Source organism: Equus quagga, chromosome 12 (genome assembly GCF_021613505.1).
Source record: "Equus quagga isolate Etosha38 chromosome 12, UCLA_HA_Equagga_1.0, whole genome shotgun sequence".
In the NCBI taxonomy this organism is placed as follows: domain Eukaryota; kingdom Metazoa; phylum Chordata; class Mammalia; order Perissodactyla; family Equidae; genus Equus; species Equus quagga.
The window spans coordinates 68,972,669-69,044,757 of NC_060278.1; the positions used below are offsets into that span (position 1 = coordinate 68,972,669).

Here is a 72,089-nt window from a genome sequence, read left to right on the forward strand (position 1 = left end):
TAAAGCATGTCAAGGTACAGACGATGCTTTATTTGAGGACCTTCGAATTAAAGCATATCTAACATTCAACGTTGATTCAGAGATAGGATAACCACAATAGTTACTCCCATTTAAAAAAAATGGAGAAATAGCAGACCCCTAACAGGCACTGGTTCATAAAAATTCTGAAATTCAGCTGGGCACACATCACAGTCCCTTGAGTAGTGCCCAGGACTGCCCCCTGAGAGATTCTCTATGGCTTGTGTGTCTGCACTTCAAGTTATTCTTCCTTTTCTATAAGAAATGGCCAATGTTTGCACCTTAGTAGATTTCTCAGCTTGGCTCCCTGCCCATAGAGTGGATTTTTCTGTCCTTTTCAGGCCAAGCTGGTGTCTCTATTAAAATCTCATGAGTTTCCTATGCTTCTTATTGAAGTTCACTTCAGTAGATGAAACCACATCTACAAAGCTCTTCGAGTCCCTCTCTGGTATGGGTTGAATATCAGGGTGCTGTGGGATGATACCCTTAAAATGCATAGAAACCATTTTGTGTAGTTGAGAGGGTCTAGAAGCTGCACGCTTAAATTTTCTTAAGTCTTATAAAAAGGGTCTTACAGCTACACCCTTGAGATGATCTTTACCTTAAAGGCCACTTGTTTTGAGCAAAACCACTTTGGACTGGAACACAATGGGGGAGCTTTAAGAATCTTTAAATACAGCTAAATATCTTCACCCTTGTGATTGGAGAACTATCCAGGGTGTACGGCTAAGGGATCTTAGAACAGTTATTGGATGGCTTCCAGGGGTCCTGGGTCCTGGGATAGAGTCCTAAGGAGTATAACTGAAAGTTCTAAACCCTGGTATGATCTGGGAGTATGGCTTCAAGAGTCCAATATCCCTGTTATTGGAGGCTGAGGAGAGAATATGGTTACAGGTCATTATATTATTGGAATGCTGATGAAGTGGTGTAACTGGGGGCAGCTGTGTATCGTCCATGTTCTTGGTGGTCTGATATGGGTGCAATTGGAAACTCAAGTTTCTGAGACTAGATAATTGCTTGGTCATAGCTGAAGGACCAGGCCCTGGAGCTGGAGTGCTGGGGACAATGTCTTGTTAAGGGGGCTCAAAGATGGGAGCATCAGGGACTAGAGCCTGAGAAAAAGCAATAATGGTGGCTAGGGGATGCTTCAGCAAAGGCAACAATATAGATGTTTGAGAGCTAGGAGGGGAGAGGCAAGAAAGGGAGCTGTCACAGAAGCCAAGGGAAAAGGGTAGTTGCAGGTGAACAGATTACTAGAGGAAGCTGTAACTTCTGGAAGATTCCCTCCCCTCACCTAAAATCCCTGAATACAGTTCCTAGATTCTCTCCCTATACAAATGACCAGACTTTCCAACAAATACAGGAGTGACTCAGTTCTTTTATCTTCCGAGGAATTTAATTCTTGTGGAACTGTGGGCTTAGGAGTTCAAGATATCTGTCCCACTCCTTATTCCCGACCTTTACAGACGAGTGAATGAGGTATACAATCAAGCTTACAGATTTGTAAAGAAGCGAAGTTTATTGGAACAAAAGGCCACAAAACATGAAGACTTAGTGTGAAGAAAGTAAACTAGGTCAAATGTCCTTTGATCACTTACGGAATGCATTTTTCTACTCCATTTCATGAAAGTGTAAAAAGTGTGATTATTTAGTCCTCACCGCCATCTTCACTTTCAAAGAGAGTGTAAGGGGTCAGACGATTGTCCGGAACAGGCCTCAGAGGCCGGGTGGGGTGGTGGTCTCTGGTGGACAGATTTCATCCTCCTGTGTCTACTGAGGTGAGACTTCTGGCTGAAGCCTTGCCCACACGTCTTGCACACGTAAAGCTTCTCCCCCTGGTGTGTCATCTGATGTAAGACGAGGTGTGACTTTTGGATAAAGCCTTGGCCGCACTCTCTGCACACACACAGCTTCTCTTCTGAGTGTGCCCATTTGTGTGTGATTAGGGCCGACTTATTGCTAAAGCCTAGCCCACACTGCCTGCATGTGTAAGGCTTCTCCCTCGAGTGTTTCCTCTTGTGCCTGATGAGACCCGCCTGGTGGCTGAAGCCTCGCCCACACTCCCTGCACACATACGGCTTTTCCCCTGAGTGTGTCCTCTGGTGTGCAATGAGGTTTGACTTCTGGCTGAAGCCTCGCCCGCACTCCTCACACACCATAGGCTTTTCCCCTGAGTGTGTCCTCTGGTGTCTGATGAGATTTGATTGCTGGCTGAAGCCTCGCCCACAGTCCTTGCACACAATGGGCTTATCCCCTGAGTGTATGTTCTGGTGTCTGTTGAGGTGTGACTTCAGACTAAAGCCTCGCCCACACACCCCACACACATAAGGCTTCTCCCCAGTGTGTGTCCGCCTGTGTGAGATGAGGGTTGAATTCTGGCTAAAGCTGTGCCCACACACTCCACACACATAAGGCTTCTCCTTTGAGTGTGTCCTCTGGTGGTTGACAAGCGTGGTCCTCTGCCTAAAGCATCGCCCACACTCCTTGCAGGCATAAGGTTTCTCTCCCGAGTGCGTTCTCTGGTGTGAGATGAGGTTCGACCTATCACTGAAGCCTAGTCCACAATCGCTGCACACGATGGTCTTCTCCTCTAAGTGTGTCCGCTGGTGTCTAACGACAGCTGACTTCTGGCTGAAGCCTTTCCCACACTCCCGGCACACATAGGGCTTCTCCCCCGAGTGTGTCCTCTGGTGTATGATGAGGTTTGACTTCTGACTAAAGCCTCGCCCACACTCACTGCACATATAAGGCTTTTCGCCTGAGTGTGTCCTCTCGTGTATGATGAGTGTTGACTTCCGGTTAAATCCTCGTCCACATTCCCTGCACACAATAGGCTTCTCCCCCGAGTGGGCCTTCTGGTGTCTGGCAAGGCTCTTCTTGAGACTAAAACCCTTCTCACACACCCCGCACACATAAGGCTTCTCCCCCGAGTGTATCCTCTGGTGACTGAGCAGGTTTGTCATCTTGCTGAAGCCGAGTCCACACTCTCCACAATTGACTGTTCCAAACCCTAAGACTTCTATCCTCTTCAACAATGTGTCTGTTTCCTCGGGGCTCCCCGTCTGAGCTGGGCTGGCCTCTATCTCCACGCCTCTAACGCCGTTCCTAGAGCTGACTGGCTGCCTTTGGGGTGGCCTGGACAATGCTCCTAAAGTCCTTTTCTTCGTCTTTCCAAACAAAGGTTTGGTACTTTCTCTCTCTTGACCTTCTCCTCTATCACTCCAGGAACTTTGACCAGAGGCTTGTGGCTGCTCCTTCTGGTCCCCCGGGCACGGATCCCCTGGCTGGACGTGATCTTCTGGACATGAGCATGTGAAGATCCAGGGGGGATGATTACACAGCACGCGCTGCATGTGGACTTTCTGACTGGAGAAATCCGGAGGGCAGAAGGGACAGAGGTGGAGTTCTGGCTTTGCTTCTGCTGCAGAGACAAAGTGTGAGTCAGAACTGAGATTTGGTGGGGCAGCCCAAGCACTTCCGCCTGGTCTAATAGCGAGACTCAATTCCCTGTTCTTTAAAATGCCTCAGGTTTAAGGGCTACCCAGTCAAGACTTCCTTTATATGACCCACTTTTACAGCCCATCACATCTTCCATTACAATCCAGAAAACCCACTCCTAAGATCTATTCTATGTTTCAGACTATAAAAGCACCACAGGCAGTTTTGGCTCTGTAAATAGGGCCAATATGCAACAGTCCCCCCCCACTACAATTATCTTCCAACTCACAACCACCTACACTGGTATCAGCCGTGTCCACAAGTATTTTCTTTGACTGACAGATACCTAACCAGAGGACCCATGTGGAAATGCCGTTACGTCTTTCCCTATGTCCCTGTGAGGACAGGGATGGAGGGAGCAAGCAGTCATTCAGACTGGAGAACCCCTAGTGTAGGAAGCAGCGTCAGAGCGGCTAGAGAGATCATGTGTGAGACAGCCCAGCTGGCGTTTCCCTACCCACTAGCAAGTATTTATTACAGGATTTCTTCGTGCCAGAATTTCTACAAGGCAGTAGGCTTTCAGCAATGGGCAACACAAACACAGTCTACGCCTCCAGTGACTTAAAAGAAGCTCCCTCTTGGTGCCCCTGACCAATCCAAGCCCTATTAATTTCCATAATTAAGCTAAATAAAAATTTCCCCAGAAATCAGTGGAAAAGAAACATTGTCTTCTTATAGTATCTCTTGTGTCGAAGATGTCAACACTGAATGAGTTGTTCCATCACAACTGGTTCTAGTCAGCCTAAGGCAATAAATGACCACACAATTTGAGAAACCAGGTACAGATCTTACTAGACCTACTTGAACACTCTTTCTTTGATCAGTGTCAGATCTTAGATCAACACTCAGCTTTTAAAAACCAACTGTGTACACATCTACATTCCAGAATTATTCCATCCTACGTAGAATGCCAACGTATTTAGAGATAGGGCCTTTAAAGAGGTAATTAAGGTTAAGAAAGGTCATAAGGGTGGGACCTTAATTCAATATGACTGGTGTCCTTATAAGAGGAGGAGGAGACAGCAGATGCACACAGAGAAAAGGCCATGTGAGGACACAGGAGAAGGCGGCCATCTGCAAGCCCAAAAGAGAGGCCCGTGAGCCACTGAACCTGCCGACACCTTGATTATCCAAAACCTACGAGAACCGTGAGCCTCCAGAGCTGCAAGATAATAAACTTCTATCATTTAGCCCACGCAGTCTGTGGTGTTTTCTTCTGGGAGGCCAAGGTGACTATGACAGACTTGACTTCCTTTGGCCTGACCTTCTTTCCTATCACTGTACTCAAGGACCTACAGAGCTGCCTCAAAGTCAGCCCCCAAGTAAGTCCATGAAACTCATCAGTTGTTACAGCAAAGTCCCTATTAAAAGACAACAACTCTTGGTTTGGCATAAAGTGTAATACCAGCTACAAAGCACCCAAATCACATTATTTTTATTTAAAAAATAAAAGAGTGAACACAGAAATACCATAACAAAAAAATAAACAAGAAAGTGAGTGCTAAGACTAACAAGAAACAAAGAAAAAGTCAAAGGAATATCACATGGAACAAAGAGATCTCTAATGTTAAAAACGTCATTAATGAATGAGACGCTATTATCATGAACCTTCATATGCCTGAGTATACTGAAGTGCAATATAAGACAAAAACTTAGAAATATATGGAGAAATGCTAAAAATATGACTCTTCCTAGCAGATCGAAAATAAGACACAAACAACTTGAAAAATAGGAAAAATTTCTATCATATATGCTATGGTCTCTTGATTCTAAGAATTAATTGTAAGGCTCTCTTTTAAATTTAATAAAACTGAAAGAAATAGACAATTTCTTCCCCAGAAAAAAAAACATATACTTCTCTCTGTGTGTGAAACATTTATAAAATTGACAAAAGTATTTTAAAAATTAAAAAATACATACATAATTCTTTAAAGTTATCTACACTTCTATCATTTAAAAATAAGGCCAAATAGAAAGAAAAATTGCCAGAAACCCCTTTCCCCACTCTCTCCAATCTTGCCCCCACTGGCCATGGTAAATAACAATACAGACTTCTATGTTCACATAAACATACTGATACATACTTTTTCACACACTTCTTTTTTTTTTAATAAATAACTGAACTGGTAACTATTCTTCAACCTTTTCATTTAATAATGTAACCATTAAGTATCTGAGTTATTCTGTTAAGAAGGTAAAGGACAATTTGCTCATCATTAATGAACACATAGGAAATATCATCACAAAAACAGAAAATTATAATAAAAGCAAATGGAAATGATAGAAGTGAAAAAGACAATATCTGAAATGAAAAATTCCCTGGCCAGGGCTTAACAGCATACTGGAGATGCAGATGAGACAGTAAACCTGAAGACGGATCAACAGAAATCAGCCAATCTGAAGAACTGCCAGAAAAAAAAAATTAAAAATATGGACAGGCTCAATAACCTGTGTGACAATATAAAAAGGACTAAAACACATGTAATCGTAGTCCCAAAAAGGGAGAGAGAAAATGAAGAATAAAAAAAATGTGAAGGAATAACATCCAAAACTTTCTCAAATTTGGCTCTAGTCATAAATTTATTGATTCAAAAATTTCAGTGAATCCCAAGCAGTCCCAGTGTAGTCAAACTGAACACCAAAAACAGACAGAAAACTCTGAAATCGGCCAGGGGTGAAAAAAAAAGGTAACAAAAAATCAGGGTAATAATTGTAGAAAAGACAGCTAACTTCTTTTTTTTTTTATAACTTTTTTTTTTTTTTTAAGATTTTATTTTTTCCTTTTTCTCCCCAAAGCCCCCCGGTACATAGTTGTGTATTCTTCGTTGTGGGTTCTTCTAGTTGTGGCATGTGGGATGCTGCCTCAGCGTGGTCTGATGAGCAGTGCCATGTCCACGCCCAGGATTCGAACTAACGAAACACTGGGCCGCCTGCAGCGGAGCGCGCGAACTTAACCACTCGGCCACGGGGCCAGCCCCGACAGCTGACTTCTCATCAGAAACAATGGAGGCAAAATCAGGGGAACAATATCTTTAAGGTGCTGAAAAACAATCTGGGATTCTATATCCAGTGAAAATATCTTTCAAGAATGAAGGTGAAATAAACACACATTCAGAAAAACAGAATGCTAGTGAATACACTGCCATTGGCACCACAAGAAATGCTAAACGAAGTCCTTCAGGCTGCAGGAAAATGCTACCAGGTAGAAACTCAGATGTCCAGAAAAAAATGAAGAGCATAGAAAATAGTAAATTATCTGAATGAGTATAAAAGAATATTTTTTCTCTTGATTAAAAAAAATACCTGTGTTTAAAACAAATATTTTAACATTGTATTAGGGAGTTTGGAATGCATTTGGTATAATACAAATGACAACTACAGAATAAAGCCCGTGGGGGAGAGGGGTAATTGGAACTGTGCAATTGCAGTATTCTTATGATTTACACAAAGTGGTGCCCAGAATAAGAAAAGTTAAGGCTGTGTATCGTAATCCCTTAGAGCAGGGCTCAGCAAACTTCTTAAATGGCCAGATAGTAAACACCTTCCTGGGTGAAATCCATTCTTATCTCTCCATTTTTTACAACTCCATTTCAATTTCCCAACTGGCTTTTTACCCTTCCTTCCTCCCATTTGGCTTACCTTTTTTCTTTAGCTCACTCAGTTTTTTTCCCACATTCTCACTTCATCTTTCAAAAAAAAGAGTAACAAGAGAAAGAAGCCTATGAATGTGGGAGAGAACTGAGTCAAATAGAGAGGGCAAACCCAGTGGAGGAAGGCCACAAGAGACCAGGAAAGCTCGAGTGAGGATGAAGGGAGGCCATGCCAGGCAATGCAAGCAGCAGCCCAGGAGGCCAGGAGCATGGCTTCCCTCCCCAGCAGCTGAGTGAGGTCTCCTCCTCACTCCCATCCCCTCAGCTGCCTGCAGCTCTGTGCTCCATTTGCCCAGTGTCCCCACTCACCTGGACAGGTGGCTGGTGGGCCTTGTGTCTCCTCTCTCCAGGTTTCCTTCCCTTGCTCCAGCTGGGTGATGAGTTTTGGTTTAGAAAATGCAATTCCTGTTCACAGGAAAAGAAAACAAGGTGGCTGTAGATTACAGGCTCAAGTGCCAAACTGGGTGGGGAACTTAAAAAAGTGGTAGACAAGACATGAGAATAGTGAGCTGTCAGCGATGGAAGGGACGAGTCGGGAAGCGGAGCTAGGATGAGAGCACACTGACTCTACTCCATGCTGGGCAGAAAAACACCTCCCTCATTTAAAAGAAGGTAACCTAGGAAAAGATGTTATGCTTACCCAGAGAGGCTGGGGGGAAAGGCCTAGAAATGCAGAGTAGCACACACAACACACACACACACACACACACACACACACACACACACACACACAGATCTACCCAATTCATCTCTACAAAATCAGACCTTCCCTGGGGAAACGGAACAGATTGCCTTTTCTTTTGAATCCAACCCAAAGGCAAAGTCAGAAAGCAAGATGGCTGCTTCAAGCACAGCCTAAAATGCCCAGCAGCAAGAATGTGAGTCCTAAGAGACGCCAGGCTTACCCAGTGAGACCAGGTTGCTGTAGTTCTCCAGCATCACCTCCCTGTACAGGGACCTCTGAGCAGGACTCAGCAGCAGCCACTCCTCCTGGGTGAAATCCACAGCCACATCTCTGAATGCCATGTGTGCCTGAAACACAAAACACAGCCCTGCTCACCCAGCAGCCAGCCTTGCCCATGACTCAGGTGAGGGGCACGGAGAGGGCGGCCTGGGGGAGTTAGGGGAGACATCTAGATCTTGCTTTTGTCTGTAACCCTGACGCCATGCGTTTGAAGGCCTTCCAACCCCTGTCGCTATCTGGCCAACAACACTTGTGAATCTACACATTCAAGATCCTGAGTGGGCTGTCTTGAGGTATACATGCAAAGAATGGAGTCCCTAACTTTTGTGAACTTTAAATCCAGGCTGAGGGAAGAGCAAACAACATATAAAAATTAAACAACAGTAAAGCAACAAACTTCCGAGTTTTAAGAATTTAAAACGAATAGTCTGACTGATTGTATTAGTATTGAAGCATCTGAGTGACTGACGTTCATACAAAAATGGCAAAGATCAAACTACAGCTCAGTCCTTCCTCTAAATCCCACACCCCTCTGGACTTCTCGGGCCTGAGAGGCACAAGCGGGGAGTGGTGAAGAGCACAGACTTGAACCATACCAACCTGGGTTGGGGCCCACTTCCAGTGAACTAGTGCCTCAGTCTTCTCACCTGTGAAATGTGGGTACCATTAAACTCCTGCCTCACACTGTGGGTGCTCAGGGTGGACCTCCTGGCCACTCAGTATACGAATTTATCTCTGCACTCCGTTCTCATCCCCCTGCCCAATTTTACTCTATTTCAATACTATTTCAAAATGGAGGGTACACTAGAAGACAGACATCAGAAGAGGTTTCATGAGATAGGGTCGGGAACTTGGAGGTCTTGAAGGAAGAGCAGGAATCAAGGGAAGAGGAAAGTGCTAGATATGCCAGATGAGGCATGTGGGGAGCAGAGGAGAGGACACTGTGAGCTGAGGAAGAGAGAAAGCCCGCGATGAGGACAGGAGGACTACCTGGGAGGAATCAAAGGCACCTGGTGGTAGAATACAGAAGAGACTGGGTGTAGCAGTCGGTACACTTTTTTTTACTGTAAAATATATACAAAAATTTTACTATTTTTACCATTTTTAAGTGTACGTTGCAGTAGCATTAAGTACATTCATATTGTTGTACAACCATCACTACTATCCATCTCCAGAACTTGTCTGTCATCCCATGCTAAAACTCTGTAACCATTAAACAATAACTCCCTCCTCCCCACAAATCCTGGTAACCACCATATTATTTTCTATCTCCATGGATTTGGCTATTCTATGTGTTGCAAATAAGTGGAATCATACACTATTTGTCCTTTTGTGTCTGGCCTATTTCATTTAGCATAATGTCTTCAAGGTTCATCCATGTAGAAGCCTGTACTCAGAATTTCCTTCCTTTTTACAGCTTAAAAATATTTGATTGTATGTATATACGATTCATCCATTGATGGACTTTGGGTTTTTATCCACCTTATAGCTATTGTGAATAACACTACCATACCAATTGCTTTCAGTTCTTTTGGTTAAATACCCAGAAGTGGAATTGTTGGATCAAATGGTAATTTCATGTTCAATTTTTTCAGGAACCAATGAACTGTTCTCCACAGTGGGTGCACCATTTTACATCCCAACTAGCAATGTAAAAGGGTTCTAACTTGTCCACATCCTTGCCAACACTTGTTGCTTTCTGTTTTGTTGATAATAGCCATCCTAACGGGTGTGAAGTGGTTTCTCACTGTGGTCTTGATTCGCATCTTCCTAATGATTAGTAATGGTGAGCATCTTTTCAGGTGCTTACTTGTTGTTTGTATGTCTTCTTTGCAAAAATGTCTCTTCAAGTCCTTCGCCTATTCTTGAATTGAGATTTTTTTTGCTGCTGTTGTTTTTGAGTTATAGGAGTCATTTATATATTCTGGATATTAATTACTTATATATGTGGTTTGCAAATACATTATCTCTCTCTGATGCACAAATAATTTTAATTTTGATAAAGTCCAACTGATCTATTTTTTCTTTTGTTATCAGATTTTTGGTGTAATATCCAAGAAATCATCACTAAATCCAATTTTATGAAGCTTTTCCCTATGTTTTCTTTTAAGCTCTTACCTATTAAGGTCTTTGCTCCATTTTGAGTTAATTTTTGTATATAGTATTAGGAAAGGGTCCAACTACATTCTCTAGTATGTCAGTATACAGTTGTGTCCTTTCCACAATGAATGGTCTTGGTACTCTTGTTGAAAATCATCTGACCATATACGTGAGCGTTTATTTCTGGGCTCTCTGTTCTATTCCATTAGTCTGTAATTCTACTTCTATGCCAATAACACAGAATTTGGATTACAGTAGCTCTGTACTAAATTTTGAAATCAGGAACTTGAGTCCTCCAATTTTGTTCTTCTTTTTCAAGATCGTTTGGCTATTCAGAGTCCCTTGAGATTCCATATGAATTTTAAGATGAATTTTTTCTATTTCGACAAAAAAAAAAGTCATTGGGATTTTGATAGGGATTACATTGAAGCAGTTTGAGTACTATTGTCATCTTAACAATATTAAGTTTTCCAATCCATAAACACACAACGTCTTTTCATTTATTTCTGTCTTCTTTAATTCTTTCAGTAATGTTTCGTAGTTTTCAATGTACAAGTCTTTCACCTCCTTGCTTAAGTTAATTCCCCAGTATTTTATTTTGATGTTATCGCAGGTGGAATTTATTTTGTTAATTTCCATTTCAGATCGTTACCGTACAGAAATGCAACTGATTTTTGTGTGATTTTCCATCCTGCTACTATGTGGAATTTGTATATTACAATTCTAACAGGTTTTTGTGTTTGTGTCTGGAATCTTCCCTATGTATAAGACCATGACATCTGCAAACAGACAATTTTACTTCCTCCTTTCCAATTTAGATGCCTTTTGTTCCTTTTTCTTGCCTACTAGCTCTGGCTAGAACTTCCAATACTATGTTCAGCAGAAGTGGCAAAAGTGGGCATACTTGTCTTATTCCCGATCTTACAGGAAAAGCTTTCAGTCTTTTACCATGGAGTATGCTACTTGTGTTTATCACATATGGCCTTTACTATGTTGAGGCAGTTTCCTTCTATTCCTAGTTTGTTGAGTGTTTTTATCACAAAAGGGTGTTGAATTTTGTTAAACGCTTTTCTGCATCAATTGAGATGATCATATGCTTTTTTTCCTTAATCTATTAATGTGGTATATTACACTCATTGGTGTTTATATGTTGAACCACCCTTGCAGTGCAGGAATACATCCCACTTGGTCATGGTGTATAATTCTTTTAATATGCTGTTGAATTCAGTTTGCTAGTATCGTGTTGAGGATTTTTATACCAATGTTCATAAGACATATCGGTCTGTAATTTTCTTTAGTGTTTCTGTCTGGCTTTGGTATCAAAGCAAAGCTGGCCTCATAGAATGAGTTAGGCAGTGTTCTCTTTTCAATTTTTTTTGGAAAAGTTTGAGAATTGGTGTTAGCCCTTCTTTAAATGTATGGTAGAATTCACCAGTGAAGCCATCAGGTCCAGGGCTTTTCTTTGTTAGGAGGTTTTTAATTACTGATTCAATCTCCTTACTGCTCTCTTCAGAATTTCTATTTCTCATGCTTCTGTCTTGACAGGTTTCATGTTTCTAGGAAGTTTTCCATTTCACCTAGGTCATCCAGTTTGTTGGTGTACAATTGTTCATAACACTCTCTTACAATCCTTTTACTTCTGCAGAATCAGCAGTAATGTCCCCACTTTTATTTCTGATTTTAGTAATTTGAGTCTTCTTGTTTCCTTAGTCAAAGTTGCAAAGGTTTTGTACATTTTGGTAATCTTCTTTTGGTTTTGTTTATTTTCTCTATTATTTTTCTATTCTCTATTTAACTCTGCTCCAATCTTCGTTATTTCCTTCCTTCTGCTAAGTTTGGGTTTAGTCTTCTTTTCCTAGTTCCTTAAGTTGCAAAATTAGCTTGTTGCCTGGAGATCTTTCCTCTTTTTCAGTATAAGTGGTTACAGCTCTAACTTTCCCTCTTAGGACTTCTTTTGCTGCTCCTGTAAGTTTTAGTATGTTGTATTTTGTTTTCATTTGTCTGTGAATATTTTCTAATTTCCCTTGTGATTTCTTCTCTGATCTGTGGGTTAAGAGTGTGTTGTTTAATTTCTACATATTTGGGAATTTTTCCGTTTTCTTTCTGTTATTGGTTTCTAACTTTACCCCATTGTAGTGGGAGAAGATATTTTGTATATCTGTCATTTTAAATCTATTGAGACTTAATCTGTAGCCTAACACATGATCTATCCTGGAGGATGTCCCATGTGCACTTGAGAAGAATGTATATTCTGTTTTTCTTGAGTAGAATGTTCTGTATATGTCTGTTAGATCAAGTTGATTTATTGTGTTCTTCAAGTCCTCTTTCCTTACTTATCTTCAGTCTGGTTGTTCTATCCATTACTGAGGGTAGGAGACTGAAGTCTCCAACTATCAGTGTAGATTTGTCTATATCTCCTTTAATTCTGTCAATATTTGCTTCATATATTTTTAGGGTCCGTTATTAGATATGTAGCATGAATAATTTTTATATCTTCTTGTACTGAATCTTTTATTAATATATCATGTTTTCCTTGTCTCTTGTAATCTTTTGAATTAAACTCTATTTTGTCTAATATTAGTATAGCCACCCCCACTCTCTTTTGGTTATTTGCAAGGACTATCTTTTTCCATCCTTTTGCTTTCAACCTATTTGTGTCTTTGGATCTTAAGTATGTCTCTTATAAGACAGTATATAGTTGGATCATGTTTTTATAGTTGTTATCCATTATGCCAAATTCTGTCTTTTGATTGGAGAGTGTAAGCTATTTACATATCATGTAATTTCTGATAAGGATGGACTTACTTCTGCCAATTTGTATATGTTTTCTATATGCCTTATAGCTTTTTTGTCCTTCATTTCCTACATTTCTGTCTTCGTTGGTATTTAGTTGATTTTAGTACAACTGTTAAATTCTCTTCTCATTTCCTTTTGCATATATTCTATATATATATTCTTTGCAGTTACCATGGGGATTAAATGTCACATCCCAAAGTTATAAAACTCTAAACTGAATTTATATCAGCTTTACTTCAATAGCATACAAAACTCTTCTCCTATACAGCTCCATCCTCTCCTCCTGTCAGTTACTAAAGTCACAAAATTACATCTTTATGCACTATGTCCAAAAATATAGATGAATTGTGTTTTTCAATGCATTAGTCTCCTAAATCATGCAAAAAACAAAGAGTGGAGTTACAAACCAAGGTGATAATAACACTAGCTTATATAACTACCCTTTTATTTACCTTTACTGGAGAATTTTATTTCTTCATATGGCTTTAAGGAACTATCTAGTGTCCTTTCATTTCTACGTGAAAGGCTCCCATTAGCATTTATTGCAAGGCAGGTCTAGCGATAATGAACCTTTTGTTTTTCTGGAATGTCTTAATTTCTCCCTTACTTATAAACAGTTTTGCTGGATATAGAATTCTTAGTTGACAGTTGTTTTCTTTCAGCACTTTGAATATATCAATCCACTGCCTTCTCGCCTCCAAAGATTCTGATTAGAAATGTGCTGATAATATAAGATGACCCCTTATATTAACAAAGCTTCTTTCTTGCTGCTTTTAAGATTCTCTGCTGGCTTTGGCTTTCGAGGGTTTAATTACAATGTACTTGGTGTGGGTCTCTTTGAGAGTTTATCCTAGTTAGAGTTTGTTGAGCTTCTTGGTTTCTTTTCATGTTTTCTCTCTCTCTATTGGTATTTTCATTTTGTTCTTACATCATTTTCTTGACTTTGTTCGTGTCTTCTGCAAGTTCTGACAATCTTTAAGACTGCTTTTTTAAAGTTGTTGTCCAGTAAGTCCCCCATCTGGCCTTTATCTGGAACGGTTTCTATTGATTTTTTTCCTTTGAATGGGCTATACTGTCCTGTTTCTTTGTATGCTTTATGATTTTTTTTCTTGAACATGGGATATCTGAATCTTATAGTTTGGTAACTCTGGAACTCAGATTTCTCAAAATTTGTTGTTTTCTTGTTTTGTGTTTTTATTGTTGTAGGGTGTCTCTGTGCCGGGGTTTAACCTGAGGTGTAAACCTAAGGTTTTTCTCAGGTCTTTTCTAATCCTGTGCATTTCCAGGGGCATGAGTGGTAATTTTCTAAATTGACCAAGTCATGGGCCAAACAGGCTGCAGGTCAGATAAGTCATACTTCCAGGCCTGGAGCTGGACTCTGCCAGGTACCAAGGCAGTCAGGACAAGAGAAGAGAATGTGTCCATCCTGCGACAGCCAGTGTGGAAATGCAGGAAACACTCACCATCACCCTGGCTTTCCGGGACCCTGTGGCCATTTTTCCTGGTATCCCTAAAGAAGGATGATATCTCAAAAGGCAGATCTGGGTAAGGAAAACAGAAATGAGAGGGTATCAGCTGGAAATGTTCTCCCCATGAGTGAGGAACGGCCAGCTCTCCAACCCCACAATTGGGGGAGGGGCAGCACGATAGGAGGTGTTAACAGTCTGGTTCTTTACCAGGGCCCTGAAGAAAGGTCCAGAGAGCCAGGGCTGCAGCAGGTTCAGTCTCAAACTCTCCTGATCCCAACAAATAAAATGTAGAAGGACGTTTCTGAGGCCATCTACTTGACAGCAGACAGTGTTAATGCATCATTATTAATCTGAGGGATTGTGAAAATGGAATTGTGGTTGTTTTTCAAAGAAATATATATTGAAGTATTTACGGATGAAAATAATTCACAGGCTTGCTTTAAAAACATTTCAGAAAAAACTGGACCAAAAAACCCTCCAGGATTATAAAGTAAAAAGTTTAGTTCTCTTTCTGGACTCTGCCCCAGGCCCACATCCTTCCCCAGGGAAACTGCTGTTAACAGTTCAGTGAGTAGGCTTCTTTGATTTATACTTTATCTCTTTATTTTCACTCATATTTGTGTACATGTGCAAACAATGTTATTTTCCTGTAAATAAAAGTCATCTGCATTGTTCTTTGACTTGTTCTCATTTAATATCTTGGGGCTATTTGTACACCAGTGCTCAGAGACCTAACTCCATTCTTCTTAACAATGGTCATACTATTTCCATCGGCAGACCACATTTTCTTTCACAATGTATTCCTCTGTCAACTGACTGTGAGACTGCAATGTTTGTCTATCACCAACGAAGTTACAAAGATTACCTTTGGCACGCGTGTCAGTATTTCTGTCTGAGTGATAAAGGAGTGGAACGAGTGGCCTTAATACTGAACACACATTTACACTGTAGAAATACCCTCCAAAGGCATACCAATCCATAAACTCAAGAACCACACATGAGAGTGCCCCTTCCACATTTTTGACAATACTTGCTTCCATCATTTTTTTTGAATTATCAATGTACTGGGTTAAAAAAACACCCAACTCACTGTTTTCACTTGCCTTCAACTCCAGAAAGTAGGAAAAAAACAAAAAACTAAAAAAACAGAAGAAAATGTTTTTAAAAAGAACAAGAATTAGTAAATTAAAAACCAACAGCATGAGATTCTGACACTGATAGGACAGCTTATATCAAACTAACCCTCTTACTACTAACTATAAACTCTAGCCAAAATATAAAAAGCAACTATTTGAAGACAAAAGCAACCAAAAGCATTCAAAAACTCAAGGGGATATAACCCTTAAAGAAGGGACACACACTGGTGAGATCCGTATTTAACTAGCTTTTCACCTGAAGGTACTCCCTAGCCTGTGTGGCACCCAGGGAACAGATCCATCTGCAGCTCCCAGACTTCCTGGAAACTATATGGCAAAATCCTAGAAAGGTGGGAACAACAAAGGATTGAGCCCCAAGTGTACACATAAGCTCCTCCTAAAATCTCAGGCTGAACACTGAAATAAGGAATCATAAGGCAAGACAACAAGGAGCTCAAGTGGATAATAAGCGCTGGAAGGCTGAATGAGCTGTGCTGAGATTTCAGCTACTGTTCACCACAAGAGAGAGCAAGTTTAGAGTTCGAGTCCAAATGAGTAAGAGAAGATTGCTAAATACTGTAATTCAGCTTCCACTGAAACACAAGTAAACTAGAAAACGTACATCCTTTCAGCATAACTAGACAGAGAAGGTCCTAACTTCAAATTACCTGTAAACACCTATATAAAAAAACCCAAAAAAGCAAAAAACACTAGACCAGTGAGCCACCTCCTATACACCCTACATTATAGGCCACTGGGGAGGACAAGGGCAGCTGGCGGGGAGGGGCAGGAAACTAGATGTGAGAGAAGAGAGGCACTAACACCAGATTTAAAATTGACTGAAAACAACCCTAAGAAAAGAAGTGCTATGTATGTTAGAAAATCCTGCAAAAGTGTACTGATAAGTCAGAACACTTACTACAGGAAAGGGACTGAAAAGTGTAGGCAGAAAGAGAAAAGGAAGTCTTAGAAAAATAAAGCTCTGGGAAAAAGAGGATTACAAGCAAGGAAAAGGCATCCTTCGGGAAATGCAAGGTACAAGGAGAAATTCAGGGTCCTGCAAAACAGAAGAGAGAAAAAAATGAAAAGACACACAACCTCTCCTTCCCCTGCGATCCAGTAAAGAAACCATGCTACCACTGACAGAGAGTTTTCACGAACTAGAAAATTTCAAAAACACTAGAATCTGACAGTTGTATGCAATCTTCATCTATAGAAAACCAAAGCAAAAAATGATAATCCAAAATTCAACTACAGAAAATTCCACCAAAGAAAAAAAGGTGACACAGAAAAAGCCATAACAAAATACTCCGAGCTGAATTAAATATCCTCAAACAAACATCTGGGAATATAAGAAATCACCTTGGATCAAAAATTGAATTCTGTAACTATGTGAGGTGATGGATGTTAAGTAAACTTATTGTGGTAACCATTTCACAATATATACACATATCAAATCATTACGTTGCACACCTTAAACTACTATATGTTAATTACAGCTCAATAAAACTAGCAAAAAATTCAAAAGCCAAGAACAGAAATGTACAAAAAATTGAAGAAACAAAATGAGAGTTGACTGAACTTCAGAAAGAAACAAAAGACACAATATTATATGAGAAATAAGACTAAATTACAAGACACCAAGGAAGAATGGATTGAAATGAAAACATGATGGGCACTGAAGAATAGCAAGAACACCACTTAAGAGAACAAAAATGAAAGAAAGAAAGAAAAAGGGCTCTTCCTGTTAAGCAGCCTGATGTGATCTCTGAAAACGGTTTGTTACTCACTTGACCCAGAAAACCTTACAAAATCATGCAAATCAAGAAGTTCAAATCTTCATGTTCACTTTAAGAACACTCGTGAAACTGTGTTCCTCAAGGTTATGCTCATCTGAAAAGCCACCAAGGATCTGAAAGTGTCACTTTACAAAACAGCGTGTGCCATTCTGTTATTACAATGGTAGAGTTGGTAGGTGTGCCCAGGCCAAACAGCAGGGCTGGACACAGGGTTGGTGGCCCAAACAGAGTGCTGAATTTTTACTGCACGAGCTTAAAAATGCAGAGAGTAATGCTGAACTTAAGGGTCTGGATGCAGATTCTCTGGTTTTGAGCACAGCTGGGTGAACAAACCCCCCACGATTCAGCACAGGACACACAGAGCTCCCTGGCAGACCAACCCTCTCCCTGCCACACTGAGATGATCCTCACTGAAAAAGAGCAGATTCTTCCTAAGCCAGAAGAGGCGGTTGAACAGAAGAAAAAGATATCCCAGAAGAAACTGAAGATATAAAAACTTATGGCCCAGCAATAAATTCAGCGTAAAATAAGTGCAAATAAGAGTAAAAGCAGAAAAAAAAAGAAATAAAAAGGGTTAACGAGAAAGTGGTTAAAAAGGAAAACAGGCAAGGAAGGAATATCATTTGTATAACTGTAGTTCCCGCAGAAGAAAACAAACAAAAAAAGGGAAGAGAATTAATATTTAAAACTATAATCCAAGAAAACTTGGCAAAAATGGACAACCTGAATTTAAATATGAAAGAGGCTACAGAGTACCAGAGAGGCTGACTCACAGCCACCAACTGAAGGAAACCTACCAGAAAAGCTATCAAGCTCTGAAGAACAGCAGCAAAAATCCTGAGTGACTCTAGCAAAAAACAGACCAAACATCCATCAGACTTATCAAAATTATCATTCAATCCTTTTGCATTACTGGTAGGTAGGTACAATGGTGCAGCCACTATGGAAAACAGTATGGCGATTCCTCAAAAAATTAAAAATAGAATTATCACATGATCTACTAATTCCACTTCTGGGTGTTTCCCCAAAAGAATGGAAAGCAGGGACTTGAACAGATATTTGTACACCTATGTTCACAGCAGCATTATTCACAACAGCTAAAATGTGGAAGCAACCCAACTGTCCACTGATAGATGAACAGGTAAATACAATGTGGTATATACATACAATGAGACATTATTCAGCCTTAAAAAGGAAACTCTGACACACGCTACAACACGGATAAACCTTGAAGACATTATGCTAAGTGAAATAAACCAGACAGAAAAGGGTACACATTGTACGATTCCACTTACATGAGATACCTAGAGTAATCAAATTCATATAGACAGAAAGTAAAACGGTGGTTGAGAGGGGCTGAGGGGAAGGCGAAAGAGGAAGCTATTATTTAATAGGTACAGAGTTTCAGTTTAAAATGATGAAAAGAGTTCTGGAGATGGATAGTGGTGATGGTTGCACAACAATGTGAATGTACTTGATGCAACTGAACTACAGACTTAAAAATGGTTATAATGATAAATTTTATGTTAGATATATTTTACCACATTAAATAAAATGCATGGCAAAAAAAATTCATCATTCAAAGCAAGGCAACAATGGAGTCACATTTACAAGAAACTTAAGGAAAGATATTATGAACTAAAGATTTTATTTCCATCCAAGGGATTATTCAAGTAAGTAGACTTTAGAAAAATAGTTTTACACATGCAGGGGCTTGAAGAACTCCACAGCCAGGAGTTCTTTGTGAGGAATCTACTAGAAGATGAATATTAAACACGATGAAATATCACAGGGGAAACTTCAGGTAAAGGACTGAAGGTGAGCATTTATATAAGTACTTATGGATCTAGCACTAAATGGTGAGGAAGAGAGAGGAAGAAAAATACATCCTTACGACCATACGGCTGTCCTGATCAAGCAGAAAGGCCTTGAAAACGGGAGAAGAGAAAAGAAGAAAAAGTGCACTGAATGTTGTACAGGCAACAGGTGAGAGTTAAAGGGAAAAAGCAAAAATGAAATTATAGAATTTCTAAAAAATAATAATGAAAACACTATACATGTACGGAATTTATTTAAAACAGTGAGGTGAGGAAATTTTATAGCCTTAAACACTTTAGTAAAGATAAAACGAGAAACCGATGAACAGAAAAAAGTCCATTTATGCAGTCAAATCCCAATTTCTTTAAAAAAAATTAATGAAATAAACATGGCTAACAATCAAGAAAAGAGAGAAAATATAAACATTCAAAATAACAAACGACAAAGGGAAAATAACTATTGAATCACCAAAACACATCTTTAAAAAGTCATAGGACACTATTTTGCAGACCTCTATGCAAATAAATATGCATACCTACATGAAGTGAATAACTTCCAAGGAAAGATAATTTACCAAAATTGACTCTAGACAGTCATAAGGGAATTCTACCACACTGTCAAACCAGATGGTCCCAATGCTCCAAACACTGCCCCGGAATATTGAAAAATGAAGGAAAACTTCCTCATTCTTTTTATAAAGCAACTACGATACTGACACCTAAACGTGATGACAGTTCACAAAACAGAAAATTATAGACCAGTATCACTTATGAATATTGAAGCAAAATTCTAAGCAAAATATTAGCTAAGAAATTCTAACACCACAATAAAAAAATATTTTACCATGACAAAGTGGGATTTACCCAGAAATACAAGATTAGATCAATATTAGGAAATTATTATTATAATACACCATATTAATGAACAGATCTAAGGTGAAAAATCATGTTTGCTTTTATACACGCTGAAATATTAACAAAACTCAACACCCATCCCTCACTTAAAAAAAAAACTCAATATAAGATTGATAGATTTTTAAAACTTTTTATTTTGAACTAATTTTAGACTTACAGAGAAGTTGTAAAAATATCAATTCCCATATACTCTTCACTCAACTTTCTCTTCAGGGTTTCATCTGAGAAAACCCTAGTACAATGATCAAAACCAGGAAATTAACATTGACACAGTTTTATTAAGTAAACTACAGACTTTAATCAAATTTTGCCAGTTTTTCCGCTCACGTCCTTTTTCTGGTCCAGGATTCAACTGAGGTTCCCACACTGCGTTTAGTTCTCATGTATCTTTAATCTCCTCCAATCTGTGACGGTTCCTCTGTCTTTTCTTCTTTCACGAACTTGACACTTTTGAAGAATATCCCTCAATTTTAGTTTATCTGATTGTTTCTATGATTAGAGTGAGGTTGGTTCATTTTTGGCTAGAGTGCCTTTGAAGTGATGTTGTGTCCTTCTCAGTGTACCATATAGAGGTTCATGACATTGATCCATCTCATTACTGGTGATGTTCACCTTGATCTCGATCACTTGGCTAAGGTGTGCCTGCTGGGTTTCTCCAATATAAAGTCACTATTTTTCCCTTTATAATTAATAAATATCTTTAGAGAGATAGTTTGAGATTATACAGATATCCTGTTTTTCTTCAAACTTCCACCCACTGATTTTAGCAAACATTTGTGGGACCTGTCTCCAACAGTTACTACTGTGGTGTTTACCAAAAGACGAAGTTCTATTTTCCTCTTTCATTCTAAATTCATTAATTGGAATTCTTCTGTAAGCAAGAGCTGTCGCTTCTCCCTCGTTTATTTGTTTATCCCATTACTTATTTATTTATATCAGTATGGAGTCGCATCTTGTCCTATGGGTTATAACAGACTATTATCACTATTTTGCTGCTCAAATTATTCCAGCTTCAAACACTGGGAACTCCTTCAGGCTGCCCTTGTTCCTGCTTTAACCAATAAATGTGGCACAAGTGACACTGCGGCAGTTACAAGCTTAAGTCTTAAGAAGGCTGGACAGCTTCCACTCTTGGGAGGCCAGAGATACTATGTCAGAATTTCAACTCCCCTGCCAGAGAGACCACACAGAGGCAGAGGCCCCGACACTCCACAGAGAGAGAGTAAGGCCCAGCTGACTCCAGCCCTCCAGCCAATTAACCAAAGCACCAAATACATGAGGGAACCATCTTGGATGTTCCAACTCAAAAGAGTCCCCAGGTGAATGTGGCCACAGCCAGATCTATGACTCACACAGAGCAGAAGAACTGCCCAGCTGATCCTCGTAAACCCAAGGAATCGTGAGGTTGTACATGGTGGTTCTTCTAAGCCACCATTTTGGGGTGGTTTCTGCACAGCAAGCAATAATCAGAATGTTTCCAGACATGTTGTGCCTTCTCTCTACTCAGCTTTCTTAACGAGTATCTTCCTGATCATCCATATGCCTACTCAGGCACTCTGACTACTTCTCTCCCTGCCATTATCAAACCAATTACCACGGCCAACTGACTGCACTTCTGAGAATTCCCTCAATTGTTCCCACTCCTACACCTGCTGGGGGAGGAGGACAATGGCAGTAGTCCCTCCTGATGGTCTCTGCAGACCATCTCTCAACATCCCACACAGCCTCATCCATTCCTCCCAGAATCAGCTCTATATACACATGATTCGATTATGTACTCTTTAAATATTTATTAAGCTCCTACTGTGTGACAGGCATTATTTTAGACGCTGGGAATACAGAAGTGAACAAAGACAAAAACATCTGCCCCCACTGACATGAAAATCTAGAGGAGGAAGATGGACATATTGAATGAATAAAACAGTGCATCAGAAAGTGATGAGTAAGATGAAGAAAAATAAAGCAAGGAAGCAGAAGAGCAGTAACAGAAGTCGGGTGGGGTTCTGGAATTTTAAATGGTGATAAGGGAAGGCCTCCTTGATAAGGTGACTGTGTAACGATCTGAAGGATGTGAGGGAGTGAGCCAAGTGGACAGCCTTGAAAGGAGCACTGTAGGCAAGAGAACAGCCACTGCAAAGGCCCTGTCGCAACAGCCAGCCTGGTATGGTCAAGTACAGAGACAGTTCACTATGGTTCCTGGGCCATGACTGAGACTGACTGGAGGAGATGAGGTTCAAGTATAAATGTGGGAGGAGATCGTACCCAGTCTTATAGGACACTGGTTCTGACTTTGACCGTGACGAGAAGCCACTGGAGGGTTTTGAGCAAATGCATGACATGATTTGATTGAAATTTTAAAAGATCCCACTGGTTGCTGTACTGATTAATATACTTTAGGGGGACAAAGGAAGAAGCAAAGAGATCACTCAAGGCTATGATCATCTAGGTGCGATGGTGGCCTGGACCACGGTGGAAGCGGAGGAGATTGGAGATTGTTGGAGTTTAGATTTGCTCATTGGGGATGGAGAATAAGAGCAAGAAAGGAGTCGAGCATGAGTGCAATGTTCTGCACCTGAGCAATCTGAAGGAGGGAGTAGCTATGTCTCTGCTCCCTTTTAGAGCTAAACTCCCTGAAAGAATTGTCTGTACTCACTGCGGTGCAGCATGTTTGGGGGAGTTGATCGGAGTTTGCTGTTGGACACATTAGGTTTGGGAGACCCAGGAGATATCCAGGTGGAAGCATGAAATAGACAGCAGGAGTCTAGAATCTGCAGATGAGGGCCCAGGTCTAGGCTGAACCTCAGAGAGATGGCATTTAAGGCCTTCCGAGTGGACAGGGCCACCAAGGAGAGAGTGCAGCTGGAGAAGACGAGGTTTACGAGCTGAACCTGTGCCTTCAGTGGGGGTTTGGGAGAAGAGAAGCTGGCAGAGGAGACAGAGGAGGAGCAGCCTATGAGGTCAGAGGAAAACCAGGAACAACCACGTGAGAGGATATTTTAAAAAGAAAGAAGTAGGCAAATACGTAAAATGTTGCTGGGAACTGAATATGGAATTTAGCCCCAGGGAGATCACTGGTGACCTTGACAAGAATATTTTTAGTGGACTGAGCTGAAAAAACCTCATTCGAATATTTAAGACAACGGAAGGATACTAACGGAGACAGCAAGTACAGACATTTCTTAGCTCCTTGAAAGGGAAGGAAAGGCATAGGCAATAGCTGGAGGGGGATCATGGTCACTGCTCTGTTCAAAACCCTTTACTGAGTGCCTCCTGCCCTCAGACCAAGTCCACGCTCACTAACTTGTCATTTAGTGCTCACTCCAATAATACCTAAACCACATCTTTCCACTGACTCCCCAAGTGAAGTTCCCTTGCAGCCAGCAAGGATGACATGTGTCTTCACACAGCATCACCACTCCATCTAACCAGCTGTCAGCATTGTAGCAGTGACCCAAAAGGAGCAAGACGAAGTGCTTGACTCTCAAGGAACGGCCTCACAGTCCATGGAACAGTCGGACAGACAGTCACAGCGCTGCCTGAGGGCCCCAGAGTCCTGATGCGTCCAGTGTTCTGCTGCTGACAGGGAGACTGCGAGTACTGCCTGGGAAAATCCAGGAATGCTCTCCAGCGGGATCTGAGCTCAAGCAACAGGAGTGTATACCGAAGCAGAGAGGCGTGGAGAAATAAAAGAGCATAGAAGGAAATATATCTCCATGCAGCTGTAAAACAGGGTCTGAGACAGGTGGGTGGTAAAGAAAGAGGCTGAAAAGGTAACTTAGAGAAGTTGGAAACAATAACAATCCCAGCTAATAACTACTTAGTACTTCCTATGACCAGGCGCCCTGACCTCATTGCAAGTGTTATCACACCCAACATCCCTGTGAGGTGGACAGCATTATGATCCCCATTTTATAGATGAGGAAAGGAAGGCTCAGAGAGGTCAAGTAACATGCTCATAGCCACATAGCAAGAATCTGGGGAAGCTGCGATTTGCACCTGGGCAGTCTAACTTTAGAGTTTGGACAGAAACAATTACAAAGATCACTAATTTCTAAACTCTTTCTAGCAGGTTGAATGAGAAGATCAGTATTTACACCTCAGGAACCATCTCAAGAGGCATGGGAAAAGAGGGATAAAAAGGTGAAGAGACAGGAAGCTAGGGTGGTACAGGAGTGGACACAAAGGGAAGGAGGAGGAATCAAGGGACGCAGCATAGGTGGAACTGAGAGGACGCAACAGCCAACCAAATGGGAGCTAAGTTTGGAAAGAACAGAGAGGCAAGGAGAACTGAAGAGGCCCAGCTTGTACCACGGGTGGAAGTGGCAGCTGTTAGCCTAGGTCACCAAAGTCAGAAGAAATGGGGGAAGAGAGGGAGGCAGAGACAGGGAAAACCACCATGCTGAATTCCAGATACAGCTCCCTCTCCTGCCTCTGCCCAGGGCTGCTCAGAGGAAAAGGAAAAAGAGATTTTTTTAAAACAATTGGGGAAAGAACTATTGATTTTGCTGAGTGTAACAATGAAATTGTGGTTATGTTAAAACAGAAGTCCTTATGTGTTAGAGATGCCTACTGAAGTATTTGCAGGTAAATGATATGATGAGGATTTGCTGCAAACTACTCTAGCAGGGAAAAGGGTAAGTGAGGGCACTGGAGGGAACAAGAACAGAGTGTCGGTAACTTCACAGCAGACAAGCCCTGGGAGTAAGCAGTCTGAGCAAAACCTTAAGAGAAGGGGTGCTGGCGCAAGGATGGAGGGGTCATGAATGAGGGCACCAGGTCTAAAGAACAGTCCCAGGGGAAACCATCACCCTTACAACAGGCTTTGTTTCCTGGGGAAAACAGCTGGGCTCTGATCCCCAAATAGGATATCGCAGGGCACAAGACGTCAAAGTCGAGCAAAAGAAACATTCCCGTGGTTCACACAAAAGGTAAGCGGTCCCCACCTGAGGCAGGGCTGTCAGGGGCCCAGGAGTCCTCCTTTTGCCCACCAGGCAGTCCTCTCTGGACAGGCAGGAGCCGCAGGGGACAGAGCAAGAACAAAAAGGCTCAGGAGAGTCCCTGGAAACGCTCAAGCTCCAGCAGAGTAGGGCTTCCTGGTCCTTAAATGCATCAGCAATGGATCTGCCACAGAAAAGACTGTGCGCAGCTTGCAGGGAACAGAGCTGGACGTGGGCTGTGAACACAGCCTGCCCTCACATGCTGCTGACACTGAGCAGGAGCTGATCTTCTGTCGCCTTTGTTCTTAGTAAGGAAAGTTAATACCCACCGGCACTTAGTATATACCAGAGACTATTCCAGGCACCACTGGAGTTTTACCTCATTCTATCCTCACAACGACCCACTGAGGGTACCATTTATTATTTCCATTTTACAGATGAGAAAATTGAGGCACAGTGAGGTCAGTCTCTTGCCCAAGGTGACCCAGCTATAAAGTGACAGAACCTGAATGAAATCTGGCTGTAAAGGCCATATTCTTAACCAGGAAGGGCAGTGTTGGCAACCTCTGGGTTGTAAGGATTCTCAGTATATTCATTATGAGAAGAAGCAAGACTGGTAAGGAGGTGATAAGTGTTGACTCTGGGTGATGGGTCTACGGAGTTCTACTTCCGACTGTTTGAAATATCTCTGTAATAAAAAGTTAAAACGCAATTTAAAATCAAAGCCTGGCCACACCAGACATGTGGGAATCCGTGATTCCTGTGGTCAGTGACGGTCCCTGGGATCTTTGAAAAACTTATCTGTGGGTCCCAGCCCGACCTCTTCCACCAAGGCCCGAACCCAGGGGCAACCAGCCAAATTGAGACCCTGAGACCGCGCCAAAATGGCCACTCCACAACCCAGTGCAAAAGGGGCACGGCTGGCCAGGCCGCCCATCGCCCGAAGTTGGGCCCGAAGTAAGACGGTCAGCCTCCACCAACCAAAACCCCAGACACGTGGCCCCAGGGCAGTCCCCACATCACCACCTGGGAAACAGCAGGCGTCCAAAAGCCTACTTATTCAACCCCCCCAAAACGGGGACTTGTGACATGAGCGAGCCCCTCTCCTAATATCGCTATTTCGGCCAAGGCCGAACCTGTCCCCATTCACAGGAACCCTAGGACGAAAGGCCTGAGCCCAGGACCCACCACTTCTGGGCTTCACAGCTGAACCTCACACGCTTTCCTCGGTGACGCGCGCCCACAGCCCCAAAATAAGACATCCGGGAGAGCACGGCCTGAGCCACGACAGCGCGTCTCCACCACTACCTCCTCTCCCCGCCGTCAGCACCGTCCCCAGCCTCAGCCCATACACCAGCCTTTCAGAACCTACCTTTCCGGGCAGGGAAGGACACGGTTGCCCTAAGGGTCCCGCGGGAGCCTCACTCACCAGCGCCACCAAAGAACAAGGGGTCACTCCAGCCACCAGCTGGGCATCTACTCCAGCGAGGAGCCAGGACTACACTACCCAGAATCCTCGGCACCGCGCCGCGACCACACCTCCCAGGATGCTCGGCGTAACTAGAAGCGCGCTGACGGCCTGCAGTTCCTACTGGCCTCCAAGGGAGCAGGGTGTGGGTAACGTGCTCCGGTCACGGTGAATGACCACGGTGGCACGTAGATTTCCCCCTCTTTTTTCTTAAAACCATGTTCACAAAACATGTAGAGGGTCCCGGGTGAAGCTCTCCGCCGTGCCGTGATCCCTTCGGTAACGCCTCTGCATCAAAGACTACACTCCCCAGTGGCCCCTTCAGTGACTTCCGCATCCTTTACGGGGGCCCGCCTCCCGGCGCGCAGGAATGACGCGTTAGGGGAGTTTCTGGTGGGCTTCTGGGGTTGGCGCGGATCCGGGGCCGTGGGCGTGAGGGGACTCTCGGCTCTAGCTGTGGGGTTGGGAACCTGTGCCCGATATTCGGTGAGCGCCAGGCAGCCGTGGTCTAGTCTAGCTCACACTCTCTCTTAACTCCATTGAAACCCACGGAGAGACCGAAGCTGGGAGGGGCAGAGCAGTCTTCCCGAGGTCTCGTCCCGGACAAGGCAGACCCGGTTTCTGAGCCCACGCGCACGACCCCAACACCCCCCTGCGGGTGCCCTGAGACCTTTTCTTCTGTTGGAGTTCACAGCGTTACGGCAAGCTCTCGTCTCCTGGGGGACAGGAACCTCACTCTTAGACCAGAGCTTCGGCTGAGCCCGCCGTCGGCTTGGCTGGCTGGGTCTTTTTCGGGGTTCTGGTTGAGAACAGGGCTGCGCTGGTGCCATCTGGGACGTCCCAACTGGGGAGCCGGAACACAAGCCCCACTTCACTCGTGGGAGGGCATTTCCACCCGGGCCCCTCTCGCTTCTCTTTACTTTCCACAGCTGTACTTTCTGGGACGTTCCTTCTCTAGGAAGACCAAGACAATGTCCCGTGGCCCACAGAGCCAGGGAGAGACAAGAATTTCCTAAAATTCCTTCTTACCTCTCGGAGGATGAATCCATTCTCTTCTCTTGCCGAAGGCTCCCTTGTCCTTGGTGATTTCACTTCGGCCCTGGCCCTGGATAAATGCCTAGGCCTTCTTAAAACCCTCTCTCGACATCTCTATGCCCGACTCTTGACTCAGTCGTTTATCAAGAAGTTAGCTGTTAACACACGTGGAGGTTCAAAGTAACAGGGCAGAGCCGTCCATGTGTAAGTGTCCGGTGATGCTTGCTGTATGCGAAGGGCAGGGGTGGCGGGGATCTCAGGAGCATGGAGATAGACCAGGGAAGACTTCCAGGAAGAGGGGCTGCCTGAGCTCCCTTGAGGGAATAAGCAAGATGAAGAGTTGGAGACAGGCCAGTAGGAAGAAAGCAGGGAGGGAGGTCTGGGTTTCAGGATCTGAGTCCCTGGGCAGACTGCCCTGGCCTCAGACAGGGAAGTTTTCAGTAGCAAATGGCCTTGCATCAGCCTGATTTTCCATATATGTAGGCGAGGATGCCATCTAGCTGTCCACACGTGCCATACACCTGTTTGGTTTGGCCAGCCTCATGTTTCATATTTGAAAGAGTGCTCAGCATTTAATAATTAGGAGTTTCCATCTGGAAATCTGGATTGTCTGCTTTCTGAAAACACTCTTCCTTACCTTTCTCCATCTCCTCTTTCCATATAGTATACTTCCTATCCCTCTCTACCCTCTCCCACACCTCATCTGGAATACCTTGCCTGCGCCTGTCCCCTGACTCTTCTAAATCCTCTCCATCCTTCAAGACAAAATTCTCAGCTCTGTTTCGTGAAACTTCCCCTGATCTCTCTATCCTATGGTGACTTCTTGAGATTCCTCTGACCCTGGCTGTGGCTGAGAGCTTTTAAAATACAATGCCTGAACACCACCTCCAAGAGATTATAAGTTTGGGGTGGGGCCCTGGCATCTATTATTCATAACAAAGCTGCTTTCATCCCAAGAAAGGAAAGTGTCTAGTGATAATGTAGAGGAGAGATCCTGTTTGGGATAACCAAAAGTTTAATTGTTGGTTAGTTGTTGCTCTTACTGAACCACATGTGTGGGTAGATCATTTAATCCAGTGCTTCTCAAATGTTAAGGTGCATACATATCACCTGGGATCTTGTAAACATGCAAATTCTGAATCAGCATACCTAGGGTGAAGCCTGAGCATCAGCATTTCTGACAAGCTGCCAGATGATATTGACTCTGCTTGTCCTCAGACTACACTAGGTAGCAAAAATTAACCCATTCAGGAGCACAGATCCTTAAAACTAATATGGTTAGATCAAATAATCTTAAAATTCCTAAAACTCAGAAAGACTATGACTCTATATGTTTTATTTTCATGTGTAGTTTCCTAAATTTAAAATACTCAGGGTTAAGAATTCTATTTTTGCTTGTAAACCCCATAATAGCCAGACTAGGACCTAGACAGTAGACAAATGATGCTGGTTTGATAGAGACCAGAGTTAACAGTCTTGGAATCCAAGCCCTAGGGTTACAGTCAAAAGCAGGATCTAGCGGGGCCAGCCTAGTGGCGCAGTGGTTAAGTTCATGTGTTCTGCTTTGGTGGCCCAGGGTTACTGGTTTGGATCCCAGGCGTGGACCTATGCACGACTTATCAAGTCATGCTGTGGCAGGCATCCCGCATATAAAGTAGAGGAAGATGGGCACAGATGTTAGCTCAGGGCCAATCTTCCTCAGCAAAAAGGAGGATTGGTGGTAGATGTTAGCTCAGGGCTAATCTTCCTCAAAAAAAAAAAAAAAATGTAGGATCTAGGGCCTGGCCCTGTGGCATAGTGGTTAAGTTTGGCGTGCTCTGCTTCAGCAGCCATTTGGATCTTGGGCATGGGCCTACACCACTGATCAGCCATGCTGTGGCAGCAACCCACATATGAAGTGGCGGGAGATTGGCAACAGATGTTAGCTCAGGGCTACTCTTCGGGGAAAAAAAAAAAAAAAAAGCAGGATCTAGACATTTCCCCTACATTCCTTGGGGCAACCTCCTTGCTCCCTCACTTTGAACTATGGGCAAGGCTGGTAACAGTGAGGAGGGCTGTGTTTGGCATAGCAAGCTTTCATGGCATTTGGAGATATGGCTGTGGATTTCATCTAGGAGGTGTGGAGGCTGTGGAGTCCCGCTCAGAGGAACCTATAGAGAGAAGTGCTGGAGAACTACAGCAGCCTGGTCTCACTGGGTAATGATGGCGTTCCTTACAACTTAAAATCGGACCCACCGAGCAGCTTAAACCCCTCGTGCAGAAGAGGCACTGGATGGAGCAGCTGCCAGGAATAGCTGGCTTTGCCTTAGGATTGTAGTTGAAAACAAAGACATGGGCCTGGCCCTGTGGCTGAATGGTTAAGTTCACGCGCTCTGCTTCGGCCGCCCAGGGCTTCACCAGTTTGGATCCCGGGCTCGGACATGGCACGGCTCATAAGGCCATGTTGAGGCGGTGTCCCACATACCACAACTAGAAGCACCCACAGCTAGAATATACAACTATGTACTGGGGGGATTTGGGGAGAAAAAGCAGAAAAAAAAACCCAATCCCTTAAAAATTTAACATTTGCTATCACCAGTCGGAGGGACTGAAAATTGTAAAAAAGGGAAAACAAAGACAGGCTTCCATGGCCCCCAGGGAAAAGCTGAGTTTTCTGTGCAGTTGACTATAGGTAGATAGGTGTGTGTGTGTGTCTAATACACTCAGGCCTTCTTCCCCAGGCTGGATTCTCTTCCTGGGCATTGTTGCGTCAAGCGGGAGGTTTTTCATTCATCCAGTGAGGAATAGACTCGATGTGCTGGCTGGCTGATCTGAGGTCCCATGCCTTATTCATCCCCTTTCCCACTGCTGAGAGTTCACTCTTCAGAGGTCCTTTATGCCACACTCTGGGCTTCCCCCACCCCAGTTTAGCTTTGAGTTCTGAAATGGTACCTTAAAGCACATATCCTACAGTTGCTGCATTTTCTTTCTGTATGAGCAAGAATTCCGTTTTCCCAAACCAAAACTCATCACTTAGCTGGACTGTCCGGGAAGAGCCACAACATCTGCTAGGACCCTATCCAGGTGAGGGGGAGCAGTTGACATGCAGTCAGCAGGTCAGAAGGTAGGAGACATCACCGAGGTGCTAGGGAGGAAGCTGTCCTCCTGGCTTCCTAGGCTGCTGTTTAGACTGCCTGGCCTTGCCTCCCAAGCTTTCGTCTTTACCCTGGCATACCCTGCTTTCTGGCACATTTTGTCTCCATTCTCTCACTGGGCTTGGCTTCTGTGGCTTACACTGTTTTTCTCTATTCATGCACTTCTTTCTGTCAGCCTGATCTTAAAGGAGCATCAACCCTGTGCACACACGGCTACCCAAGAAATTGTGTGTTGAGTGTGAGAGGGATCCAGTCAATACGTTTTCTCTCTCCTACCTGCATCCTTGTATTCTGAGCCAACAGGTTTGGCTTGGGACCTTGGGTCCAATTGTCTATGTGATCATGGGAAAGTGACTTGCCCTCTTAAGGTTGGTCACAGTCATGGTTTTCAGAGAGGAAACATAAAAGAATAGAACTTCACTAACGTGCCCTGTGAGGAGACTAGAAGCCCCACCTTCTTGGTATGTGTCATAGCTTTAACTTTATATACAGTATGAACCTCCATCTTACTGCATTACATTTAAAGAGTCAGTTGTATTATAAGGAGATTAAGAGAAGAAAAAATCTCTTACATATTTATCATTTCTAGTGCTCTTCATTCCCTTCTGTAGATCTAAGTTTCCATCTCATATTAATTTCCTGTAGCCATAAGAACATCCTTTAGCATTTTTTGTAGTGTGGGTAAGATGGTAATGAATTCTTTGTTGGTTGATTTGGAAGTGTCTTTATTTTGCCTTCATTTGTGACAGGGTTTTTTGCTGGATATTGAATTGAGTTGACACATTTTCCTTTAGCACTTTAAAGGACGTGCTTCCACTTTACTTTGGCCTCTGTTATTTCTAATGAGCAGGCAGCTTTAATTTCTCCTGTTGTTCCCTGTATATAATGCTTCTTTGTTCTCTCGCTGCTCTTGGGGTTTTGCTTTGTCTTTGGTTATCAATGGTTTGACATTGATGTGTCTAAGTGGTTTCTTGTTGTGTTGATGTTATGGTTGTTGTTTGGTGTTTATCCAGTTTGAGGCTTGCTGAGATTCTCTAATCTGTAAGCCAATATTTTTCATTAAATTTGGGAATTTTGACTGTCATAGCTTTAAACACTTTTCAGTCCCTTTCTCACTTTCTTCTCCCTATGTGTCTCCAATTACACGTTAGACCATTTAATTGTTCCAGTTCACTGAGGCTCTGTCCAGTTTTCTTCATTATTTTTTCTCTTTGTCAGATTGATTAATTTCTGTTGATCTGTCTTCAAGTTCACTGACCCTTCCTTTTGCCATCTCCAATCTTTTAAGCCCGTCTGCTTACCATGGGACAGGGGTAGAGGGATATGGGGAGTTGTTGTTCAATGGGTATAAAGTTAGTTATACAAGATGAGTAAGTTCCAGAGCTCTACTCAACAACATAGTGTCTATAGTTACCAATAAGATATTATGTACTTAAAAATTTGTTAGAAGGGTGGATGTCGTGTTAAGTGTTTTTACCCTCCCCCTCACAAAAAAAGGGACACAAGGAAACTTTTGGAGAAGATGGATATGTTTATTACCTGGATTGTAGCAATAGTAATGAGAGTGTATATGTATGTCTAAACTCAGCAAATTGTATTGTTATGTGCTGTCAAGTTGGTTCAGACTCCTGGCAACCCTGTGAATGGGTGATGCCCACAATGTCCTGTCCTCAACCACCCTACTCAGCTTCTGTAGACTCATGCCTGTGGCTTCCTTAATAGAATCAATCCATCTCAAACTTTATCTTCCTCTGTTCCTGCTGCCTTCTGCTTTTCCCAGCATTATTGTCTTTTCCAAAGAATCCTGACTTCTCATGATTTGCAAATTGTATACAGTAATTATATGCAGTTTTCCGTATACCAATTATACCTCAGTAAATCTGGGGGGAAAAAGAATTAGTAAGGCCATAGCTGCATAAGGAATTTTAACTAAGCATTGGGTTTGTCAACCTTTCTCTCCAATACCAGTGAGGTTCGTTTTACTAGAGTATCTTACTAAAAAATCATCAGCTGCAATTGTGATAAAATTCATCCATAAAACATGTTAATATTTCTGCTTGGCTCACAAAAATATACCTCACAGGTTAATAATATTCAGTAACCAGTTTTGAGGTAAAATAAAATTAGTTTAATGGATTAAAAATTTTAAAGGTATGTGATTGGTATTACTATTATCCTTTGAAATATACTGCAGATAGTTCAGCTATGAAGTATTTTGGCTTTTCTGTAAAGCCTTGTAATACATAATTGTGCTGATGTTTGATTACAGGACATAACTAATAACACTTATTACATTGAACTAGTTAGTCAGTGTCCTTTTGCTGGTTGAATTAATTACACCTTTAAATTATAACCTTAGGTATATTTTATTATATTGTCTTCCTGACATCTGAGAAATACACTTACAGAATGTACCGATTTTACCCTGGTTGTACCCCTTCTGGCTTGATGTATTCATGCCAAGGGATGATCACCACACAATGTTGGTCTTGGAGAGAAGCAGGATCTGCTCCTGAGGAATGGGTTTATGTCATTATTTGGTTTAATATGTCTGTACTCCTTGGTGAGATCTCAAATGACGTAATCCTCTCTCATCAATGTGCCTAATGAAGTGCAGACTTCCCAGGAGGAGATGGAGATAACTGGTTTCCATGGCTTTACGTCCGGGTTTCTCCCTTGGTTTTGAGTACTTGAATTTAGTAGGATACACATGGGACCTGTCCCTTACAATGGCGATCCTGGGCCAGGTAATCTTTGTCTATCACACAAACTTAACAGAAAAACGTTAAATCACTTGCTGCAAAGATGCTGGATGAGGGAATTGCTTTGGGATATTTACGGACCAAATAAGTGGGCATTTGTGTCTGGCTATCACTTTTCTTTGTATTTGGATAAATACCTCTGAATGATAAAGTTCAAGAACAAGGCAATTGTTTGTCCCAGGCGGGACAAAATTAACTGTTGAATTTTCCTTTGCATAACTTGGTTTGGCCAAATAGGAAGTTGGTTGGAGGGTCCTCTACAAATGTTAGGCTATTTTTGTCCTTGTTGCTAATTTTTGCTGCTGTCATGTGTATTGCCAAGAGGGTATTAAAATCCTTGGCAGAGCTACCAACCCATGAGTTCAAACCACAGATGATTTTATATCAAAAGGAAATTGAAGCGACTCTGATAGAAACAAAGAAATCCTGTGAGACTGACACCGAAAACGGTATGGAGGTGTGGAACTGAAACCTTGATAATTTGGCTATTATTTGTGTGGTCATCCCATCATTTTAGGAAAGGAAAGGACCAAATATTTCATTTCATTTACAGCAGCACTTACTTAGACGATAATAACTGAATGCTGTCTCTCTTCAGCTAAATCTATTAAGAAGCATGAACTTTGAATGACCCCATAAAGCCAAAAGCTTCTTGGATCTAACGTAAGAATTTTTCCTGACCTTTGAAAAATGGGACCTCTTTTAATGAATCATGTAACAAGTCTGTGGATTCATTCTCACCTCTCCAGAATGCTAGCTCTCAATCCTTGATGAACGCAGCCACAGTGAAACTCTTCCTACTTTCTAACATTCTAAGACATGTGAAATTTTCCCCTCAATGAAAAACTTAGGAGATTTTTACAGTGGTGTTTATAGTGTATAAGAAACTCAGCCTTTTTCTTTAATTAACCTGCAGTAGTTTTTGTTTCACATTAGAGACAAAACAAGAAAACTATATATGAAAATCAGAATTCTGATCATAGCAAATCCACTATATTAAATGATGTTATTGTTGAAAAAAATTAAAAAGGTAAGAAAATAAACAAAGCCTTCGACCAAAATTAGAGAAAAAAACAAAAAAACAAAAAGAAGTACAAAGGCATGAATGAATGAATCGGGAAACAGTGAAACTGATAATCCTTGTGAAGCGGTTAGAGCACCTGGCGTGGAGTGAGGGCTCAGGACCTGTCAATTGGGGCTCAGCACGTTCCCCTCCATCTGCCGCCGGCTCACCTCTCGCCAGGTGCTTTCTCATAAGCTTCACTGCACTTTCATTACTGATAGAGTGTGGTTTACTTTTGCTCAGAGAAACATGTCATTGAATAGAAAGGGTTTTTTTCAATTTGGAAAGAAATGCTTCTTTTTAAACTTCAGACTTTTTATTTGGAAATAATTTTAAGCTTACAGAAGGTTGCAAAAGTAGTACACAGGACACCAATACACTCCACCCAGATTCACCTATTGCTCTCTTATTTGCCCAGGCAGGCAAGCTTTCTCTGAGAGAGAGAGAGGGAGATTAGATACTTTTTTCCTGAACTATTTGTAAGTTACCTACACCATTGACCCTTAGAGGCGTGCATTTCCTAAGGATAAGGACATTGTCTTACATGGCCACGGTAGCGATCAGGTTCAGATGTAATACTTTTACTTAACCTACCATCCATATTCCGATTTGACAATTGACAATTTGACAATTGGTAATGTGTCTTATAACATTTTCCCCATCTAGCACAGGATCCAGTCTAGGATGTTAGGTTTAGTTGTCATGTCCCTAGTCTCCTTTAATCTGAAATATATCTCAGTTGCTTTGTTTTTGATTATGATGAGCCTAAGTGTGGTTTTCTTCGTATTTATCCTGGATTCATAGGGTTTTTTTCCTTTTCACAAAACTACGTGAAGATTCCTTTATTTACCATAAATTTTTTTAATTGAGATATAATTGATATATAACATCATATTGGTTTCAGGTGTGCAACACAATGATTCAATATTTGTATATATTGCGAAGTGATCACCACAGTGAGTCTAGTTATCATCTGTCACTATACGTAGTTACAAAATTTTTTTCTTGTGATGAGAACTTCTAAGATCTATTCTCTTAGCAACTTTAAAATATGCTTTACAGTATTATTAGCAATTGTTGTTTTTGTTTTGTCTTTTATGACAATAATATTTTTGAAAAATGGGGGCATTCTTTTTGTCGCTGGTCTCTCTTACTTAGGGTTTATCTAAAGTTCCCAGGTGGTTAGATTTGGGTTGTGTGTCCTAGTCCGAGTGCTGACGTGAGTGCAGTTGTGTCCTTTGCAGGGTGTCACATTTGCTGCTACCTGATTTCGGCTTTGTACAGCTACTGTTTTTTCACTTGTACCAAAGACCATCTCTGGGGAGACACTTTAAGATGATACATTCGTTAATGATTCTTGTCTGCTCCGGTCTTTACTGTGATGTCTACAAAGTTATGATTTTCCAATGCCAGCACTCCTTCCATTTTCCAGTTGGCACTAGGATGCTATTTTAAAAGAGAAAATACGGTGTTTCCAGAAAGCAGTGAGAGATCGACGTGCAGACCCCTGATCGCAGTGGCACTGGGCTCTTCGGAGGAGGTGCCCAGAGCTGTGAAAGCTTGGAGAGGGGAGCATGAGGAGGGGTGGCAGGAGGCAGGGCTGGGGAGCGAGGTGGGGCTCCCTGAGCTTCCTCACCTGTCTGGCTGAGGTGTCTGGACTCAATCCTGCGCATCAGTGACCTTATAAAATCACAACAACACAAAACCTAATTTCTGAGAAAGGGAGCTTTTTTGATGTATTAATTTTTATTTAAATAATGCATCTGTGTAACTGTATATTTAACATTTTCAGAAAAGCCAGTTGTCCCTTAGTAAATTAAATGTTTTTAGCATATTCACAGTTAAGCAAGAGTGACCATCATGATTAGAGTGTTTTTTTAAATGACAATAGTGCTGACAGCAGTGAGGAGCAGATCCTTGAAGAATGAAGAGATTAAGACTGGTGATAGCTCTGGTAAAGACAAATGAGATTCATTGTCAATGGGCAATTGTGAGTCATCAGGAACCCAGCTAATTTAGACTGGAGCTTCTCAAACTTGGGTGTGCTGGGGATCCTGGTAAGATGCAGATTCTGATGGGGGCCTGAACTCCCCAGTAAGGAAGATGCTCCTAGCTGGGGTCCACGCTCAGAGTTATCAGTCTCCAGGGGGCATGTTGTAAATGACAGGGAGGGTGTGGATAAAGCAAACTACGGAAGGAGCAGCCGAAGGAGGTCTGTCCTGGAGATGGGTTGACAAGATACCTGTGTCTCACTGAGAATGAACAGTCACTACCAGTGATTCCTTTGGGATTTTGGTCCCCAGTAGTTCTGCAAGGGCCTGATGACCTAGGTGTGAGCCAATCTCAGGTATGGGCTACTATTTTTTAAGCTCTTTTCAGGAGCCAGATACCCACAGCATCTCGTTGAACTCCTAGAACAGCCAATGGAGATTACCCCCTTTTTACGGTTGGGAACATGGAAGCACAGAGCTGGTACGTACTTTGCTCAAAGTTATGTAGCCAGTAAATTGCAGAACCCAAATCTGAACCCCTATCTGGTTCCAAAACCCTGCGATTACCACACATTAAGTGCCCACCACACACTACATACTGCGCATAGTGCTCGATAAAAGAATATGTCAACCAGCAAGACTAAGGGGAGAAGGATGTGTCTGCAAATAATGACCACCCAGCTGTGTTAGTCAAGAAGACTACCAGCGAGGTATTAGCTTTCCACTCTGCAGACTGTTTCGGTTGGAACTGTAATAAATGCCCTTTTACAACGTAGAATCTTGAAAGTTGGATAAGCTGGAGTAACATTGTATTTAAAGATATTAAATAATTGAATCTACCTTAATTCTTTTCCTCCCAACTTTTTACTATGAAAATTTTCTAACATAAAGTTTGGGAGAATCGTATATCCAGTGAATATCCGGATGCCCCCCACAGTTAACATTTTACTGTATTTTTTTGTCACACGCCTATCTGTTCCTCCATTAATCCATCAAATTTTTTGATGCGTTTGAAAGTTGCAGACATCAGTTCACCCCTAAACACTTCAGCATGCATGTCATTAACTAGAGCTCAGTATTTGCTTACAGTCCTTTTTTAAAGTGAAATTTACTTTACAATGAAATGCACAAATCCTAAGTGTACCATTTAAAGAATTTTGACAAATGCAGACACCATGAAACCAAACCCTTCTCTAGATACAGAACATTTCCATCACTCCTGAAAGTTCTCGTGTGCCCCTTCCTGGTCAGTCCTCATCCCCACAGCCTCAAAGGCAGTCACTAGATTAGTGATTCCTGTCCTAGAACTTCCCATAAATGGAATTAGCTTTTTATTTTGAGATGTCTTTGGTCTTAGCAAACAGTTACATATGTCCAACACACCTTGTCTAGACCCCAGATATATACTTTAAGAATTAGTTTATAGGAAGTGTTCATTTTAGTTGAATGGCAAGAAAGGTTAGAGGGTTGCATGGGCATGCCCTTCATACCAGGTACACATATCAGCACACTAGATCAAGGACATCATAGTCCCGTGTGAGGGCAGAGTGACCTCTGGGCGGGAGAGTCAATGGCTCGCAGCGGTCAGCCCCAAGCTGGGGCTCTTTGGCTTCCAGGTAACCTCAGAGGTACCTTTGAACACATTATTATCTTTAATATTTCAAAATCTCAAGTAGAAGTGATACATTAATCTTCCACAAGGCAGCACAGACTGACAAAAGTAACCGCCCCCCCCCCCCCCCCCCCCCTCGCTGCTAGTATGCTATCATCATAGCTAACATTTCCAGAATGTACGCGCTGCCTCGGCCACTGCTCTAAGTGTTTTATGCATCTAATTTCATTTGACAATGTCAGTCAGCATAACAGCGCATACATGGCAGTGGTGTCTAGACTTTTAAAAGTGAGAAAACACGTATCCTCTAAATGTGTGCTTTGTTTGGTAGATTAAAACTTTCAAAATATGAGGCCTATGGAGAAAAATAATGAAAGAAACAGCTGGGCTAAAAAGAAGCAAGCTTCTCTTTAGTTCTTAAGGAAATTCATTCCTGGGGAGCCCTTAGGATCCAGAAATAATGAATGCTTTTTAAAAATTATTTGATTTTTTAAAATCATGTATTGAAAACATAAATAGTTCACATTATAGGAAGTTGAAGGTATAAATCATAAGGAATAGGCACAATAAATTTATGATTAGTCACTCTTAATTTTTAAGGGAGAAGAGACGGGGGTTATGAGTTCAGTTTCCCCTTATGGGAAGCACCAGTCAGGGAATTCAGCATCTTCTCCTTTTGAGATATAATGAACTATGTGACCATGGACGAGACATTTGACTGATTTGGGCCTCAGTTTCCCCATCTGTAATACATGGATTTAACTAATCACCTCTAAGGTCCTTTCCAGGAATGAAAGCTGGTGGTTCTCTGACCTTTGACCTAAGATCCTCATCCACAGAAGCCCCACCCGGTTCTAGATGCTGCCTCAGTGCCATTGAACAGCAGGGGGCGCCCTAAACACAGTGATCCATTCCTTTTCCTGTAGGCCCTTCTGGCAATCCAGGTAGAGAACGGGAGCAGGCCAACTTCTCAAAAATCAGGGTCCAGTTGTCCAGAGGCCAGCTTTTTCCCTGAACACTATGGGTAGCCAAGGCCTCAGAGGAATCTGTTGGTTTTGGATCTTTCCAAATATTTGTGAGACTGAAACATTTAACTGTATTTTAAGTATGAATATCAGTGAAGGAGACTGAAATTATGACACATATTCTTATAATGCCATGGTAATTTACTGCTCTAAAATCAAACACAGACAAGTAATGTAGCCAGTCTTTTTTTTTTTTTCAGGGGTATGGGGTGTGTGTTTCACATAATGTCCCAGGGTTCTCAGAGCATGGATCCATGTATTCATTCATCGTCACTGAGGGTCCACTATGTGGCAGCCACTGTTACAGCATTAATAAAGCGCTCGCCCCCACTGAAGGGTACATGGTGGTACATTTTAAGATGGTGTGAAATGGGGTCTCAGGCCTTGGAATGCATGTGTGGAGCCATATCTGAGCTAACCAAGAGTGTGGCCCTTACAAACACCATATAGTACCCAAATGAAACTGCTCAGCAGGAGGAAAACTGCTATTTGTTCAGGAGTTTTTCCACCAGCAAACTGAGGTAATTGAGAAAATGTCTGTTGAATGAGTTCAATGATGTATCTACATCATTCTAGAAAGAAAGCCAGACAAGAAAGCCAGCTCAGTTTGCCCATATTTATCAGTCTCAGGGTAGTAAAATGGGTGGGGGGATATTAGTGTACAGAGTAACTGTGGCAGCTAAAACACCCGTTGTGGTGAACTGCGAAAGTTCTAGAATTAGGCTGCCTGAGTTTGAGTGCTGGCTCTGCCACTCACCAGCTGGCTGACTTTGAGGAAACTGCTTCATTTACCTTCAGTGGTTCGTGTGAGGATTCAATGAACCCATCTATTTAAGCCTTTGGAACAGTGGCCTGGCACATAGTAATTGCTCAATAAGTATTCTCCATACTCATCAATATGATGGTCATTATAGTTTTAAATTGGCCCAGTTCCTGATTTCTTTTCATCCTGACTAAACTCTTTAGATTTTAGTCTGAAAAGTCTGAATATATTTGCTTAGTCAGTAAGCCCAAAAAATACTATCTACTGTGTGCCTGGCACTGTTCTAGGCACTAAGGATTTGGGAATAAACAAGACAAAGCATCTACCTTCTCAGGAGCTTACAATTTCCAGGGGACGCCAGACAATAAATACATAAATAAATAAACAAGTGAATGTGTAGTGGATGTAAATCATATTTCTTCATTTGGAATTAATTTTAAAAACATTAAAATGTTGCTTGTGGTATTCTCTTTTTTTTTTGTTTTTTTTTTTTTTTGCTGAGGAAGATTCACTCTGAGCTAACATCTGCTGCCAATCTTCCTCTTTTTGTGTGTGAGCCGCCGCCACAGCATAGCCACTGACAGATGAGTGGTGTAGGTCCACACCTGGGAACCAAACCCAGGCCACCAAAGCAGAGTGCGCTGAACTTAACCACTAGGCCACTGGAGCTGGCCCTATTTGTGGTAGTCTTGATGCCATATTGCTATAGACTGCATGTTGGTGTCCCCCCAGAATTCATCTGTTGAAACCTAATGCCCAATGTGATAGTATTTGGAGGGGAGCTTTCAGGTGGTGATTAGGTCATCAGGGCAGAACCCTCACGAATGGAATTAGTGCCCTTATAAAAGAGATCCCGGAGAGCTCCCTCACCCTTCCACCACGTGAGGACACGGCGAGAAGACAGCTGTCGCTGAGCCGGGAATGAGCCCTCGCCAGTCACCAAATCTGTCAGCACCTTGACCTTGGCCTTCCCAGCCTCTGCCGCTGTGAGAGCGAAGGGTCTGTTGTTTAAGCCCCCCAGTCTACCGTATTTCTGTTACAGCAGCCTGAATGGACTAAGATGTGTTCCTGTAGGAAAATGGCTTCCACTTAAGGAATGGATACATGATCCTAGCAAAGAACTTAAGTCAAGATATCTGGCTTCTTTCTCTGCTTTCACAAGATGTAAGCAGAAGCTGGAGATGCTACACATTCCCTTTTGGTAAAAGAAAGTTGTGTTTGACTGCAACAAGACTTTAAGCCTGATTATATTTTGAATTGTGTTTGTTCTGGCTAAAGACTGAATTTCAGGCTGACATCTGTAGCATGAATCTGACCACTAGAGAATGAGTGGATCATGTTTCCTTTTAGCCTTCTAATATCTGGGTGAAATGAATGTATGTTTCTCTTCTTACGTTTCTCACTACTACACCATCTCCAAAAGGAAAGGAGAACTTCTGCTAGCTCAGACAACATCTTTGTGCAAATTAGAAAAAGAAGCCCCCTTCCTTAAGGCACTTTACTTCCATCTTCCTGAAATTTTTCATAATATATGTTCATTTCCACGAGGTCTAAAGTGAGAACTGCACTCCCTAGTTTTGCTCAGTGCACATCCTGCACAGCCATATCAAACAGCTCTCCTGACAGGTCTAATCAAGTCCTGTGAAGAGAGAAGCAGAAGAGCAACTCATTTCATAATTTCATCTTGTAATTGCCTTCTCTCTACCCTTTCCCTTTGTCACCAACTCTTCTCACTTGGAGGCAAACATGAATTTTCGTGCCAGTGATTAGTAAGTCTATACTAGTCCTAGCAATTAAGTACATTCTTGGGAGAAGACACTCAGCTAATATCTATATGACCATAACAAACAAGCAAGCGAATAAAATTGCACACATGCCCTCAAACAAAACAACACAAAACCAAACCCCCAGAAGACATCCCAATCTAGTCTGGCATCAGACTGTCCTTTTTAGCTGCCAGAGTAGCCTCCTGCTTTTATCGCATCTTCTGAGTGAATATTGCTCCATTGTTTTGGAATTACAATGGGTCTGCTATCTCCTGAGTCAGAACCAAACTCTGTACATGTGGGAGAATGCAAGATGCACCCCGTGATCACCTTTCTGGAGCTCAGACCTAGTCTCCAAAGCCAGGTGGATGTCTCTGCTTGACCATCAGGCACCTCAAGCTTAGCACGTCTCACACTCACCCTACTCCTTTCCTTCCCGATCCTTCCTCCTCTTTAGTCCCTTGGTCACCATCAGCTTCATTGCTCTCCTCTCAGTTTCACAAATGATTAACCAGCTTCTTAGAATCTTTCTCAACATCTCCCTTTACCTTCACCTGACATCAAATCAGTTACCAAGGAGCTTTGCCTGCTCTAGATTCTTAAATCTGCCAGGTCCCCTCTGTTCTACCGCCTCAGCTTTGAGCCCTTGTCCTTTCTCCCTGGGACTAAGGCAGCAGCTCCTTAGCCAGTGTTCTGGCCTTCAAAGGGCTCCTCACCTTTCAATTTTCTGCTCTCCTGTTATGTAAACAGAGCTCTGACCATTTACCCAACCCCTTATAGACCTCCAGCAGCTCCTTGCTGCCTTTGGGATAAAATCTCAACTCCATCCAGTCTGCCCCAACTCGCCCCTGGTTTTAACCACTATCACTGTTCTCCTTTCTGCTTCCCCTCCTCACCTCATGGTATTCCCTGCCACTTCGAGCTACTTGGAATTCCCTCAAAACATGTACTTCCAGCCCCTCATCTTCCAGTACCCAGTGGATTGACTCACTCCTCTTCCTCTGGCAGCCTCTATCCATCCGTCAAGGCCAGCCCAAGGGTTGCTCCTTCTCTGAAGCTTCCGCCCCCGCCCCCGCTTGCTTTGACTTTCCTAGCACACCTTATGAACCTCTGCCTTAATGTTTTTTATCACGGTGTGTTGCAACGTGTTTCTCATGGTTTTCCCTCCCATCAGGACCAAGCTCCCCCAGGGGAGGTGCCAGGACTCATTTTATTTCCTAACGCCCTCAGACTGACACTCAGAATCTACTCAAGAGTTGGTTGAAACCTTGAAATGGAAAGACAAGAACAATGATATGGGGAGGTGACTGCATGGACTGTTGAGCAACTTCTGCTGAGCTTCAGGGATAAAGGGAGGAGGCTGCTGTTGCCTGTGGGCCACTGGTTATTTAGGTTAGACAGCTGGAAAACTCAGGTTGTTAAAAATCAGAACTTCCACCAGAAAGTTTTCCTGTTTTGCACACTTGACATTCTGGGCTTCCTTTGGACTGGAGCTTTACAAAATTGAATAAAAGGACCTGTGCTGTTGACTATAAAGTAATCAGCTTTAGAAGACAGACACTAAGAGAAATCACTAAGTCAGCGAGTTGAACGTTCAGAGTTCTAGAATAGATTTATGGGCTCCAGCAAGGGGTCAGATATTAAATGGTTATCTTTTTTTTTTCAATTGAGTTAATGATAGGTTACAATCTTGTGAAATTTCAGTGGTACATTGTTTGTCATTCATATCGTAGGTGCACCACTTCACCCGTTGTGCCCTCCCCCCACCCCACCTTTCCCCTGGTATCCACTAAACTGTTCTTAGTCCATAATTTTAAATTCCTCATATGAGTGGAGTCATACACAGATTATCCTTCTCTAGCTGGCTTATTTCACTTAACATAATTCCCTCAAGGTCCATCCATGTTGTTGCAAATGGAATGATTTTGTTCTGTTTTGCAGCTGAGTAGTATTCCATTGTATATATGTACCACATCTTCTTTATCCATTCGTCTGTTGCTGGGCACTTAGGTTGCTTCCATGTCTTGGCTATTGTGAATAATGCTGCAGTGAACATTGGGGTGCATAGGACTTTTGGGATTGCTGACTTCAAGCTCTTTGGATAAATACCCAGTAGTGGGATGGCTGGATCGTATGGTAGTTCTATTTTTAATTTTTTGAGGAATCTCCATACTGTTTTCCATAGTGGCTGCACCAGTTTGCATTCCCACCAGCAGTGTATGAGGGTTCCTTTTTCTCCACAACCTCTCTAACATTTGTTACTATTAGTTTTAGATATTTTTGTCATTCTAATGGGTGTAAGGTGATATCTTAGTGTAGTTTTGATTTGCATTTCCCTGATGATCAGTGATGATGAGCATCTTTTCATGTGCCTATTGGCCATTAAATGGTTATCTTTTTTATCTTCCTCCAATTTATTTCTTAAAATTGTTACAAAAGCTAATTCAGTCTTGCTTATATGATATATTTTGAATTCCTTGGCATTCAAGATTCTACTAAAAATAAAATCATCTTGCCTGCTTAAATGCATTGATGTCAAATTCATTTTCTTTTTTGCCTAGAAACAAGTTTTTTCAGAACTGTTTTTTAAGTAACACAAAGTTCATCTTTAAGTAGATTAATTTAAAAAACAAATATATCTTCCACAAATAATTCATTTATATTATATTTATTTAGCTTAATATATTAGTTATATATTTATATTCATTCAATAGCACGCTATAACATATAGACAGCTAACGACCATTGTATTGGCCCTGCTCAGCTGGGCCACCAGGATTCAAAGGGGAGGGACCCTGCTCCTGCCCCCAAGATGCTCACAGTCTCATTGCGGGAATGATGAAGTATAGAAATATTCATGTCAATGTAGCGGATGTAGAAAGGTCTTTAACATTCATTGACGTGCAAAGTTCAATTAGATAATTCTCTGGCGATGCTGGAGTATGTACACAAAGTGGGACACAGGCTGGCTCCAGGTGTGGCCAAAAAAGGAGTATGGTTGAATCTGACAAATTCAAGTATAAGCAGATGGAAGCTCAAGAAAGGGGCTTCCAAAGTCTTCTGCTTTGGTCCTATTCCTTTACAGTGAAGGCTCGAGGCATAGGAACTGTGATTTGTGCAAGATCACCCAGGTCATTGCACAATGCCTGTTCTCCAAGCCAGGTCAGTGCTCCAGCCCTTTCCACTAGTTGCCCTGAAGAGTTGAAGGCCAGCACAGCTTCGCATTAGTGGGCCGGGTGGAAACCAAACTCTAAACTCAATCCATTAGAGTGTCCTTTCTATTTTATTTTAAAACTCTCTTCTATTATGGTTGTAGTTAATTAACTTTTCTGATTTAGGAGATAGCTTCACATTAACAATAAGCTGGGATGTTTTCAGCTTGAAGGTAGACGTTTATGTCAACCACGTAGGTTATGAGTGTATCACATGGATTGGGGGCTTATGCATTAACCGAGAAGACCCTGAGATGCTTCAGATTCTTGGTTGTGACTGAATGCTACACCAAATAGAAAGAAGATCGCAGCGAATTGGAGATGAAAATTAGATGTCTTAAAAAGACAAATTATTTTTATGTATTTCTTCCACCTTCTTTCATTCCATCTCATGTGTGAGTACTCTAACACCTCCAGTAGCAGAAGGCTCCAGAAAAAAATATTTCTCCTTATCTGCACTATTAAAAGGAATGGCCCTTGATTTCATCCCTTTATTTTTCGTTCGTATTTCTTTTCTTTTTTTCCTTTTATTTTCACGGTGTGACACTTGGAAGACCTAAGTCCCTTTGGCGTGTGTGTTAGCCAGAGATTTTCTGCAGCTTCTCTTAGTGATGTGTTAGAATCTTTTTTGTTTCCCCTGTTGGAGAGTGTTTCGAGCACTTGGGCTTTGATATTGCTGTTTTCACATTTGGATGGCAACACGCATATGCATTTTTCCAACTGGCTCTCGTGCCTTGCGGCCAGTGGCAACAAGCTCTAACAAGTCCAGAACGAAAGTTAAAACTGCAGGACTAAGTTTCTAGTCTCATCTTTAAGGCCAATTTTCCAGGTGGTCTTGAGACAGTCCTAACTGCCTAAGGCATAATGGGGATGATAACAGCCCTCATATGGGTAGGTTTGTTGTATAGATAAACGAGGCATGTCTGCAAATGATTCTCAGCTCCTTGGAGGAAGATGACATTATGAATCCATAATGATTACAGCAGTCAAGAGTGTAATAGTTTTCAGTGAGATCTGCTGTAGTGTATTTTGTCTCTGCCTGGTTTCATTATAACCAGCAGCTTTCTATTGGAGGTCACAATGGGGTGTTTTATGACATCACAGACGGGTAAGAGAATTAAGAATACCCGTCAATGTGTAGGATGATGTTTTATAATGATGCGTTTCCTTACACGTATCTTTAACACCTGGTACTCTCCAAGAGGCACTGGCATGTCCTAGTGTGATCATTCCTGTATTCAGCAATCTGTTTCAGAGGGTCTTCGTGGCGTTGTTTATGCCACTATAGTCTAGGCTGGAGCATATTCCAATGTCTTGGGAAGTGGCGGACAGGATAAGTAAATGTGGGCTAAGGAAGCCACATAGTCTATTTCTACCCTAGGAGATGGGCTTCCACAGCTTGAGCAATTCTGAGGCTTCCAGGTGGCTAGATGGGTTTCAGAATTCCCACTGGGCCTCTGGATCATTCACTGGGGAAGGGGCTCAAACAAAAGCTTCCTGCCCTAGGGAGTCCTTTTTGTGGGTTGCTCGATTACTGTTCTCTGGAAGGCCACAGAATCTTACAGGTTGCTTAAGGGGGTCTGTGGGGTAGTCAAGGCCAGTGCCATGGAGGAGACTTTGTTAAATCCTTTCAAATACTGGAACTCTTATGTCAGAGGTCCTCAGACCTATGAGACCTGACAAATTCCCTATTACGATATATTAGGTAAACCCCCTTTACTGTCTGGAAATGAAATTCACAGATAATATGCCTTAATTAAGCATTTATAGTTAAACACATATACACATTATATACGTATATATATGCACATCATAAATATGTGCATATACATAGTCCAAACTATACATATGTGTGTATATATATATTCCAAACTATACTATAAAGAAGTAGAAGAAAAGTTGTTTATAAAGAAATAAGATGTAACCGGTATTTCAGCATATAGTTGCTCTAGCATGACTACACTAGAAAACGTAATAAAAGAGCCGATGCTTGCCCCGTGCGTAGAAGTTATAAGTAGCTATACCTACTTATAAGTAATTAGTTTGGATTTTAAAGTAAGCAGAGGTTCAGAATACACTCCAGATTAGAAGTACAGGAAAATAAAAGAGAAGAGTTAAGCGTGGAGGATAGACTGAAACTAGGAGATAAGATAGACCAGACATTTGCATATGATAAGAGAAATAATCTTCACATAAGCAGGGATAACATGTTAGGACAAATCCACTTCTAAGGAGGGGAAATGGTGGCTATATGAAGCATCAGCAGGCGCCCCAGAAGGAAACAGATGGTGTGCTTGAAGGAGGAAGTGAAGACTGTTTCATGAGGGTGGAGGCAGGCTTAAGGGAAACCATCAGGGAAGGTGGAGGCTCTTGAGGGACTAGCGAAGGTTCCTGAAGGTTCAAGGGGAGGCAGCAATTGATGGAACTCAGTGAGTTGTGGAGCTGAAGGAGAGGGTCCCCCCAGCGGAGCTGTAGCAGAGGAACTTGGCCCCTGCTGACCTACCGCTGGGTAGGGAGGAAACCAGGATAGTAAGTACCCTAACTTCTCTCCCTCCATCCTCCACTCTCCTCTCAGGGCCTCACATTGGCCAAATCCAACAGAAGCAAGGGGGAAAGAACAAATGAAAGCTGTGTGGGATATGAGCTAATTTTTTATCTCGCAGGACTGCTTTGCATACTGCTGCATATCTAGAATCCCTGGCTCCACCCCCAACCGTGCTTTCACAAATTTCCAACAGGCCCTCTGGCAATGGTACCCTGTTGAAAATCACTGCTTTACCTTATCAAACTGAAAAATGCTTTTCTTGTCTAGACCCTCCAATGACCTTTGGAAAATAAATGGATGACAGTTATTTGCAGCCTGTGTCTCAATGTCAATGAGTAGGTCCGATCTTGGAATTACTTTAAAGATGCCATAACATGTCACAACAAACTGGCCATATTGGTTATCTGTTCCTGCATAACCAATTACACCAAATTTTGGCAGCTAAGCAACAGTAATCATTTCTCATTTCTCACAGTTTTGGGGGGACGGGAACTCTGACAGGGCACAAAGGGTATGGCTTACCAGACTCAAAGGTTTGGGCTGGGATCATCCGAAGGCTCATTCACTCACATGTCTGGTAGTTGAGCTGTCTGTGGGCTGAAGGCCTAACTGGGGCTGCTGGTGGAATAACCACACATTCCTTCTGCATGTAGCCTGAGCTTCTGTGCAACGTGGTGGCTGGGTTCTAAGAGCAAGAAAGTTAAAAGCCAGGGGGAAGAGGTATGACCTGGTCTCAGAAGTGACAGGCCATAACTTCTACCACATTCTGTTCATTAGAAGCAAGTCATTAGGTCCATCCCACATTCAAGGGCCGGGGCCAAGGAGGAGACTAGGTCCACCTTTTGAGGGAAGACATTTCAAAGAATTTGTGGATTTATTTTGAAACTACCACACTGCCCTTCCAGAAGACCCAGCTCCTGCCCTCTATAAATATTAGAAGGGGAGAGGGTATGTCAGAGACTCATCCTGTCCTTTCTTTATAATTTCCAAATGTATATGGTAGGCACCTAGCCTATCTGAATGCTTGCAAGCCAAGTGACAGCTCCCAGTCTTGTGGGTAAGTCAGAAGGCAGACCTGGGTAAGCCCTGCTTGGTCTTCTCCAAAGGGACCTTAAGACAGCTGTGAAAAAAAAGGCACATGTATTGACTCCATCCATTCAACTTTCCACTTCTTCCTAAACTTCTCATTGGAGCATCACCGCCTGCTCTGTGCCTCCAGTCTGCTACCTTAGGTCTGCAGTGGTAGCAGCTCAGCTGTAGAGGTCATTCTCTGCAGAATGCCCCCTCTGGAGCCAGCCTTAATGTCATACACCTTAATGTATGGGCTGGCCTTTTGGGAAGACCACTGCTGAGAGAACACTGAGGCTTTGCCAAAGGGGGGGCTGTGGGTATGTGTGCCTCAGCAAGCATCTTTAACCCACCCTGGTGTACCAAGTGTCCTTAATATAATTATATGATGATAAGCTTGAACTCATCACTTCTTGATCCACCTTTTGATCCCCTACCTTGTGCCAGGCACTGTCTTACTTACTCCTCACAATCATCCTGACAGATGAGGGCTATTATTGCCTTTTCACTGATGAAGAAATTGAGACCTAGGTGAAGGAAATAAACAAAACAGGAGTACTCTTCTTTCACAAAAATTGATGTAGTGTCCAGGGAAAGCCAAGACTCCTCCTGTAATGGGGCAGAGTTCTCCTCATTTGAGCATGTGAATCATCTAGAATAAGAACTGCTCCTCAGGAAGCCCTGGACATATACAAAACTCCCAGTCAGTACCCCTTCCAGCCATCCACAGGAAACAGCCCTTCACACACAGTAGCATAGGAAATCCAGACCAGCCACAGAATCCTTTACATTAATGGCTCAGGGAACACACTGAGGGTGCCAACTAGTTGTTAGATTCCTCTTCAGCCTGGATTCAAATGTAGGTCTCTGTGTAAAAGCTACTCTTTTAACTGCATCTTCTTGCTTCTCCAAGTAAATTCCAAGAGGAGAATGAATTCTTAAATTTGAAGTTTGAAACCTAATTATTTGGGTATTTTATATCTTGTATTATTATCTCTCTTCTGTTTGTCTTTTATCATGCCCTGAGGAAGATATTCTGCCCTAATAGTGATTATACAGAAAGAGAAACTAGGGGATAAGTAATTAATTACTTTAATGTTTTTAATTAAGCCTTTTTTTGGCACTATAAAATAAGCACTGAAAATACTAACATAACACAATGAGATAATTTACCCTAATTCACAGAATGTTAAGGACCAAACTTGTGTGAGGATTTAGGCTTTTTGGTACCTACACACTAGTCACCTGTTTTCTCTATTCAGCTTGTATATAGTAACATATAAGAAGTTTGTAAATACAAGAATATGTAAGTATGTAAATAAAAAAGTTGAATGAATAATTTTATCTGAAATTAAATCCCTGTGTTTGCAATTTATTAAGTGAAAAAAATCCGTAGGTATATTTTTTCTTTAAAAGTACATGCATAGGTAACCAAAATGGTGGCGTAGGAGACCCAAGTCTCCATCCTCTGACAAAGATCAGCAATTAGACAGCTATCTATGAGTGAAAATAGCTCTGGGAGAGCCCAGGACTCTGCTTCAGAAACCTCAGCAACATAGTGGAAGAAGAAAAACCCTGAGAATAACTGCACAGAAAGAGCAGGAAGAACAGCTCCATCTTGCTGCACCACCCCATCCCCAGGCCGGCACAGCTCAGCGTCAAGAGGAACTCTGTGGCCTGAAAGAGTTCTCCTCGCTGCTAATTAGTAACATGAAACCATATGAAAATATACAACACACTGGTAAAGGTAGGTATATAGTCGAATTCAGAATACTCCAATACTGTTATATAGTGATGTGTTAATCACTTAACTTTAGCATAAAGGTTAAAGGATAGAAGTATTAAATATGGATATAGCCACAATAATTTGTTAATGAATACACAATATAAAAAGGTGTAAATTGTGACATCAAAAACATAAAATGTGGGTGGGGAGTAACAGGGTAGAGATTTTATATGTCATCAAAGTTAAGTTGTTATTAGCTTAAAATAGACTGTTATATCTATAAGATGATTTATGTAAGCCTCAGGATAACCACAAAACATAAATCTACAGTAGATACACACAAGATAAAGAAAAGGAAATCAGAGTATGCCACAATGGAAAATCATCAGCAAATCGCAAAGGAAAATAGCAAGAGAGGAAGAAAGGAACAAAAGAACTACAAAATAACCATAAAACAATTAATAAGATGGCATTAGTAAGTCCTTACCTATCAATAATTACTTTAAATGTAAATTAATTAAATTCTCCAATCAAAAGGCATAGAGTGGCTGAATGGATAGAAAAGAAAACAAGACTCAATTATGTGCTGCCTGCAAGAGACTCACCTCAGCTTTAAGGACACACATAGGTTCAAAGTGAGGGGATGGGAAAAGATATTCCACACAAATAGAAACCAAAAGAGAGCAAGGGTGACTATACTTATATCAAACAAAATAGACTTTAATCCAAAAATTATAACAAGAGACAAAGAAGGTCATTATATAATGACAAAAGGATTAATTCATCAGGAGGATATAACAATTGTAAACATATATACATCCAACATTGGAGCACCTAAATATATTAAGCAAATACTAACAGATCTGAAAGTAGAAATAGCCAACAATACAATAAAAGCAGGGGACTTTAGTCCCCACTTTCAACAATAGATTGTCCAGACTTAAAATCAATAAGGAAATATTGAACTTGAACTATACTTTAGACCAAATGGACCTAATAGACATATACAGAACATTCCATTCATAGCAGCAGAATACACACTCTTCTCAAGTGCATATGCAACATACTCCAGGATAGACCATGTTAGGTCATAAAGCAAGTCTTAGCAAATTTTAAAAGACTGAAATCATACCAAGCATCTTTCCTGACCACAATGGTATGAAGCTAGAAATCGATAACAGGAGGAAAACTGGAAAATTCACAAATGTCTGGAAATTAACCAACACACACTCCTGAACAACCAATGGTTAAAAGAAGAAATTAAAAAAAAAAAAATCTTGAAACAAATGCAAATGGAAACACAACATACAAAAATCTACGGGATGCAGCAAAAGCAGTTCTAAGTGGGAAGTTTATAGTGATAAATGCCTATATGAAGAAAAAAGAAAGATATCAAATAGGGGCCAGCCTGGTGGCTTAGTGGTTAAGTTCACACACTCCACTTTGGTGGCCTGGGGTTTGTAGGTTCAGATCCCAGGTGCAGACCTAGCACTGTTTCTCAAGCCATGCTGTGGTGGCATCCCACACAAAATAGAGAAAGATTGGCACAGAGGTTAGCTCAGGGCCAATCTTCCTCACTGAAAAAAAAGAAAGAAAAAAGAAATATCTCAAATAAACAACCTATCTTTGCACCTCAAAGAAAAAGAAAAAGAAGAACAAACTAAGGCAAAGTTAGCACATGGAAGGAAATTACAAAGGTCAGAGTAGAAATAAATGAAATAGAGAATAGAAAAACAATATAAAAGATCAATGAAACTTAGTCTTGGTTTTTTGAAAAGATAAACAAAATTGACAAACGTTTAGCTAGATTTACCAAGAAAAAAAAGACAGAATATTCAATTAATAAAATTACAAATGAAAGAAGAAACATTACAACTGATACCACAGAAATACAAAGGATCATAAGGTGCTATTATAAACAATTATATGCCAACAAATTAGACAACCTAGAAGCAATTGAAATACTTCTAGAAGCATACAAAAGACTGAATCATGAAGAATAGAAAATCTGAACAGACCAATAGTGAACAAAGAAATTGAATCAGTAATCAAAAACCTCCCAACAAAGAAAATCCCAGGACCAGATGGCTTCCCTGGGGAATTCTACCAAACATTAAAGAATAATTAATGCCAGTACTTCTCCAACTTCCAAAAAATTGAAGAGGAGGGAATACTTCCACATTCATTTTATAAGGCCTGCATTATCCTGATATCAAAGCCAGATAAAGTCACTACAAGAAAACTACAGGCCAGAATCTCTGATATACATAGATGTAAAAATTCTTAACAAAATACTAGCAAACCAAATTCAACAGCACATTAAAAGGATCATACACCATAATCAAATGGGATTTATCCCCAGGATGCAAGGATAGTTCAACCCTGGATAGTGTAACAAGGATAGTACACTTTTGGTGGGAATGTAAATTGGTTCAGCCATTATGGAAAACGGTATGGCACTTCCTCAAAAAGTTAAAAATAGAACTACCATATGATCCAGCAATCCAACTTCTGAGTATATATCCTAAGGAGATGAAAACAGGACCTTGTAGAGATAACCTGCACACCCATATTCACAACAGCCAAGACATGGAAACAATGTAAGTATCCATCAGTTGATGAATGGAGAAAGAAAATGCAGTATATATATACACAATGGAATATTATTAAGCCATAAAAAGAAGGAAATCCTGCCATTTGCAACAACATAGGTGGACCTTGAGTACATTATGTTAAGTGTTTGGCAGTGACTTTTAGATACAACACCAAAAACACCATCTATGAGAGAATGAATTGATAAGTTGAAAAACTGCTCTGCAAAAGAAATTGTTAAGAGAGAGAAAAGACAAATCACAGACTGGGAGAAAATATTTGCAAGACACATATCTGATAAAGAGCTGTTATCCAAAATATACAAAGGTCTCTTAAAACTCAACAATAAGAAAACAAAAACCCCAATTTTTTAAATGGGCAAATGATTTGAGCAGACATCTCATCAAAGAAGGTACACAGATGACAAATAAGCTTATGAAAAGATGCTCAACATCAAACGTTGTCAGGGAACTATAAATTAAAACAACAATAAGATACCACTACAGACCTGCTAGAATGGCCAAAATCTAAAACACTGACAATACCAAATGCTGGTGAGGATGTGGAGCAGCAGGAACTCTTGTCATTGCTGCTGGGAACACAAAGTGGTACCGTCACTTTGGAAGACAGTCTGGCTGTTTCTTACAAAACTAAACATGTTCTTACCGTATGATCCAGCCATCCCACTTCCAGGTGTTTACCCAAATGAGTTGAAAAATTATGCTCACAAAAACACCTGCACATGAACGTTTACACCAGCTTTATTCATAATCAACAAAAATTGAAAGCAATCAAGATGACCTTCAATAGGTAACTGAATACATATCCTGCAATACTTCCATACAATGGCATATTATTCAGTAATAAAAAGAAATGAGGTATCAAGCTACAAAAACACATGGCGGAACCTTAAATGCAGCCTGTCTGAAAAGGGTATATACTGTCTGATGCCAACTATATGACATTCTGGAAAAGGCAAAACTATAGAGACAAGAGGATCAGTCACTCTCAGAGGTTTAGGGGTTGGAGGCAGGGATGAATGAGCAGAGCACAGGAGATTCTTTCGGGTTGGGAAACTATTCTCTTTGAAACTGTAATGGTGGATGCATGACATTATGCATTTATCAAAAACCTGCAGTTCTATACTGCACGACACAAAGAGTGAATGTAAATTATGGACTTTAGTGAATAATAATATATCAATAGTGGTTCATCAATTACACAAATGTACCACACTAACTCAAGATGTTAAAATAAATATTGTATAAGAAATAAATATAAAGATTGTGAGTGCGTGTGGTTATATAAAATACAGAGATGTAATATTTAAGACAATAATATCTTAAGGAGAGGAAAGAAATGCATATATACCAGGAGCAAGTTGATATATTTTACCAGAGTTAAGTCAGTATTAACTTGAAGTGAGTTCTGATAAGTTAAAAATGTATATTATAATACCTAGAGTAACCATTAAAAAAAACTTTTAAAAAAGCTTAAAAAGCTCAACAGAGTAGTTAAAATGATACAATATACTAAGAAGTATTTGTTCAACACAAAATAAGGCGGTAATTGAGGAACAGAAGAATAAAAAAGACATGATGCATGTTGACAGCAAACAGCAAACTGGCAGTCGTAAATCCAACAACAAATCAGTACTTGCCCTAAGTGTGAATGAACTAAATATTCTAAGCGAAAGAGAAAAACTATCAGACTGGATTTTAAAAAAGAAGCAAGATCTGACTTCATGCTCTCTACAAGAAACATATGTGAGATTCAGAGACATACGTAGGTTGAAAAAAGTAGGCTTCAAATCTTGCCCAAGATGGAGTAAACCCACTACAACCTATCTCATTCAATGATTCCAACCAAAAACTGCACAAAATACAAAAAACAACTACCTAAGTACTCTTAAAAGTAAGCAAAAACAGTGTTGCAGAGATCTATCGTGACTGTGAGTGGAGAAAGCTCAATAGAAACCCCCTCTTTTGGAGCAAAGCACCCATGAAAATGTGTCCCTGTTATCCAAAGAGTGTGGAGGAAGTCCCCATTTTTCTTTTTCTCTGTCATGGCTTAGCTCTGAGAACAACACCCCAGTCATGGAGCTGCATGGTAGTGTAGGCATTGAAAATTCTGAGAAAAACTATTTTTCAGGCCTCTAGAAGAAGTAGAAAAGTAGACTTTGGAAGGACAGAGTGTGTATGGGGGAATTCAGAACTGGAGTTAGGTGAAGAGGGGGATCTCTTAAGTCTGTATATGAGATGGCCCAAATTGAATGTCTAGAGAAGAAAATTATGTCTGAAATGAAAAATACAGTAGGTAGGATTGACAGAAGATTTGACATTACAGAAGAAATGAATAGTGATCTTGAAGACATAGGAATAGAAACCATCCAAAATGAAACACATCAGAAAAAAGGCTAAAAAAAAAAAAAGAAAAAGAGTAATCATAAAAAGTAATCATAAAAAGAAGAGTTTAAAAGCAGCCATAGAAAAATGACCTTTATGATAGAGAAACAAACATAAGAAAGGCAGCCCTCAGGAAACAATACAAGACAGAAGACAGTGCAGGAACATCTTTAAAGTGTGGAAAGAAGACAACTGTCAATCTAGAATTCCATACCTAGCAAAAATATCTTTTAAAAATGAAGGCCGGTTCCGTGGCCAAGTGGTTAAGTTCGCACGCTCCGTTGCAGCGGCCCAGGGTTCGGATCCTGGGCGCAGACATGGCGCCGCTCGTCAGGCCACGTTGAGGCAGCGTCCCACATCCCACAACTAGAAGGACCAGCTACTAAGATATACAACTGTGTGCAGGGGGAGGGGTTGGGGAGATAAAGCAGAAAAAAAAAGAAAAAAGATTGGCCTCAGTTGTTAGCCCAGGTGCCAATCCTTGAAAAAACAAAAACGAAGGCAAAATACTTTCTCAGCATACAAAAGCTGAAGGAAATCATTAGCAGACCTTCTACTACAAGAAGTGTTAAAGCAAATCCTTCAGGCAGAAAGATATCATAGATGAAAAACTGAATCTGCACAAAAGAATGAAAAACACCATGAATGGTAAACAATCAAGTAAACTTAAATACTTTTTTCTTATTTCAAATATCCTTAAGAGATAATTGAGCTGCTTACAGCAAAAATAATAAAAGTGTATTGTGGTTTTAATAAGGTATGATAACAACATCACAAATCTGGGAGGGGAGAAATGGAAGCATGCCTTATTATTCTAATATTATACATGAAATGGTATAATATTACTTAAAGGTAGACTGTGATAAGTTAAAGATATTTACTATAACTCTAAACCAAATGTAAAAACCGAAGTGCTATATACAATAAATCAACAAAGGAGATAAAATGGAATCATAAAAGTACTCAATCCAAAAGAAGGCAACATAGAGAAAAGAGGAACAAAAGGAAGAGATGGAATAGGAACACCGTCGGTGTATTTAAATCCAGTGATACAGGTGACCAGATTAAATGCATATGCTCTGAAGAGTCCAATTTTAACAAGCAGAGATTGTCAGACTGGGTAAATAAGTGAGACTGCCTACTTGAAACTTCTTTGAGAAATGTGATTTCTCCTAGCAGTGTTTCATAGTTTTCAATAGGAAGGTCTTGCGTTTCTCATGCTAAATTTTTTCATGAGTATTTTACTCTTTTTATACTATCGTGAATAGAATTGTTTCATAATTTCATTTTGGATTGTTCATTTCTAGTATATAGAAACAGTGAACTTTTCTATATTGATTCTTATGTCCTGAGACCTTGCTAAAATTAATTATCCTCATATTTTTTTTTGCAAATTCCTTAGGATTTTCTACCTACCAGATCATGTAATTTGCAACATTAGGTAGTTTTACTTCTTCAATTTCTATCTATATGCCTTTAGTTTCTTTTACTTGATTTATGGTACTGGCTAGAAATTCCAATGCAACCTCTGCTAGAAGTGGTGAGAAGGGACGTCTTTACCACATTACTACTCTTGTAAGGAAATCAGCCAGTCTTTCACCCTCAATGTGATGTTAGCTATAGGCTTTCCAAAGATGCCGTTCTTCATTTTGAGGGTTTTTTCCTAGTTCGTTGACAGGTTTTGTTTTTTTTTAAATGAATGGATGTTGGGTTCTATCAAATGATTTTGTTCCGTCTACTGAGATGATTATATATTTTGTCCTTTAGTCTGTTAACATGACGTTTACATTAATTTATTTTCAAATATAAAACCACCCTTGAATTCCTAGGAAAAGAACCTCACTTAGTCATGGTGTATAATCTTGTATTAGGTGTCTATTGCTGTGTAACAGATCACTCTAAAATTTGGCTTAAAACACTGAACATTTATTATCTCACAGTTTCACAGTTTCTCCGGGTCATAAATTTGGGAGTGGCTTAGCTGGTTGGTTCTGGGTCAAGATATCTCATGAGGTTGCAGTTAAGAAGTCAACCAGGGCAATGACATCAGTGAAAATGGCAGAGTAGGCAGCTCAAAGTGCCTGTTCCTCCAGAGAAATACTGAAAAAATGAGTAAAAACTGTCAGAATCAACTTTGTTGGAACTCTAAGTCAAAGCTATACAGCAACCACCATTCCTTTCCATATGCTGTTGGATCTGATTTGCTAATATTTTATTAAGGATTTTTGCATCTACATTCACGAGGGATATTTATCATAGTCTTTTCTTGTGATGTCTTTGTCTAGCTTTGGTGTCAGGGTAATACTGGCCTCATAAAATGAGTTGGAAATTGTTCTTTCCTCTTCTATTTATGGAATTTGTGTAGAACTGTATTTTACCATTCATTTTCATTACAGTTTGATAGAATCCACCGGTGAAGCCAGCTGGGGCTGGGCTTTTCTTTGTGTGAAAATTTAAAATTATTAATTCAATGTCTTTGCTTGATATTAACCTATTCATATTTTATATTACTTTGTGAATCAATTTGGGTAATTTCTTGCTAGGAATCTGTCATCTAACTTGTCTAGTTTGTGGGCATGAAGTGGTGAATAATACTCCCTTTTAATCCTTTTGATTTCTGTAGGGTATGTAGTGATGTATCCTATTTCCTTTTGATTTTAGGAGTTTGTCTTCACTCTTTTTTTCTTGGTCAGTCTAGCTAACCATTTTTCAATTTTGTTGATTTTTCAAAGAACCAGCTTTGTGCATTTCTTCAATTGGTCTATTTTTTGTTTTCTATTTCATTGATTTTTGCTCTGATCTTTACTATTTTCTTCCTTCCATTTACCGTGGGTTTAATTTGCTTTCTTTTTTCTATGTTCTTGAAGTGGAAGCTTATGTGAATGACTTGAGACCTTTCTTCTTTTCTAATGTGAGCATTTAATGCTATAAGCTTTCCGCTGAGTGCTAGCTTAGATGCATGCCATAAATTTTGACATGTTGCATTTTAATTTTTATTCAGTTTCAAGATATTTCCTAATTTTCCACATGATTTCTTCTTAGACCCATGGATTATTTAGAAGTGTGTTATTTAATTTCCAAACACTTGGAGATTTCCAAGATTTCTTTCTGTCATTTGTTTCTACGCCATGATAGTTGGCACAGGTGATTTTACTATGGTAACTAACTAATACAAAATAATGGAAGTAAATTAAACCAGTGTTTCCCAAACTTTAATGTGCACATGAATCAGCTGGAGATCTTGTTAAACATGCAGATTTTGATTCAGTAAGGCTGGGGTGGGGCTGAGACATCGCATTTCTAACTCATTGCAGTGGCTGCTGGTCTTCAGACCACACTTTGAGTGGTGAGATTTAAAGAATGATAATAATTTTCAAGAGTCTTAGTATTTAATTTCTTAACTCCATTTATTTTATGGTATTTTCCAACTAGTCATTTTTATTATTTATTACTGGAAATAAGAGTGTCTATTGTAGCTTTGCATTTTTTAGAGACCATTCTGACACTTTCTTCATTCATTTTTCACAAGAGTAATGTCACGTAAGGAAGGCATGCATTTATTTCATCATAATTTCAAGAGTGAGGAAACCGAGGTTCAGAGAGATTGAGACTAGTTTGAGGTAGTTCACGCTTTCAAACTTAGATCATGCTCATTCCTTTCAATAGCATCATAAATTTTCAAAGCTGAGTTTTCAGTGTTTGCTGTGATAAAATGAAGACAAGTATCATGTGCAGATCAACGTGATACCAGAAATGAAGGTGGTGTTATATCCAATCTGATTCCATGGTTTGAGAAGCTGCGAGTGCCCAGCAGGCACATTAATATTTAACTGATTTCAGGATGTTTATTTAAGGAATAAATAAAATATATTCTTTCAAACTATGTGTATTATTTTTTCAAATGGCTACTACATACTTATATGATACTTGTGTTATTTCAACCTAATAACGGAAGTTTAGCGTGTTCTTGTTGGTGTGGGTGCCATGAAAACTTCCCGAGATGCTCAGGGCACCGTGAGCTGAGAGCGTTTGGGAACCTCTGCTATCGACCATTAATCTCACTAGTCATGTGAACATCTTCAGCTAGGTTTTCCTTGAGAGTTTGTAACTTTCTCTGTTTGCTCACTCCGCCATGTGAATTACCGCGTTGTTTTGGAATTCAGGCGTGTCTGAGGAGGGGAGCGTGTCGTTTCTATGTTTTTGAAAGTGCTTGGTAGAGTCTCACACTGGGTGCTGTCTGTGGGGGTGTGGTGCCTCTCACCAATTACATTGACGGGAAAACTGAGAGAAGAAATTGCCAAAAGCCACGGGGAGAGTTGGCAGCCGAACCCAGGAGCACATGAAAAGCAGGTTTCTCCAGACTCTACCACACCTCTTTGGGGACTTCTTGGGGGGAGAAAATCCTCTAAGTCCCTGTACACCTTGTTGTATGGTTTCCCTTGGGTCAGGGGGAAGACAGAACAAAAATTGTCATCAGAATTTAAGATGTCAATTAACAGAGCTTCCAGGTACTGAATCTAATTTATTTAATTATTTGGTGATTCTCCAAACCCATCCAACCCACTGGATAACAACTAGCCTATCGACTAGCTTGATCATGTGCTTAAGTTTGAATCAATAAGGCGGAATCTTCTTTAATTTTTTTTCAATTTGAAGCTTTTTTGTACTTAAATGCTTTGAGAACATAAGCAAGACTTTGGAGCATTGATTTAGTACACTATGTGAATAAAATGAGGTAGTGAGAGCTAGTGGTTTTTTTTTTTTAAAGATTGGCACCTGAGCTAACATCTGTTGCCAATCTTCTTTTTCTCCCCAAAGGCCCCCAGTACAAAGTTTTATATTCTAGTTGTACAGGCCTTTGGTTGTGCTATGTGGGACACCACTCCAGCATGGCCCGACGAGCGGTGCCATGTCTGTGCCCAGGATCAGAACTGGTGAAACCCTGGGCCCCTGAAGTAGAGTGCGTGAACTTAACCACTTGCCTACGGGGCCGACCCCAGTGCTAGAGATTTTAAAAGTCCTTTAATATAAAATGTCACTTGCTGGTCTCACAGTGTGCATTTTCTCTTCCACCTGCGCCTGAGCTAACAACCTTGGCAGGCACCTCCCCCTGTAGCTGTTCTGGGGATCATGACACAAACACAGATGCCAAGGCCCTGCCCCTCTCAAACTCTATCACAACCTCTGGGTGTGGAGCTGGGTTTAAGTATTTTTACAAGCACCCCAGATGTTCTAACATGCAGCCAGGGTTAGGAACCACTGGCATCAAGTTCTTTAGTGTTTCATTCACTGAGTTTCTTATCTTTCTAAATTTTCTCTTGAAATCATAGTCCAGGGGACCCTGATAAACTCCCTAGCCTTGATAAAAGAAAACCCTAAATTTGGATCCATTGGTTAATCCACACTTGAGTCAACATGTTGAAGGTTAATCCTACCCAAAGGGAAGAAAGGAAACTTTTTTTCCCAAGAAGTCTAACTCTTATCTCATGTGAGAAAACGGAGAGAGATGGCGTTTGCCCTTTCAGGACTCTGCACGCCCAGCTGAGTCAGCCGTTTGGCATATGCTCACAGTCATCTTTTGTGGGCACCTGGGGGCCGTATCTTTGTCTCAGATCTCCTTGTCACCTCTCATGCTTGGAGAGCGGAGTGCAGGCTGGCTGCCTCTGGAAGAACTCACCCTACGGGCCTGCTGGGCCCCAGCAGGAGCTCGTTAATAGTCATTCATTCACTAACGCAGTCCACACTTATTGGCTGCCTTTTGGTTAAATGGGACCAACCAGATCACATGTTCTACATTGTGAACACTTCCTAAGGCTCTCCTTTCCTCTCCACCCCACACTCCTGGTCCTAGTTGAGGTGCTCAGCATCTCTCACCCAGATGCCTGCAGTAGCTCCCTCATCAGACCTGCTGCCTCTAGTCTCACCCCCTTTGAACCCAGCCCACACACTGGCCTGAGTCATCTAATAAAACTAGGTATGGCCAGTTTTCATCCCTGTTCACTACCCTCCAGAGCCCCTGCCACTCTGATCCACACTGCCCAGATAAAGATGCTAGAAGTTTCATGAGCTGGTCTCTGCCCACTTCCTTAGCAGCCAGTCCATTGCTCCAGCCTCACTGAATCCTCTAGCAGTGTTAACTGATGGCTCTCCACGCACATCCCTGACAGGTATTGTTTGAATCACCTCTATGCATCCTGCTGATGATAGAGGAACTCTCATCCTACGGTTATGGAGATGGCCAAGTACACAGACGTGGCAGTGGACAGATGAGCTCGACAGCAGTTTATTAGTCACATATACTCAGCCTGGGGCGGAGGACACTGCACACCACACAGGGCCACACAGGGGCTGCACTTGGGAACAGAGGGAACATCCTGTTTCCTGCGGCGGTTGGCTTTGTAGCGTCAAGAGGGTGGGGTGACCGCCGGCTACGCGGGAGGATGTGGTTGGCTTGTGTGAACTATCTCAAGGGCTCTCAGAGGACTGAAACCCGCTCCTCAGGGATAAGAAGGAAATGCATGCGCCTGGTCCCCTTGATGAGGAGGGTTGTTAGCTAGGGGCCCTTCTCCTAGGGGGCAGAGTGGAGAGGGGACCCATGGTTAGAGTACTTGAGGCTCTCAGGGTTTCACCAGATGCCACAGCAGCACTTAATATTGGGCCCTAATTTTAGACCTCACACCACAGGCACGAGTTTCTTCTCTGCTTCCCCAGTCCCATTTTCTCTCCGGGCTAACTCCTGGTCACCCTTCATCCATCAGCTCAGGCATCCTCTCCAACAGGACATTTTCCCTGACCTCTCCCCTCCGGCTGGGCCGCTTACCTATCCCAAGTATCCTCATTGTGCCCTCTGGCCCAGAAGCTAAAAAATTACATTTAATTTTCTGTCTTTCCTCTAGAATGTAAGCTCCTTGAGGACAGGGACCCTGCACAACTTATTTCTTTTCAAATCCTTAGTGCCTGTCCAAGTAAAGATGATACCTTTTAAGAATACAATGAAAAAATTTACTTTTACAAAAAAACGGTCTCGTTTACTTTTTCTAAATTTTACACCGCCAGAGAAAGCGAGTCAGTGGAAATCCCTCAGAGAAAAGAGGCAACAACATGAATTTTAAACTCAACAAGAAAACGGTGAGGGGAAATTATAGTACTTAAAACTTGTTTTGCTAACACATCCTTTCCTCTTCTTTTCTTCACAATGCTGCCTTTGGCCCCCTCACACCTGGTCCAGTGCGCCTTGGCGATCTTGCTGCCCTCTTCTTAAACGGAGAGGCACGGGCTCAAAGACAGTCTGTGCTTTGAAAGCACCGTTTGGAAGCAGTGTGTGGGTGGCCAGTTCGCGGGGAGGTGGACGCCGGGCCGGGGCGGTGAGCCCAGGTCGCCTGGGCTGAGGCTTTCGGGGTCAGTACCTCCAGCGACCTTCGAGTGGGAGACAAACACAGACAGTGACCAAGCTTTTACAAGCCCTGACCTAGCGACCGGAGAGGTTTCCGACACCTCACGGCTGCTGAGGAGCCAGCCAGGATTCAAACCCTGGGGCCCCCAGCTCCCGAGCCCGTCAGTGACCGCGCTGGCATGGAGGGGCACGTACAGCAGAGGGTATGAGCCGGCAGCCGCAGGCCCAACTGGGCCCCAAGACAAGTTTTGTTTAGCCTGCACTGTACTCATAATTTTTTTTATTGTGGTAAAATACACAGAACATAAAATTTACCATATTAACCATTTTTAAGTGTACAGTGTAGTGGTATTAAGTACTCTCCCCTTGTCGTGCACCATCACGACCATTCATGTCCAGAACACACTTCATATAAAACTAAAACTCTGTCCCCATTGGACAATAACTCCCCACTCTTCCTTCCCCCAGCTCCTGGCAACACCATTCTACTTTCTGTGTCTATGAATTTGACTATGCCAGGTACCTCATATAAGTGGAACAATACCATATTTGTCTTTTGGTGACTGTCTTATTTCACTTAGCATAATGTCCTCAAGATTGCCTATGGTGTAGCATGTGTCAGAGTTTCCTAACTTTCTAAGGCTGAAAAATATTCCATTGTATGTATATACCACATTTTGCTTATCTGTTCATGCAAGAATGGACACTTGGGCTGCTTCCATGTTTGGGCTATTGTAAATAATGCTGCTGTGAACACGGGTGTACAAATATCTCTTCGAGACTCTGCTTTTGGATTTTTTGGGTATACACCCAGAGGTGGAAGTGCCAGATCATATGGTGATTCTATTTTCAAGTTTTCGAGGAATAGCCATACTGTTTTCCACAGGAGCTGTACCATTTGACATTCCCATCAACAGTGCACAAGGGTCCACATTCTTGCCAACCCTTGTTATTTTCTGGTTTTTTTTTTTTAATAATATCCACCCTAATGGATATGAGGTGTTATCTCATTGTAGTTTTGATTTGCGTTTCTCTAATGATTAATAATTTGAACATCTTTTCATGTGTTTATTCAAGGTCTTTTTAAAAAAATAGTTGCCAACATGAAAAATCTGGAAATTTCTAAATAACTCCAAATTCCTGGCGTCCTTTGACAAATTAAAAGATCTGGCAAAGCTGGGCAATCATTCCCACAAGGCAACAGTCCGTTAGAGGGACGGGGGCTGCTCTCCAGAGGGGCACGCACTGCCTGTTGCCTGATCTGGGGACACAAGAGTCTGAGACTCCTGTGGGAATGTTCAGCATTGCCCTCAACTTGTCCATGTGTCCAGATCTTTGAGTGGACGACTTGCCCCAACCCAGCCTCACATGACCCGACCTGGCCTCTCAGGCCTCTGGGAAAATGCCGGAGCCACTCTGGGGACCACATGGCAGAAGCCTGACATCTCTACATACTTCTTGTAATCATCAAGAACAGGAGCCAAAAAGTATTTGCCAAGCAAATAATAGAGAGGAACTTTCCTCGTAAAACTTAATAAATCAGTCAAGAATCTAGGTGCGACAGGGAGTGACATCCTGAGCCCAAAGGATTCCAGGAGGGGCTGCAGAGGGCTTCTGAGATAAAGAGCAGTCTAGTGCAGGGAGCCGGTGCAGCCCACGCTCCACTCTCCCACAGTTTGCAGCCAGCACCCTGGAACTGTGTCAGAGGACACCAAGACCTGGAGGGCGAAACCTGGGATCTTGTGTGTCTGGGAAGACGGGCCAGGACCCTCGGCGCCTGTGCTGACAGAGACTGGTAAATCACCCAGCACCTCATGGTGAGGAAGGCTTGAGCACAAGCATCTGGGGCACACCAAGAAAGGAGAGGAATCCCCCGGGGCCGCCTTCCGGGGACCTCGGAGTCTGACCCATATTCACGGACTTATCCAGAGTGTGAACAACAGAGCAGCTTTTCCTTCCTACCACCCTGCGGATGCGAACCCATTTCACAGAGGAGGAAAATGGAGGTTCGTGTCACAGTGGCACCTGACCCTGGGTGTGAACTATAAGATCCCTATTAAAGGTCTATTTGGCCATTTTAAAATTCCAAGTTCCTAGCTAAGTTGATTAGGTGCAGCCTGAATCAATTATGGTTTTAGCAAAAAGATGCTCAAGCTATCCATGGCAGTCTCATCATTTTGCAAATGTAGGCTGGCCCCAGAAGTACTTACGGAGCCCATGGGGCATCAGAATAAACAGCCAGCTGCGTTATTCCTGTAATAACAATAAGTAAGTTTACTGAGCGCCTCCACATATTAACTCTCCACCATCACCACAGGCCCTCGAGGTCATATTGAATTCAGGGATGAAGCAGCTGAGGTGCAGACAGCTCCTGCCACTCGGGGGGCAGCACCGTTAACCATCAGAAGAGCTTGTTCTTTCAGCTACTGCAACAATAGGGATCTGTGCGCTTCTCTAAAAGAACTGTCATTTGCTGCCGCCTGCTCAGAGCCTCACCCCAAAAGCACATCCGTCGCCCACACCCCATTTGGTTTCCTGCATGAAGCAAGAGCACCTGCATCCGTGATCCTCTATCGCTCACAACACAGTGAAGCGGGTGCTGGTCTGGCACCTGGAGAGGATTAGCACCGTGGCCACAGGTGTGTGGCGGAGGCAAAGGGGTCCAGGTCTCCCTGCCCCGGAGCCCAGGGCCCTGACGCTCTGCCCACAGCGGGCTGCCTGCAAATCCCCGATGGATGAAAAAGCGCCTTGGGGAGTTCTAGCTTCCAAACTCAGCTCATTGCCGACTTCACCCCCTACTCCTCCATACAGCAAAAATCTCTTAAATAATATTTCAGATTAACATTTTTGTAAACTACATTACTATTACTATTTGCCTGCATTCCCTTTTTTTCTTTGCTTCTTCAACTGCCAAAATGTATTTCAGCAATTTTGATGGAAATTTTTCTAAAATACGTTATACTTTTCCTTACCTTTTTTTCAGAGCAGGTTTTAAAAAACTTTATTATGAAGACTTTTAAAGATACACAAAAATAGCTTATAGTTGAATGAGTCCACAGCACCCATCACCCACTGCCACCCTCCACCAGCAATGGCCCGTCCTGCTTTTCCACACCCTACTCAGTGAACCTTGGCCCATCGAATTCTGAAGCAAATCCCAACCATTATATCACTTCACTTCTAGATATTTCTGTATGTACCTCTAAAAGATAAAACTCTTTTTTAGACATAACTTCCTTATTATTACATGTAAAAATCATAATTTTTCAATATCATCAGATATCCAGTTGTGTTCAAATTTTTAATTGCACCACAAATTTGTACATTTTTTAGCAGATTTTTTTAAAAATCAAGATTAAACTAAGGACCTCACATTGCAAATGTGATATGATTTTTAAGTGTCTTAATCTAAGGATTTCCCTCCATCTCTCTCTTTTTCCCTTATAATTTATGTGTTGAAAACCCCTGAATTCTCTTTATCAGGAAAAATATTTCTTGCTTACTTTATGGACAAAGTTCAGAAAAAGTTTTCATCTTTTTCATGATGCCTTGGGATACCACAAAAAATGTCAGCTGCTGTTTGTTCTCTGCTGTGATGGGAATCCTTTCAGGGTCTGACTACATGGAAATCTTTGAGCTGCCTGAGGTCTTGTCAATCTTTTCCTATTTGCTCTGCCGCTGCCCTTGTGGTCCGCCTGTCACCCCCCATGGCCCGGGCCAGCCTGCAGCGGCCCTCCTGGGGAACATTCACACAATGAGAATGCACATTCTCCTGCTACACTCAGCAGTGGAATGGATCTCCCAGATGTGATGTGGAGCCCAAAAACCCTGACCTGGCAGACTGCACGCTGTGGAGTTCCATTTATGGAAAGTGTAACAACGGGCAGAGGGCATCTACGCCGTCAGACGCCCGCTCAGATAGTGGTTCCCTCGGGCTCGGGGGAGTGACCAGGAGGGCTGGTCATGTTTCTTGATCTGCTGCTACTATAGGGTGTGTGTTCAGTTTGTGAATATTCATTGTATTATATGCTTACACTTTTCCATGTGTTTATATACCTCATAAAAAGTTTGTTTTAGTGATAAAAAATATATAACGTAAAAAGTGAATGACTACAAAAGACCTGACATAGCTGTTGGTGGGAGAAGAAGCTAAGGAAATGAGAATGATCACTTCCCAACGGCACCCTGGACTGTCAAGGCGGGGTAAACTCTAGGTCTAACTGACCTGCGGCAAGGAGGTGAGGGTGGGGGAGCACCCCAGGAATCATCTCTTTCTTGACACCATCCCAACCCCCAGATAAAAGTGACCTTCTTCCTTAATACTCAGAGTACGTCCCATTCAAAATTCTCTCCTTGCATTTATTTAGTTAACAAACGCTTAAATAGCACTTTCACATGTACTAATATTAATTCATTTAATCCTCATAAACACCCTTTGAGGGAGGTACCATTAGCATACCCACTTTACAGATGAGGAGACTGAGGCACAGAGATGTTAAACAACTTGGCCAAGATCTCCTGGCTGGTAAGCAGCAGAGTGGTCAGGGTGGGTGCGATGAGGAAGGGGAGCCTGGCGCATGGACTAGGGGAGAAGTTCAGCTCGCACTAGCTGGAGGATGATGACACGGAATCCCTGAGTTAGCCATCCTCAGGCCTCCAGAAAGGACAGGGTCAGCACTTGGGATGTCTCATTACCCAACAGAGGCCCCACTGTTGCGCGTGGGCTTTGAAGGCACTTCAGTCTCAAGGCACCTGGGAATGAAGGACACCCCCAGTCCCCGGCCTGGACCTGTGGACTCCTTGGCCTGTTGGACTTGCACTCCGCTTGCCTGCAGTGGAAATCTTCCTCCCCAGCCCCAGAGGTCCTCCCCGCTTCCTGACGGCTCTCCCACTAAGTCGCAGGCCCCAAAGGCCCAAGCCCTCGCTGACTCCTTCTCTTGGCCCCCAGGGCTACACAGGGATTCAGCAACCAAGTCCCAATCTTGGCACCACCCCTGCCAGCCAGGTGACCCGGGGCATGTTACTTCTCTGAGCCCCAGTTCCTCCATCTGTAAATGGTGGGAAATGAGCCTAGTGGGACGGCTGGGCTTCGATTGCTGATACCCAACACGCAACAGATGCTCATGAAATGTTAGCCACCTCCACCTCCTTAATCTCGCTCGGGCTCGCGCTCGGTGCTGCGCACGTCCCAGCTGTCTGGTTCTCTGGCCTCGAGGGCTAGTCTGCTGACCAGTCCTCTTCCTCTGCCCTTCCCGAGGGCAATCTCTCCACTCTGGGGCCAGGGGAGTGTTTCTCAACTCCAGAGAAGATCCTGTCCCTCCTCTGCTCAAAGCTCTTCTCTGTTAAGTTTTCTGCTGGTGGGAAATGAGCCACTGGGACGCAGAATGGAGAGAAGAGCCATTGGGAGCTGGGTATCCAGCTGCAGACACAGACGTCTAGGAGGACAGAACTAGGAGCTCCATGCACAGCCCTGCAATGAAATCCTGCAGTAAAGGTAAATGTGTAACTAACTTTTAGGAGAAAGTAAAATTGTGACTTGTAGGTGATATGATTGCCTATCTGGGAAACCCAGGAGAATCAACTGAAAAATGAATAGAAGGAATAAGAAAACTCAGTCATGTGGCTAATTACATATTTAATTACAGAAAATCACTTTATGATATGCAAAGAACTTGTTAGAAAATACAATAGAAGAAAAATCCCATTTACAATACTCACAAAAGACAGAAAACCTAGGAATAAACTCAATTAAAATGAATTTAAATGAACCAAACTTTAAAGCTCTAGCTGAGCTTTACAAAAAAAAAAAAAAACCTGAACGAACAGCAAGACATACCCTATTTTTTAATAGGGAGAACTGATATTATATTTTTTTCCTGCGTGAATTTATGTAAAAATTTAATGCAACCTTAATGAAAATATCTACTTTTTAATTAGGGAAGCTGATTCTAAAATTCATGTGAAAAGTAAAACATGCAAGAATAGCCAAGAAAATTCTTCAAAAGAAGCCTAGTAGGGGGAGACCACTCCTTCCACATAATAAAAGGCATTATAAAACTATACTTAATTAAAGAAGCTTGAAATAGCATATGAAAGTGCAGCTAGATCAATGGAACAAATTAGACTCCAGAAATAACCCAAATGCATATGCAAAGGTGGCATTTCAAAGCAACGAAAAAAAGATGGATTATTCGATAAACGGCTTCAGGACAGCTGAATGCCAGCTGGAGCCGTACCTTACTCCGTACACCACAGTCAATTCCAGATGGATGAAAGTACTTTTAAAAACATAAAAGTGCCAGAAGAAAACTCCAGGGTTGGGTTTTTTAAAAAAATCATCTCCAAATAGAGAAGATCTTTCTAAGCAAGACATAAAACTCAGAAGCTATAAAGGAAAAGACTGATACATTTATGTACATATAAAGTTTATTTAGTAAAAAATACTTATTTTAAAAGTTTTTTAAAAGAACAACCTTGGAAAAAAATTTTCTACTCATATGATAGAGGACCAATTGCCTTAATATATAAAGAACTGTTGTTTAAAAACAAAAAGAACTGGTAAATCTCAATAATCCACTGTCCCAAAGAAAAATGAACAAAAGGGAAGAGCATGTAGGTTACAAGTGAAGAGGCACGCAACCTAACTTACAATGAAAGAAGGGGAAATCCCAACAAGACAACAAAAATTTTAAAAATTGATAATTCACATTGTAAGCAAGTGTGGAAAGAGGAACTGCTAATGTGAGGTAAATGGCTATGATTTCTTTCCAGAGCCGTTTGGCATTAATTATCAAAAATTAAAATGCCTGCCCTCCTTGATCTTGCAATTCTTCCTGTGCTAGAGATTCGTGCTACAGAAATACCTGAGGGCAAAATTCGATGAATGGGAATGTTACAGAAACATTGTTTATAGTAGCATTGGATTGGAAACAATTCAAGTGGCCTTTCACTAGGAAACTGGCCAAGTGTGTTCTAGAACGGTGCTCGACAAGCTTTTTCTTAAAGGGCCGGATAGTATTTTAGGCTTTGTGGGCCGAGAGGCAAGACAGGGCTTATTATACAGGTACTACTTTAAAACTATTCTCAGCTGAGGTATAAAAACAGGCGACTTTGCTCTGAGGTCTAGAATATCCACGCAATAAAATGCTATCCAGGCATGATGAAGTGTGTCTAAATACTGACTGTGTGGAAAAGCCCCAATGCACACATTTTAAAAAGCAAGAGCTAGCGCAGGATACAAAACCAACAACGAGTATCAGCTGTGCTTCCGTAAACTAACAATGAACACTCTGAAAAGGAAATTAAGAGAATAATTCCATTTACAGTAGCATCAAAAAGAATAAAATACTTAGGAATTAACCAAGGAGGCAAAAAACTTATACATTGAAAAGTTCAAACATTGCTAAAAGAAATTAATGAAGATGTAAATAAATGGAAAGACATTTCATGTTCATGGCTTGGAAGACAATATTGTTAAGATGTTGAAATCACCCAAAGTGACCTACAGAGTCAATGTCATCCATATCAAAAGCCCAATGACACTTCTCAGAGGAATAGAAAAATCCATCCTTAAATTCATATAGAACCTCAAGGAACCCCAAAGAGCTAAAACAATCTTGAGGAAAAAAACAAAGTTGGAGGACTCATACATCTGATTTCAAAACTTACTACAAAACTACAGTAATGCAAAATGTGTGGTACTTGCACAAAGACAGACATATAGACCGCTGGAACAGAACAGAGACCCCAGAAGTCAACCTCACATATAAGGTCAAATGATTTTTGACAAGGGCACCAAGACCACACAATGGTGTTTTCCAACAAATGGTCTTTCCAAAGGTGTTTTCAATAAACGGTCCTGGGAAAACGTGTCCCCAAAGAAGATATACGAATGGCCAATAAGCACATAAAACAATGCTCGACATCATTATTCATTAGGGAAGTGCAAATCAAAACTACAATGAGATACCATTTCACACCTGTAAGGATGGCTGCTATCAAAAAACCAGAAAATAACAAGCATTGGCAAGGATGTGGAGAAATTACGACCCTTGTGCACTGGTGGTGGGAATGTAAGATGGTGCAGCTGCTGTGGAAAACAGTGTGGCAGTTCCTCAAAAACTTAAAAATAAAATTGCCATAGGATCCAGCAATTCTACTTCTGGGCATACACCCAAAAGAGCTGGAAGCTGGGTCTTGAAGAGACATTTGTACACTCATGTTCACAGCAGCACTATTCCCAGTAGCCTACAGGTTGAAGCAATTCCAGTGTCCATTGACAGATGAATGGATGAACAAAACGTGGCGTTACACACAATGGAGTATTATTCTGCATGAAAAAGAAATGACGTTCTGATACATACCACGACAAAGATGAACCTTGAAGACTTTATGCCAAGTGAAATAAGACATACCCAAAAGCACAAGTATTGTATGATTTCACTTACATGAGGTGCCTGGAATAGTCAAAGTCATAGAGACAGAAAGTAGAATGGCCTGGTTGCCAGGGGCTGGGGGCAGGAGAGGGTGGGAAGTTACTGTTTGATGGGGACAGAGTTCAGTTTGGGGTGATGAAAGAGTTCTGAACGGAGCGATTATGACTGTACAACAACAGGAAGGTACTGAATGCCATCGAACTGTATGCTTAAAAATGGTTAAAATGGTAAATTTTATATTATTATGTATATTAGAATAATAAAAAAGAATATAATTTGAAGTTTTTAAAAAGCAAAGGATATAATAGTTAAGTGTCCGTTTGCATAAATTAACGTGTGTATGTGTACACAAATGTATATTTGCATGTGTATGGGGAATTTCTGCAGGATACATGAGGAGTGATAGTGGGTTTCTGGGATGACAGAGCCTTATTTTTTCAATGAAAACACTATATTTAGAAAAGGACATGTGCCATAAAATGGTAGAAAGTTTTTGATAGTCATAGGTCATCAAAATCCCTTTTGCCACACACAAACTTCTATCTCCAAATCTGCTCCCCCCACCAGTCACACATACGCACACACCTACCATTAGAGCCAACACTAGCCCAGTTAGCACCTTTGTGTAACTAGAAAAAGGTGTCCATTCCTCTGGGTAGATATAGCCCCATAGGCGTGCAGCTTGGGGAACAGAGAGGAGGATGGATTTTAGCCCTCAGTTCCTGGGTACCTTTTGGCAGTGCACAACATGCACAACTGTATGATGGCCCTGGCTGGAGCGACATTTTCCCTACTTAACTAGTGTTAGTATTCATAGACCAAGAAAGAACACATAGCATCTGTTGTTAAAAATACAATTTTCTTAAAAATAAAGTTTTCTTTGAAAAACACACAAAAGGTAGAAGTAGGGAATATTCCATTCTTTTTGATTGTTTCATTGATGCAGTACAAAAGGCACCATCCAGATTTCCTGCTAACTGTTGGTTGCCGTGATT

At 41.7% G+C, this 72,089-nt stretch overlaps 1 protein-coding gene and 1 pseudogene across 6 annotated transcripts; one reads left to right on the forward strand and one right to left on the reverse strand.

Moving 5' to 3' along the window:
• Positions 1-1,535: 1,535 nt before the first annotated feature.
• ZNF133 (zinc finger protein 133) lies at positions 1,536-28,041 on the reverse strand. Of its 6 annotated transcripts, none has more exons than XM_046679570.1 (5): positions 26,472-27,585; positions 8,731-8,777; positions 8,072-8,198; positions 7,476-7,571; positions 1,536-3,439 (listed from the first exon to the last, which is right to left on the reverse strand). In XM_046679570.1, exons 3-5 carry the CDS (start codon positions 8,190-8,192, stop codon positions 1,692-1,694), a joined length of 1,965 nt encoding a protein of 654 aa, XP_046535526.1. In that variant the 5' UTR covers positions 8,193-8,198; positions 8,731-8,777; positions 26,472-27,585; the 3' UTR covers positions 1,536-1,691. The 6 variants fall into 6 exon arrangements, with proteins under 6 accessions (XP_046535526.1, XP_046535524.1, XP_046535523.1 ...); XM_046679568.1 differs by lacking the exon at positions 8,731-8,777 and adding an exon at positions 14,490-14,567 and having other exon boundaries at positions 1,536-3,436; XM_046679567.1 differs by lacking the exon at positions 8,731-8,777 and adding an exon at positions 14,490-14,567.
• On the forward strand, positions 17,397-17,955 carry LOC124248182 (60S ribosomal protein L17-like; annotated as a pseudogene).
• Positions 28,042-72,089: the final 44,048 nt, after the last annotated feature.

Coding starts and splice junctions, on each gene's coding strand:
- ZNF133 (XM_046679567.1), bottom strand. CDS start 14,522: ATGGCCACAGGGTCCCGGAAAGCCAGGGTGATG. Junction 7,572..8,071: donor CAGCAACCTGGTCTCACTGG/GTAAGCCTGGCG, acceptor TCCTGTGAACAG/GAATTGCATTTTCTAAACCA. Junction 3,440..7,475: donor CCCACCAGCCACCTGTCCAG/GTGAGTGGGGAC, acceptor TTGTCTCTGCAG/CAGAAGCAAAGCCAGAACTC.